This window comes from Lygodium microphyllum, chromosome 23 (assembly GCF_053477565.2).
Source record: "Lygodium microphyllum isolate KBCC chromosome 23, Lygodium_microphyllum_v1.1.10, whole genome shotgun sequence".
Lineage (NCBI taxonomy): Eukaryota > Viridiplantae > Streptophyta > Polypodiopsida > Schizaeales > Lygodiaceae > Lygodium > Lygodium microphyllum.
Window position 1 is genome coordinate 30,756,333 of NC_141157.1, and position 72,089 is coordinate 30,828,421.

At 41.3% G+C, this 72,089-nt stretch overlaps 1 protein-coding gene and 1 long non-coding RNA gene across 2 annotated transcripts; one reads left to right on the top strand and one right to left on the bottom strand.

The window, feature by feature from the left end:
• The first annotated feature begins 40,590 nt into the window (after nt 1–40,590).
• LOC148016017 (UDP-glucuronate 4-epimerase 1-like) lies at nt 40,591–47,200 on the top strand. The gene is made up of 12 exons (XM_087664733.1): nt 40,591–40,956; nt 41,096–41,177; nt 41,819–41,991; nt 42,409–42,502; nt 45,005–45,091; nt 45,241–45,306; nt 45,450–45,509; nt 45,725–45,789; nt 45,899–45,977; nt 46,163–46,404; nt 46,763–46,837; nt 46,987–47,200. The coding sequence occupies exons 1-12, from the start codon at nt 40,790–40,792 to the stop codon at nt 47,102–47,104; spliced, it is 1,308 nt and encodes a 435-aa protein (XP_087520859.1). The 5' UTR covers nt 40,591–40,789; the 3' UTR covers nt 47,105–47,200.
• Nucleotides 47,117–47,554, bottom strand: LOC148016018 (uncharacterized). The gene is made up of 2 exons (XR_015688174.1): nt 47,398–47,554; nt 47,117–47,366 (listed from the first exon to the last, which is right to left on the bottom strand). It is a non-coding gene; the product is annotated as an uncharacterized LOC148016018 (long non-coding RNA).
• Nucleotides 47,555–72,089: the final 24,535 nt, after the last annotated feature.

Genomic DNA, 72,089 nt, shown 5'->3' on the forward strand with positions numbered 1-72,089 from the left:
CCTCTTCAATAGGATTATTCGGGCTTGTTCTTTGTTGTAGCTGCATCCTCTTCAACCCTAGCAGCTCCACATTGATCGCTTCAATGTGGAGCTGCTGGGATCCCACAACACCGTTTTAGGGCTTATCAATGGCAAGAGATCCCAGATCACGTGATAGACCTATCTCCCTAAACATCACACTGGACCCCCCACCAGGTACCAACTAGGTCCTCAAGTGTTGGGAAAATATTTTGAGCTTACTTGGAATTTGACCCAACTCTTAGTTGCACCACTACGTGCACTATATCCATAGCACCAATCAACAAGTGCAGCACACACCTTAGGGAGAGCACCGATAGATCTACAAGCATGGTAAATATGGTGGGAGACCCATCAACATCAATGGCCTAGCATCATCAACACTAGCCATGTGCCACATGCCTTGTGTGTCATCCTAGCTACAAGCTCACCCTTCTAACATCACTCCCCGAATTCTCACAAGCACACTACACCTATGGATCGTTGGGCCTCAAAGGGCCTAGTGCCAATGCTATGATGGAAATGCCTTGAGGGCTTTAGCGAAGTTCAATTGACAAAGGTGAAGAAGATGCTAGAAGAGGAGACTAAAGAGTCAGATAGAGAGAGTGAAGAGTCAAAAGATTTGGGTGCAGAACAAAGACAGGCCATGAGAGCCCAACTCAAGAGTTTGATGGAAGTGGTAGAGAAGGGAATGAAGCAAAGTGCTATGATGAAGAGTGCAAAGGCCAAGAGTGCCTCCCCATATTGATTCCACTAAGAAGAACTCGTGCACTTGGGGCAAGTCTAACAAAACCAGATTGTGTGCTTCTAAGTATACAGGTGGCCGAGTGCCAAGTGGAAAACGAAGTGATCTAGTGAGAGTGCCAAAGAATGATGCTATGCATGATACAACGATGTTGCCAAACCCAAGTGCAAATCGAGTTCCTGTTGAGGCTAAGGGTGCCAAAATGAAGCAGAATGTAGATGTCATATTGAAGTCAAAAGAGGAACATGTGCTTAAGGTGGCCTATGGGTCGAAATGTGTGTTTCATGGAGTAGTGATAGAAGGCGTGGACAAGGCAAGAGAGGCCATGTTATAAGATCTGAGATACACACTTGACCTTCTTATATACTTAAAAGATATATGGTGAATATTATGCTGGCACAGAGAGAGAACGGATGAGAGAAAAGAAAGATGTAGAGAGAAAGAGAGAGGGATAAAGAGATTGACAACACACTAGGGACTGAAGATAGGCCAGTCCCCTCTCCCCCCCCCCCCCCCCCCGTGGAGTTATATTATTGACAAGGCGCAAGCTCCTCCGTTACACATAAACCAATTATTAACTTGTAGATCTTGGGAACAAGATCATGGTTCCTTGCACGGTACACAAACGGCTAACACTTGCATAACTTGGAAGTTGACACCTTGTGATCCTTCTTGAGTCTCTCTTACACAATATGTGTAGGGATCTCCTCTTGGAGCTTGATTTTAGAACAGCTTCCGTAGCACTTGCACAATTCGAGGGTTGGCGAGCTTGAACTTACATAGATCCTTGCATGATATACAATCGGCGAGCACTTGCACAACTCGAAAGTTGGATCCTTTGATCTTCTTGATTTTTCTTCTTCTCTCTTACACAATATGTGTAGGGCTCTCTTCTTGGTGCTTGATTTCAGCAGAGCTTCCACATCACTTTGTGAGACTCAAACCGCCTTCTCTCCTCCTCTTGCATCCATGCAAAGTGATGCTTCCTTCACCTCCTCCACACCCAAGGAGAGCCTCCCTTTTATAGGCTCCAAGAGCTTCTCTTCTTGGAGAGAGACTTGAGTGCCAAGATTGGAAAGGTTGATCTTCATACAAGATGTGGTTGTTCCAAGACCTACTCTGCAACACCAATTTTGGAATATCTCTATGTGTGTTGCTTGGATAGAAAAACATCCAACACAAAAATTGTAGACCTCACTGTTTTTGATAACCTTTGCGGACTGTTTTTAGGGATCGGCTTTGTATCGTGAGATATTTTAAAAATGGATTCACCATATCTATTTTAAGAAAAGCAACTTTTTAAACTCTATTCTTAACTTATGGTCCATGCAACCACCTTGAGCCATAGATAAGGAGAGTTCATTAGATTGCCTTGGGCCTCAATCTTAAGATTGACTTCCACACAAAATCTTGTGTCATCTTAGACCTTAGAAAGAGAAAATCACTTCTCTCCTCACTTCTAGAGGATCACATCTCTCGTCTTTCTTAGTAAGAGAATTACCTCACTTATTTTCTTAGTGAAAGAATTGCTTCTCTCCTTAATTCATTAAGAGAGAAAAAGACCTTACACCTTGACTTGTAAGGGAGAGGATGACCCCAAATGAATGCAATGCTCATTACACACAAGTAGACGTTCCCAGGCGTCCCTGGATGCACACATAAATACATATACACAATGCTAATGCACTTACTCTGCTTAGAACTCAATCCATCTTCATTTATGTATAACTCCTTGGTTCTTGTGTACACTCTTACACTTGGAAGACAAAGACACTTCCTTCTCCCTTCATAACTTGTATTGCATGTACTAGATATCCCCATCACAATGCTCTGATCACCCCATTAAGTGATGCATTAGGAATACTCGTCTCTAAATGGTCTCATGGCCATGCTAGATCATCATCAACACTTAAAGAAAAGTGACTCATTAATTTATTGACATAAATTTACTAAATAGATAATGTGTAATAAGTAATCAATTTAGTAACAGGCCAAGTCCCAATTGCTTGTTGTAAGTGTGCCATTGCAGGGTTGTATGTCCCATGTGCTAGAGAGGATAGAAGCAAATAGTGCATGAGAGGAAGTAAGGGAAAGCTTATCTACTCCAATGAGCCTAAATGAATTGGGACCATGTGTTTTGCCTTGTGCAAATGAGGCCGATGGGCCAAATGTTGAAGTGGAGAGGAATGAAGCGATGATGCGAGTTGAAATGGAAGTGGAGAAGAGCTCGTTCAGACCAACGAGCCTAAATGAACTAGGACCACTTATTGATTCTTGTGTTAATGAGGCTAATGGGCCAAATGCTAAGTCAAAAAGGAATGAAGATTTGTTGTGTGTTAATGCGGGTGTGTTTAAGAGCTTATCTAGGCCAGCGAGCTTAAATGAACTAGGACCATGCTTACCTTGTGTTGATTCTATGCTTGATGACCCTTGTATTGAGAATGAGTAAGATGTGTGTGTGGAGGACTCCTTGTGCCAGGAAGATCAATGGATGGGAAATCTTATTGATGAGACTCTAGTGTCCTGATGAGTATAAACGAATGTGCTCTATGTATTGAAGAAATGAGTGGTGATGTGTGTGGGGAAGACTTGTTTAGCCGCCACCGTAAGTATAAAGAAACGGTGGTGAGTATTGTGATGGAAGACTGGTTTAGCTACACGAGTATAAAGGAACGGTGGTGTGTGGTGTGGTTGAAGAATCATGTAGCTGCGAGTATAAACGAATGACTAAGTATATTGATGAAGAGCTTGTTGGAGAGAATATGGGAGCCTGTGAAGGATGCTCGAAGAGAATAAAATTTTAGAAACTTGTGAATCGCTTGTCTGTCATTAGGGCAAAGGATGAGACAAAGAATTCAATTCCAATGCCACCAAGATCTGAGTCAGCAAGTATGCAGTAAGGTATTATCTTTTGTGAAGAAGTGAGATCCTATTTCTACAAGCTTGATGAGGAGTCAACTACTTGTGCTTCAATGGCTGATTTTGAGGGTGAAAGGCCCTCACACAGTGAGCATACATGCGGAGTAGCAGCCAATTCAAAGGGTGACAGGCCCTCACAGGGTGACATGATTGGGAGTGCTAGGGTGCTTTGAGTGTGGTCCACTGACCATGGTGAATGGATCTTCATGAATGGAACCCAAGTGGCTAAGTTATGGGACAAGAGCGGGCCCCATGCTCAAGATGAAGGTGAATTTCAAGGAGGTGCAGGAATCAAGAAAGCCCACATGTGCAATCAAGCCCATTTCGGTCCCTAGGCTAAAGGGATGCAGCCTACTTGGGGAAGTCAAAGTAGTCAAATGGCTTTGAGATCAAACCAAGTTGCAAGCAAGGAGGCTTCACACTCCAAAGTATTCCAAGAAGATCTGGCTCATCATGGAGCAAGCGATGAAGGAGAGGACGAGGCGTGAAGGATTAGCTCTCATCGGGATGGTCGAGATGGATTCCAGCATGCAGAGGCCTATTCATAGAGCAAAGTGAGGCATGGTGACCCCCCACCTAGAGTTACTCAAGAGTATGGGTGCCTTCTTATTCAATCAGGCTGTAGAGGCGAGCTCAAGCTCAACCACTAAGATCCACGGACCGCTTATTGCTTCAAGCATTTCAAGCGAGCACTAATGGCTACCTCTCACATAGTCGACACGCCATACCTCTCTACGATTGTAGTGAGCTTACCTTGATGCCCGATCGAGTTGCTTCCTGTCTCAAGCACTCCGATAGCTCCATGATTCTTAATGCAAGCTCAAGCATCTTCAAGTCCCCCACCTCCAAGCTCCATCCTCCATAGCTACACGTGAGACAAGAGAAGAGAGGAGAAGAGAAGAGAAGAAGAAAAGAGGAGATGGTGAAGAGCTTCACCTCCTTGATCCCTCACCCTCACACACTCACTCGCTCACACTCTCACACTCCCTCCCTCAAGCACACATAAGCAAGAAAAGAGAAGAGAAAGAGAGAAGAGGAAGAGTCCACTTTGCCACACACCAAAGAATGAGCTCTCATTCATCTTTTGAACTTTATATACAAAGCCCTAAATCCCATTTGGGTGGTCATCCCCTTTTTACACACCCAGCCATAGCCTAGGCCCTTTTTTCCATTGTCCTCCTATCTTCTTACCGCCCATCTACCTTTACAATTTACATGGGTGAGAGCTCGCCACTCTTAAAATAAATCATGGTGTGCCTTGCACTCTTTTACAAAAGTATTGACTTGCGCTTTTTCTTGTGTGCCTTTCTCCTTGATTTAGGACTTTTCTGCACTTCTTGTGTTTCCATATTTTTCTTGGCGTGCCTTCATCTTCTATTTTAATTTTGCCTTGGCCTTGTCTTTTGCTTTAGATTTTCCTGATTTTCCACCTTGTTCGTCTGAGGGTTAACATTACCCCCCTCCTCGCTGAGTGCCAGTCCCATGGCACTTGTTGGGTGGTGAGTTGAATAGTGCTGCTCTAGGGAAGTCAAGTGGCCTTTTGAGTTTGTATACAAGCCATGTTGGAGGGCGTGTGGGAGGGATTTATGGAAGGGAAAGCCTATTGAGTTGGAATGAGCCCTAGTGTTGGAGGGATTTATGGAACTTGAAATTGAAGATAAAGTTGGATAGTTTCTTTGGTTGCTCCTCCGTGGCTACCTCCTCCAGCGCTATTCTAAATGAGCTTCTTCATTCACCTTTTGACTAGGGTTGTTGTGCCTGCTTTGTTGTGCCGGCATGGTGACATATCACATAAGACAGGGAGTACATTGCATGGATGATGGAGTCTCTAGAGTTGGTGGTTGGGATGTTTGTTTATACTTGAAAAGAAAAGACAAGAGGGTGCACTACCTGGGGTGTGTCTGCCTAACCATGGAGTGTGTGGTGCCGATGCTCATGGAACTGGGAGATGGGTCTACCTTGCGCAAGCCCTTAGTGGTGTCCCACACTTGAGGACCCAGTTGGTGCATAAGGGAGGTGCGATACGTGGAGCTTAGGGTGACAGATCTAACCATAGGTGAGTGTTACCTCCCTAGGTGTGTCCTGCCCTTGCTGTGCCCTAAGCACGTGTCGTGAGGGACGGGACTAGGTACGAAAATCCTAGGCGCAGTGATTTTGGCGTGCAAGGTGCTTCTTTGAGGGGTTCGGTGTTGCGACCCCTTTTTCTTATTTTGTTTTCTTTTTTCTTTTTTTCTTTTTTTAAAAGTACGAGTGTATAGATGATTATAGCTAGCATTTGGATGCAAGGGGTGCTCTCAGGCTCCACCCTGATCTTCCTTGGACAAGTCGCGAGGTGATCTTAGGGATTGGTCAAAAAAGTGCGGCTCTGCATGTATCCCTTGATGTTATCCTTTGCATTGAGAGGTGTGGTTGACAAGAAAGGATGATTGCACCTCGTAAAGTGGCTATCATTCATGTCTTCAAGGATTCTTATACAAAACGAGGGAAGCAGGGTTGCCCTCATCATAAGCCTAGCCATAGTGCAGCTATCTACTCCTAGGTTAATGTAAAAAAAGAGTGGAGGGAGGTGGGCTTCCTTAGACGTTGGCTTTTGTTTAAGCAAAAACCTAATGACCCTAAGGTAATTACAAGTGGTTACGAAGGCCGAGTCTGGGGGGCAAGAAGAGAAATCCTCGAGGAAGAGGTTAATGGAAGGGTGCAAGTCCCCTGCTCTAAAGGTCATGCATTCCTCAGGAGTTGTTGCATTGACATTGTATATCTTCAAAAAGTTGTACCTACCATGCACCCCCTATCGTAATCCACTCTTTGTCTACAAGGGTAGGGCATGTAGGTGGGATCATTCCATTCTTCTTGTAGCGTGCTGCACAAAAGGCCATCCATGCATCAAAATTGGTGTCCCAAATCCTCCTCTGCCACTTTGGCTGCGCCTCGTAGCCTTGAATGATTTTGGGGACTTGATAGACCTTGTCTTGCTAGTAGTCCATGGTGTCCCGCCTCCATTGTATGATTATAATGCTCCGCTCCTTGACCCATCAGTTTGCTAGAGTATGGCTCAAATGAATGATTATTTCCACTACCTCCAGAGATAAGACTCAGTCCAAGGCATGTGGGTAGAGGAAGGAGAACTCGAAGGGTCAGGATTGGAGCTCTTGTTGTTGCCAAATAGTCAACTCCTACGGCCAATTAACGGGGTGGTGATCCTCACGTGGTAGCATGAGCTCGTTAGGAAGTTGTTGTGGTCGTCTTCTTCTTCTTCTTCTTGTAACAATAACACGCTTGGGAACCTAGGCACCCTCTAGCTCTTCTGGGGGTATATTAGGTAAGGGCGGACTGGCCTCTTTGATTTGTGGTTCTTCCTTGAATGCTTGCTAGAAGTCAGGCCCTTGGTGTCATGTTCCATAGTGAATTGGATTGGGGTGTATGGGGCTGCTCTTATTCCTCGAATCCAAGTTCCCTGAGCTCATCGGTGGAGAGGCCAGCTTGTCACTAGTATTTGTGTTGCTGCTCCTTGGTTATGCCAGTGCTGGTTGGGAGTGTACACTCTTGTAGGTCATACCTTAAAGCTCTAGTCGCCAGTTCTAGCTTCCTCTTCATTCTCTCCGTCGAGTCCTCTCCTTCAACTTGTGTGACATGAAGCACAGTGCTCAAATTTAAGGCTTGTCTCTGCATGTTGGAGCATGCTTCAGTAGCCTCAGCTCTGGATTTTGCGAGCACCCTCTCACATTTTGATACTACTAATGCTCTGTCAATCCCCATACTCTTTCAAGGTTGCACTTCTCCCACTGATGTGCCTTTTCTTCTAGGTTTTCCTAAACCCCTCTCCATCTCCTGAGATAGCATCATTACCACCTATTACTGCTCGCTCCATATTTCCATCATTTGGGTCTTTTCTTTATCCCAGTAGTTCAACTACTCTTCTGTTATTCTCCTACCTTGCTCTGCTGCCATGGAGCACTGCTGGTAGGCTTCTGCAATCCTTTTTTATAGATCGTCAATAGTTTGTGCACAACTTTCTAGCTCTACCTAGTGTAGCTTTCTTTCGGTCATGGCCATGGCCATTAGTGCCTCCACCTCTCCTAGGTGTTCTCTAGGTTGTCTTGTAGGCTTCTTGTGGCTTTATTGATGGTCTCTTCCTTCATATGTGAAACGGCTCATATTTCTCTCTCTAGCATTCCTTGATCTTCCATTGCCGACCACAACTAGAATACCAAGACATCCTCCTGTTCTTGGCATTGTTCTCTTGATGTCTGGTCTCCTTCTTGCGGGCTCTCCCGTAGTTTTGCATGCATAGTTTCCACCCATGCCATTCATTGCTGGAGCTCAGCATATTGCTAGATGAACCACTTGTGGTCCTGCTGCTCCGCCACACCAAGTCTTGGGCTTCATCCTCAAGTCTTTGCCGTAAGAGATCTTTGTTTTCTTGAGCCTTCTTTTCTTTGGCACTGAGTTGCTCTTTCAGGCTCCAAAGTTCTTTCTGATGCTCAGAGGCTTGCCGTGTCATCTCTAGCTTTGTAGGGTCATGGTGGAAACTTGTCATTTGACCTCTAACTCCACAACAATGGCCTTCCTGAGACCTCTCTAGTTGGGCTAGGAATTTCGCCACATAGGCATCATAGTCCGCAGTCGGGGGCATCATTGGCGGTGCTGTGGTGGTGGATGCTTCCAACCTTTATCGTTTTGGGTCTTGCCTGGACTCCGCATCTGCTGCAACAGCAGCCAATATTTTGGCTCCTGCTCTTGGTGCCATTTCTTGTACTTTTGTGACCAGGAATTGCATCATGGGCATGAGTTGTGTGGTGTCCAGGACAGACTTTGGCTCCTACATGGTGGATGTGGTGGTGGTGGTTTGAGGGGTGAGAATCGAAGGGAGGGGATGCAACGGGGCTTTGCCCTTCCCCATAATGACTGGAGCTACTTCAACATTGCTGCTTGGTTTGCCTTCATGCTGTGGGCTCAAGGTGGCTATTCCTTTGGAACCATGGGTCTCCTCAACATACATGTGCATGGCCTCCGCCACGTCTTCATCTTCCTTTCTCCTTAGCTCTTCCGCCTCTTTCTCAGCTCTTCTCTTTCTCTCATCTTTGGCCCTCTTGGACTCTTTTTGGGCCTTCCTCAACTTGGCCCATTCTTCCCTTATCATTGTTTTTGTTGTCTTCTTTATATAGCTTTGATGGGGTTCCCTTCATTCGTGCCTTCAGCTCTTCTTAGGCCGGACTGCATCTCTTGGTCTTCCTTATCACTTATAGTCCTTTCACTTGACTACACCTATTCGTGGTGAGGCAGTCGGTAAGGGGTTTCCCTTACTTTCTCTCCACCTTCCTCTATGTCGTCTTTTAAGGCCTCCTAGATGATGGCCATTAAGGATCCCCCCAAACCTGATGGTGGATGCCTTGGAGAAGGACTTCTTTCGAGTTGATCTTGCTATGGAGGTTGGGGATTCTCCTTATACCACCGTTCTACCAGTGGTCAAAGCTTTCGCTGAGCTTTCAATAGTTTTCACATGAAGGCATTCCGATCAATTTTATTATTGGCATCCTGCTACGATGCTCTCCAACAATGGCACCTCGATTTTGGAAATGAGAGTATGGACCATCTTTGCTTGCATCTTGATCTCAAGATTTGGGATGTCTGCTAAACTTATCCCATCCACTATCCATATGGCAGACTTGTTCATCCCTAGCATGCTATACATGTCCCTCTTTGGGCATCGCTCGGTCCTGCTAGTTAAGCCTAGAGCCTTCTCCACCACCTCAAGGCTCAATTCCACCTCTACTTGGTGGGCTTCTTCCCCTTTCCTGATTGTCACCATGCCACAGTTCCTTTTGGCATTGAAGCTCCTCACAAATTCTGTGCACTTTTTATAGTTGACCGACTATCGGACCTTCTCTATGTACTTCTCTAGGCTACACTAGTCCACAAGTTGTTTTATGGGTGGCTCTTCCATGATGACGTCCTCTAGGTTTATGGTGTGCTTGAATATGAACTGGCTGTAGCACCTCATTTCTACCATCAAGCCATACTTAGCTTTCTCTTCCTCAATGAACGGAAGCTTGCTGCCTTTATCTTGCCTTGCCATTTTAGGTTCCTGTCATATATCATGGTTCACCATTAGTATTCCTAAGACATTTTCTTGGTGGAAGATAAACAGGAATTGATCATGCTTTTATGACAAGAAGAATATGCTTTAAGCAAAAAAGAGAATTTCCCTTTGAGCAGGCTTATTCATTTCCAGGATCTTATGACACTTTTCCTTGATTTCACCTTTCTTCACCCTTTACCCCCTCCCCGCTTGGGACTGAGAAGAATCCTTCCTAGGATTACACATGGGAGAGGCAAGACATTTGAGCACCATAGGGTGCTATTTACTTGGGCATCAGCCAATTATAGAAATAAAGGATCGAGATTACGAGGGCTAATGCATACTTGGGTAATGTAAGTTAGGACATCGGTTAGAAAGTCACCCGAGTTGATGTGGCTAGCCACATGTATCTCTTCTTCTGTAAGGATACAATCAATGTAAGGATGGGCCAAGACCTGATTGTCTAGGTATTTGGATCGAGTGGTGGCCAAGACCCTAAAAGAGGTTGATGCTACATAAGTCGAGTCATACTTGGTTGTTTTGATGGCACGTCACTACTCAGCATTAGTCATTATTTGGCAACCCCATTTTTGTAGGAACGAGGAGTTAGAGTCAGCGAGGTGAGTAAGTTCCTCAATCTCAACAGTTGACGCATGCCTTTAGGGCTTGCGATAGGATGTTATTAATTGTCCGATGAATGCGTGCTCTTTTGAGATTTCACCATTATCGATCAAATCCTTTGAGACTTTGGAGGATGTTACGGTTATAAACTCGTATTCTTTCCAAGTGCAGGATAAGGAATGAACCTCGGCGGCGGCAAGGGGTTCATTAAGCAAGCCGAGGTCAAGTCTTTCATAATTCCTAGCGAATGTGGTAAAGGTGTTATCCAAGAGTTTGATACAATTTACCAAGTCATCTCCCGTATTCTCAGCAAGGTCCTTGGCGACCAATAGAAATGAACATCAATCGTAAGAAGGCCTAAGACCTGCTGGTGGTTGGGGTGGGAGTGAGCTAGACACAAATGGTTTGAGGGGTGGCTAACGTGATAGTGGTGTGTCTAAGGGTAGCTCCTTAGCATGATCGATGTGACCAGTAGTGCTTTGGGGTACTGAGGGTGGCTCTAGTGGCACGGATGATGTATTGCCCTCTTCATGTGGAGCCACTAGGGTGCCAAGCTCTCTATACTTAGATGATTCTGGGGTATCACGTAGCTATGTGGGTCGATAGGTTGGTTGGGGTTTTATTTACCACACCCATCACAGGTTTTGTAGACTTGGCCGCTCGGGTTCTCTGGGTGTTTACTACCTTAGCCGGAGTGTGGCTTCTTGGAGTTGGGGTGGCAAGTGATGGTCATGGTTAGACTATGCTTCTAGAACATGTCTTCTTGGGCACCCATATCCAAGTGTTGCCTTCGTAGTATCCTTGAGCTCACAACAGATTTTCAGGGATCCATTGCGGCTTGATTCTACGTCTATGTCAATAGCGTTGGATCAGTTGTTTAGGCTTTGAATGATGGTTGTGAGCATTGCAGGGCTTTGTTAGCTAGCTATGAGTAGGTCATTTTTGGTGCTTTGGCACCCATTTAAGCGTGGGTGTTGGGACATTGGGGATGGCCTTAGTTGGTGGTGGTTTTCTAGTCTGGGTGGGTTGTGATGGCTCATGACCCCCCTCCCTAGGCTTGGTCCTAGGTAGTTCTATCGATGGCATGGCAAGCTTGGGTGGAGCCTCATTGCCCTTGCGGAAAGCTGTCATAATTCAAACGTTGCCAATGGCAAGGTGAATACGCTGCAGATCATAATCTACATTGCATTATGCTTGTTTCTTAAAAGTGCATCCTAATAATGATTCTTGACATGCATCTGTTGTATTTGGCAATATGTAGAAGATGATGAATAGGCTCTCAGACTTGATAGAGACTGCGATCTTGCACTTCCCTAGGAGTGCATATGACCTGCCCTCGAAGGGGCTAATTTTAGAGTTGGCGGGTTTAACTATGATTGACCAATGAGGGTCCAATGAGCATGAGTCACGATATTGCAGTTAGCTCCCTCGTCAATCAAGACATCAAAAGTGTGCCTGCGCGAAGCGATGGCCGTGATGCATAGGTATGCTGGTGCTACCACCTCTTCATCCTCGTCCTCTAGTTCAGTGATGGTGGCTACACAGACATTGATAGGGGCTTCTAGCATAAGCGGCTCATGCAGTGGGTGCGTGGGAGGGTAGTACTTCTTTATGCGACTACCATTAAAGAAGCCTATGCCCTCACCTTCAAGGGTTTCAAGTTCTGCGTTGCCCATCCTACTAATGGTGCACACTCGGAAATGTCCCAACCCTTGGAATTTTATTTTCTATCTATGGTCCTTTATCGAGTAGAGAAAAACAAGGTCTCCCTACTCAAAGTTGCGTTGTTTGACATGCTTGTCGAACCACATCTTTCGTCATGCTTTCTCACAAATTAAAGCGTGGGTAGCTAGGAACCGAGTCTTAGTGAGTCGTTCCAATTTCACGAGGCGGTTGGTCCAAGCTTCCCTCCCTTCCCATCTCTCCTACACTGCTATCCTCAAGCTAGGGACAAGGAATTCTAATGGCAAAATTGCCTTAGTCCTGTAAGTCATCGTAAAGGGCATCTATCCCACTATCGTTTTATAGACCATCTGATAAGCCCATAATGTTGCCATAAGTTTGTTGTCCCAGTCACTTCGCGAGGTAGAAACCACCTTCATAAGGATGGTGACTAAGATCTTGTTTGTGGATTCTGTTTGGCCATTATCTTGAGGGTAGAAGGGTGAGGATTTCCTATGGATGACTAAGAAAGTTGAGAGTAGTTGGGCAATCACCTCATTGATGAAGTGCGTGCCTTGGCCGCTTACTAATTTAGTAGGGCAACCAAAGCGTAGATGACTTGCTCCCACAAGAGTTTCGTTGTGGTCCTAGCATCATTCTTCCTGGTGGCTCATGCCTCGGCCCATTTTGTAAGATATTCATGTGCTACTATGATGTATCTAGCTTGTGAATATTGCGCTATGAGACTGATGGGTCCGATGAAGTCGAATCCCCATTTCTCAAAGTGTTGCTATGCAATGATAGGGGTCAACTCTATCTTATCCTTTCGGACAAGGACTTTAGTCCTTTGGCACTAGTTGCAATGTTTATCAAACTTAGTAGCATCACAGAATAGGGTGGGCCACCACAACTGAGATTGCAGCACCTTGCGGGCTGTCACATCCCTGCTGAAGTGCCCTCCAGCAATCCCTTCATGTGCGTCGATCAACTCGTCATGCATTTCGTGCTCGCACACACATCGCCGTAGCAACCCGTCTTGCCCTAGCCTATAAAGTTGACCGTCTATCAATTGGTAAGGTTGGATTCTCAAAATAAGTCAATGAAGCCTGGCCTTCTCGATAGGCCTATCGGGCAGACCGTGCTCTAGCATTTGGACTATATCGTCCACCCAATACAGCGTTAGATTGGCTTTGAACAAATATTTCTCGCTAGACAAGCTAAAGAGGTGAGCATCTGGCAAATTGTCAGCTATGCCTTGCTCAACAACTTCTCTTATAGGTATTCGGGACATGTGATCAGCCATGTAGTGCTACTTGCCCTTGCATATGACCACAAAGAAATCAAATTCTAGAAGAAGAAGCAACCATCCAGCGATGCGTCCTATAGCGCATGGCTTATTTACAAGATAGATCAATGCTTGATGGTCTACAAAGAAGGTGAAAGGCATGGCTAGGAGGTAGTGTCAAAACTTCTTTGCAACAAACACCATGGCCAGCCCTTTCCTTTCTATGGTGGAGTAGTTCATCTCCGTGTCGGTGAGTTGTCTACTTGCAACAAACACCATGGCCATCCCTTCCCTTTCTATGGTGGAGTAGTTCATCTCCGTGTCGGTGAGTTGTCTACTTGCAAAACTCATGGGGTATTCCAAATTATGCTCCCTCGGCTATAGTACAAGATAGCTCCAATAACACACGTAGATGTATCTATATGCCCATGAAAGGTGATGTCCCAATTTGGGGTTCATAAGATTGGTGCATTTGTAAGAGCCCTTTTCAACTCCTCATATGCTCATTGGCACTCATCAGTCCACTTGAATATGATCAGTAGCTTATACAATGGCCTTGCAATCAATAAGTAATTCAACACAAAGCGCCAATATTATCCTATGTGATCCAAGAAACACTGAACTCCCTTATAGTCTTTTGGTGGCAGCAAGTTGACAATGACCTTGACCTTTGAAGAGTAGGTGGCTATGTCGTTCTTGGACACCACATGCCCTAGGATGTATCCATGCTTGACCTAGAACTGGCATTTCAAGGGGTTCAATGACAGGTTGTAAAGTATGCAACATTCGAAGACTACTCAGCTTCTCCAAGTGTTCTACCCAACTAGAATGCATGCATAGGTCATCTACAAACATATTTAGCGCTCGTCTAAGCATATCTTTGAAGATGGTGCACATTAGCCACCCTGAAAGGTTGCAGGTGCATTCATCAACCCAAAGGGCATTACAATGCAAGTGAAAACACCCCACTCAGTAGCAAATGCAATCTTGTGCCTATCATCGGGGTGTACTTGCACCTAGTTCTATCCTAAGAAGCTTTCCAAGAAGCTGTAGGCCTCTTTGCCTACTACCCTTTTGAGCATGTGCTCTGTGTATGGTAATGGATGATTATCCCTTTTTGTCATGGCATTAACCTTCTTATAGTTCACGCACACTCATATCTTCCCATTATTCTTCATGACTATCACAATTGGTAATACCCAGTCCATGTGCTCTATCTTGAAGATGAATCTTGCCCTCATTAGTTTATCAATTTCCTCCCTCACAGCTTGGGCATGTTTTGGATTCATAGGGTACGATCGTTGTGTTACTGGCACCACATCAAGGGCTGTTGGTATGCTATGCATCACCACTCTAGGATCCATGCCTTTGAGTTCATCTAAGGACCAAGAGAACACATCCACGTACACTTACAAGAGCGTAATGAGACTAGCATCTTCCTCCTTGGTAAGGGGGTCGGCTATAAACACCGATCAAGGCTTCTTGCCATTCCCAGCCAAGTTGACTTGCTTGACCTTGGCGGGTCCCTCGATCGCCTCACTTGTCTGTCCTTGTCTTTTTGCTCCCAACAAGACCACCACTCTGTCATCCTTCTTAAACTTCATAAAGCTTCTCGGTAGATCTTGTGGTTTCTTCTGTTGTTCTGCCTCCTCCTTCTTCGCCTATCCTCTCCTTTTTTCCTTCAATCTTCGGTGCCTTAGGTGAATTGGCAGGTCCCCCTTGCATTTGGTCCTAGGGGGTCGGGGTATCTCCGGGTCGCTCTCTATACTCGCCTCCAATTCAGAATTAAACTTGCAATCCTTGCCAGAGGAAGAAGCTTCCCCTAATAGTCACACCTCAGTGGGTGCATCTGTCCTAAGCAAGGATGTTGTTGGTAATTGGGCTATCCCTGCTTGTTTGTAATCGATCACCCCCACATGCTCCAGCTAGGAGCGATCACATTCCATCTGCATGACTCCTCTCTCGATCCTATGAGTACTCCCTTTTTGGGGCTTGGAGTTGACCTTGAGCTATTCTATCACCCTTCCTTTAGTGTCGTATTCTACAGTGTCTACTTCTTCTCCTTGGTTTCCTCACTACTGAAGTGGCAGTCCTCATACTCATCATCGAATCGGCTCCCTGTGGCTACTCGTCATCCCCTAGGCTCTCATCTCTGGCCTATCCTTTATTGGTGACTAAGGCCCAATTGTACATTAAGTTTAGGTCATGCACCCTAGTCCACTTCCACTCAGAGTCGTCCAGGAGGTCACTAAGGGGCTTGAGATTAGCAGTGGGGTTACTAGTCAATTTTCCCACCAAATACTCGAGGATCTCATACAGTTCTAGCATGTTCCTAGGAACATGGGAAGAGATAGGTCTAGGTCGGCTACTTGAGCTCATGGCCATCATACAGAGTGGCACTGCAACCTCCCTCCTTGAGACACTTGCGATTTTTGCAGCATGTTTGCACGTTTCCTCCTCGTCTGAGAATGGGAGATTGATGGTCCCTAGGATGTGCATCCAATCTCACTCATCCTCAGGATAAGGGATGTATTTGGTTAGAGGTCCGTGAGACTTCCTTATTGGTGCATCACCCATGAGCATGGCAGAGATGGCATCTAGGTTGACAGGGGTCGTCTCCCAAGTGTCCATCTCGACCTTCCTTATTGGTGCATCACCCATAAGCATGGTAGAGATGGCATCTAGGTTGACAGGGGTCATCTCCCAAGTGTCCAACTCGACCTTTACCACTTCCATTCGGTTCCCTAGGAACATTAGACTGGTGCCATAGTCTTCAATGACTCGAGCATTCCTCATCTAGGGTCGTCCTAAAAGAATGTCGTAGTCCACTCCTTTCATGCCAATGAAATTCACATAGAACTGGACACCCGCGATCTTCACTAGCCAATTTTTTAAGACTCCAAATGGCCTTACTTTCATTCCGTTAGCTAGAGTGATGTTGAATCTAGCGGTTTCGACAAGCGGGTTTCCCCAAGCCTGGAGCACAGTATGGCTCAACACAGTCACTCCCGCCCCGGTATCTACGATTCCCTTCCATGTGACGTCTCCTAGGGCTAGGATAGAAAAGACTGTATGTGTCTCAATGCCTTCCCAAAAGGCATTAACGTGTAGTGACTTCAGCACTGAGCACAGTGTCGAGCTGGGTATCTGCGTGGCTACATCATGATCCTGCAAGTCAGCGGCAGCATGCTCCATCAGTTCTTTTACCCAATGTTTCAACTTCTACCATAGCATTGGGCACTGTCTGACCAGGTCTCCTAAACTCAGGGTCACTGGAGTGGTCACTAATGTTACAAGGAGGTTGTTGGTTGCTTGCTCTCTCCTACGTTTGTGCTCCTTGGCCACTAGTCTTGACTAACCGGTTGGCCTGTGGCATCTAAACTTGGCCTACGTGGTGCCGCCTATGGCATGGGTGCGACTCTTGACCTTGGTTGTGTAGGTGAGACTAGCATACTTACACTAGAGAGATCCTCAATCTCATCTTCCAAGATAGGCTTAGCATCCTTTAGGTGCTCCTGGGCTTCTTTTACCCACTCCTTGACTTTGGCTATTGCCTTGAGTTGGTGTCTACGATGGGGATACTCCCCTACCTTGGCACTCCCTTTCTCTACCATCTTTGGAGCAGTAGTTTCTGCCTTTGCATCCATGACCTTCTTGCCGGTCACTAGTGTTATTGCACCCTCAATCGTAAGAGGGACCTTTGCATCCGTCTTTTTCCTCCTTCTTCGTTGGCTCTTTTTCCTATTAAGGTTGCATCTACATTGATGGGCCCTGGCAGTGATATGCTTGCCTGTTTTGTCTGTGCTTTGGTCATGATATGCAATGGGATGGGTGTGTCCTTGCTGCCGAATGTCTCAACCCCGAACAGTCTCAAGGGCACTGAGGGCATGTTTGTCGGGCTAGGGGATGGCTTCTGTCTAGGGCAATCGGCAAAGAGGTGAGTGATGCTACACTCGATGCATCTGAGGTCAAACTTCTCCTTATTTGCTTGTTCTCTCTCTGGACAGCATGATGAGATGTGGCCCGAGTGACCACAAGTCCAACACGAGATTGGATCTTGGGTCAGCCCTGGAAATCCTCTCCCCCTACCTCTACCTAACGCCATCATTGGTATTGGTCCATAGTCCATCAGGACTAGGTTTCCCTCTTCCTCGTATGAGACATAAGGGTTTACGTAGGCTTCATCTTCGTTAGGCTCCTCCACGTAATGGATTGGGGCACGTAGGGTCCTGGTGGCCACCGAGGTATGTCCGCAGGGTATGCCCCTCGGGTTGATCTCCATCCTAGGGATGACGAGCTTTGCATCATTGGGTGCTGGAAGTATTAGTTGGGCTCCTCTTCCAAGGAGATTTGGCAGCCTATTCCCCAGGTACGGTGGGTTGTATTGTTAGACATAGGGGAATCTCCTAGGCAAGCTATAGTGCATGGCATCATGGCCGAATCTACCACAATTCGTGCAAGGTCTAGACCTAGGATCCTAGTACTCGGCCGGGAGGTGGTTGCTGCCACAATGCACACATTGGACGTGCGGTTGTGTTGGTTTTCTCACCAATTACTGCAGTCGTACTAACTCCATCCTCACCTTGGCTAGCTCCTGGTCTTGATCTACACTCTTCCTCCTATCCTGCGTGCTAGGAGTTGATTCCTCGCTGGAGATGGTGGTCCTCTCCGAGGTCCTCTGACAGGAGTTGTCGTGATTCGAATTTCGAGAGCTCCTCTCTAAGTTGGTCATCCACCCTAATTGCTTCATCGAAGACCCTTGCTAACACGTCTCGTTGCAAGCTGGAGTTTCTTGCCAAAGCCTTGTACAACTCCTCATTGCGAATTCCGTTCATGAACATGATGGAGACTGCTCTTTCATTTGGTCACTCATTCGTGGGGATTCTCTTGAAGAGGCCGTGCACATGTGTGATGTAGTCTCTTATGTCCTCCTTGTCCTTTTGACTGACATTCATCAGTCAGACTATGAGGTTATCAAAGTATCCCTCTTTCAAGAATCTCTTAATGAAGAGATCTTTTAGTCGAACAAAGTTTGCATGCTCTTCCATGTCTAGGCTAGTGTACCATGTCCTACCCTTATCGCCTAAGCAAAGTTCGAAAGCTTGGGAGCATTGTGCAAGGTCCGTGAGACCATTGGCCTCGCAAACTTGCTCAAAGTGCTCAACAAAACTATATGGGTTGCTACTAGGCTGGTACTTGTCCAACTGCTTAGCTATCGCATGGATTTTTGATTGGCTCTTTGCCCCTTGAGTAATTCCTAGGCCTGAGAGTAGTGAGGTTGCTAATGCTGCCACACTCTGTTCAGCAGCCATGTTGTCCATGAAACGCTCGGTCACAAGCTCACTCATCTTGAGGTCTACCTCTAGCGCTCTCTCTCTCTCCGTGTTTGGTCCCACCTTGCTTTTGTCGACCAAGGCCAGCATGCGTCGAGCTTCGTGCACATCTATATCTTGCTATAGCTTCCTAGTTCTCTACTCTCGGTTGTGGCAGCTATGCCTACAGTGCTTTCCTAACCACTTTCCTCTCTTCCTCCACGCTTGCCACTATGTCCTCTACTGGACTACCCTGGATTACTATCTTGGTTAGCATGTCGCACTCATTGACCATGTCTTGGACTGCGACCGGGAATTCACCCAAGTCCAACTGGTTGTCTCCTTGGTCTGTGTTTACTCCTGACATCATTCCTACTTCCCGCTCCACAAGGTTGTCGATCAATCCTAGCAACTCTAGTAGAGGTTTTCCCTCAATCTTGCTGTCCTTTTGGTCCCACTGCCATTTTCGAAGGTCCTATTGACAGGGCTCCAGGGCATCCGACTATGTTATGGGGTCTCCTCCTATTGGTGTGTTCCTTTGCGTTATTGAGTTTGACTGCATTCCTTGTTATTGAAAACAGTCCTCAACTTATATACACTCATCAGTGCTGGGTGTTCCGTTGTGCATGGTGCAAAATCAGGCTTTCTGTCCTTTTCCAGTGCACTTTTGTGGAAGAAATCACTATGTGGGGTGCATTTGTGAAATGATTATGCAATTTAGCTATCCCCCCTTCGTGTCTACGACCTAATATGGCTTTGGGCATTGTGTCTAGTTGCTCCTGAGGGTAGTATGGGGTCTATGCTACTCCCTCTACGCTTATCAAGGCTGGGTCACAGTCTAGAGGCCAATCCTTGGGCTACAAGTCTAGTCGGCTATGTGACCAGGCTCCTAGAGTCTACCTCTAAGTGGTATAGTCACTGTTTCCTCTAGTTCCTGGCTTTGGCGAGCTAGGGTGGGTTTCCTAGGGTGTTCGGGAATGTATCCCAATAGGTCCTACCCTGGGGGGTGGTCTGATTCCTAGTTCTTTTGTCTTCTACCCAACTGGTTCGATTCCCAGAATTGGACTGGGTGGTCCGACTCTCAAAGTCGGATGGTTCATCTGGGCTAGTCCACCGACCCTAAAAAGTGGTCCAATTTTTCATGTGGTTCGATTACAATTTTTGGTTTGATTGGACCACGTGGTTTGGTTGATGGGCGGTCCAACTGAAAGATCATCTGATTGGACGAGTGGGTGTTTGCGGTTGGACTATTGGTTTGATCGGACTAAAAGGATTTGGTCTGATTGCCAAAGTGTGTCTAACTGGATGGCAGTCTAGTGGTCCGACTCCTGGAGTCGAATGGTCCGATTGTGCTAGTCGCAGACGGTCTGACTCTGGGAATGAAACCAAGACACGTTGGCGACTGCGAACCCGATGGTGTGACGTGAGAATTCTTGGCCAATTTCTCCTAACGCTCATCATGGCCCCCTGTCATACCTTCCAAATCACATCATTGGCATATAAGGAAGATCGTTACATACCTGGATTGATTGAAAACACCAGAATCAACGTGCATGAGCTCCTCTGTGATCATCAAGTCTCTCTCTCTCTCTCTATGTCTCTCTCTCTCTCTCTCTCTCTCTCTCTCTCTCTCTCTCACTCACTCTCTCTCTCTCTCTCTCTCTCTCTCTCTCTCTCTCTCTCTCTCTCTCTCTCTCTCTCTCTCTCTCTCTCTCTCTCTCTCTCTCTCTCTCTCTCTCATGTGAAGTGAGGTCTTCCTTGCCACTCCTGGCCTCTTATTTCCCTTCCCAAGTCTGCATTCACCTTAAGCTAGTTGAACCCACTTGTTTTGAGGAAGCTATTGGTCATATGCATTGGGAGAAGACCATAGGTAAAGAAATGGCTGGATTGGATGTAAATTAGAATTGAAATTTGGTGCCATTGCTTGATAAAAGAAACCTGTAGATTGCAAGTTGGTTTACAAAGTAAAACATAATGCAAATGAAAGTGTGAGTAGGTATAAAACAAGACTGATTGCCAAAGGTTATGTACAGACTTATAGGATTGATTATGAGGAGACATTTGCTTCAGTGGCAAAGATGGAAACTCTTAGAGCCATCATTATAATGGTTATAGCAAAAGGTTGGATCTTGCATCAAATGGATGTAAATATACATTCTTGCATGGTGAGTTACAAGAAGAAGTGTGTATGGAGAAGCCACAGGATTATGAGAACATGGTTCACCACTATTATATGTATGGACTATGCAAAGCCCTATATGGGATGAAACATGCATCGAGAGCATGGCATAAGATAGAAAATATATTATCCATATTGATTTTCATGTTGGAAATATAGATCACTTGCTTTATGGAATCAAAATGATAGGGGCATTGGTGCAATTACCTTGTATATGGATGATTTGATTGTTGGGGGTGATAATCTATAGGAGGTGGAGCATGTGAAAAGTCTTCTCAAGTAGAAAATTGACATGAAAGGCTTGTGAGAGCTAAAGTTATTTCTTAGCATTGAGGTGATTAAGACATTTAATGGGATATGGCTCTCACAAAGGAAGTACATCTTGGTTATACTGACAAAGTATGTTATGGCTGGATCTTAGTGCCATTAGATCAAAATGTGAAGCTAACTACTAATGTAAGTGAAATATTGGAGAATCACACAATGTGCAAAAGATGGTGGGAAGTTTGATCTCCATTACTATCACCAGACTAGGTTGTAACTACACAATTGGCTTGGAGATTTAGTTTATTCGCGTGCCTTGCAAGCCTCATTTGGGTGAGACATACCTTGTGATTCCTTAAGGCCACATTGAATTACAATATCTTTTATGAGGCTAATTCAACATTGTAGCTATTTCGTTATATTGATGCAAATTGGCCCAAGCAATGCATTTAACAACAAATCCACTAGTGGCTATGAATTTTTCTTTGCAAGTGGAGCTGTGACTTAGAGTAATAAGAAATAGTCAGCTATTGCATTATTGATTATAGAGGTAAAGTACAAGGGTACTACTATGATATCATTTAAAAAAGCTTGGATGCAAAAGCTATTGGATGATTTGGGAATACAATTAGCTAGTTTTTTATTATGACAACATGAGTAGCATACAATTGGCAAGGAGCCAATTATGTTCTACATGCATGAAACACATTGAGATTCATTATCATTTTATCAAAGAACAGGTCTTCATAGGTGACATTGGTCTCATATATGTGAGCAAAGAGGAGCAAGTTGTAGATATTTTCACCAAGGCCCTAGAATAAAAAAATCTTTGATGCTTTCGAAGCTTGGGGGAGTGTTGATATGTCAAGCTCAACATGAATTGACATTGCATACCTAGGTGACCATTTTGACATTCATATCACTGATGCAATTGGTATTTATATCCCCATCTACTGCTAGTGATACTTCATAGCTAAACATCAGTTAATCTAGCTTCTTGAGTTACTTGATACCTAGCTGGTTATCTTTATAGTTAGCATGTTCAAATATGGACCACTCGTATATTATGCATGTTGTATTTTCTCTTTATTCTTAATAGACCATCATAGTGGAGAATAATAATAATAATAAATATTAGGGTTTTTATCTTCCAATCTTGTATGCATTTTCTTGTATTGTTTGTCTTGCAAGAGCTTAAGTTCCCTCTCTTTCCTCGTATCTTTTCAAGGCTTAATACCACTAAAAAGCCTCATTCACATTTCTTAGAGATATTGTCATTAAGTGCTTCACAAAAATTGGCAGTCATAATAACCTCTTCATCTAGCTCATGAATATCAAACAACTAATAAGAAGAGGAGAGTATGAGGGACTATCTCAAAAGTGAGGAGCTTATTCAAGAGAATCCCCACTATGAAAAGACCCACCATCAAGGCCATAACAAAAGCATTTATCAAGGGGACACATGATTAAAGAATTTACAAAACTATGCCTAAGAATTTTAGGTCTTCATTTCTCTAGCATTAATGATGTATTAGATGAGGCTATCCAAGTTGATGAGCTTGATAGAGAAAGAAGTAGAGACAAGAAAGCCATAGGTACCTGAAAAGATCATCAACTAAGTTGAGTCAAAGTTGAGATGAGTAAGGATACAAAACCTCATGACTAATATAAAGAAGCAGTGGTAAGAGCTTCTAAATATAGTCAAAACACTAAAGCAGTCATGATCTTATCATTGAAACATTAAATGCATTCATTGTAGTGGAGACCATCTCCCTTCCCAGGGGGGTCCACTAGGGTTTACCGTATGGTACCACGTGAGTGTAAGGGAGGGGGGTTATTTAAGGGAAGGAAGGTACACTTTATAAGGTAAGGTCCCATAAATAGGGGGTAGATAAGGGGTATTTTCATATATTTATTGCACGCAGGTGACGTCTCCTTATTACTACTAGTGAATCCCCCGTGCTCCCTTCTGAATTAATACCAAGACATACTTGCACTAGCTATGGACATATTGGGCATGAGACCACTTATTGTAGAGCTTTTCAAAGGCTTACAAGCCGTAACCCAAATCTTGAATATCAATAATCCAATCACAATCTCATTTATCCAAGGTAACCTCAATTAGCACCACAACTAGCTCTATCGAATTCAATGAAATTCCTTGGAGCAAAAACAAGTGGGACAAAGAGAAAAACTCAATCCCTTGAGGATACCTAAATCTCCAATCCAATCATTAGACATTCTCTCAATGATCCTCCCATGCACTACATTAAAGAACCAATGGATATAAGAAGTACACCAACCCCTATGTTTGCTATAACAAACAGGGCCATTCCATCCTAATGCACTATCAGCCAGTACCAATCATGATGTTGGGGCAAGTACAAGAGCATACAATGCTTCAACCATAAGAGGCTATAGCTCACTAAACTTACAAACATTTAGGACCTGTAGCCTCATGATATCCTCAAAAGCAAGAATAACCCAAAGTGAATGAAGTGGATCAATGGTGCCTTGAGTGCAAAATTTCTCTAGATGGAAGGTGAGCAGTAGTAAGGAAATCACGCCATCAGTTTCTTCGAGTCTCTTTGACATTAAAATGATTAGGATAAGGATCCTATCCCAATTCTAGTCAACACGATCACTCGAGTGCAAAGCAAGAAAGGAGGGATTGGCATTAAAGGACTAGTGGTAGTATGGGTCAACCAACCATAGGCAAGAAAAATAATAAAAAGAGGAGAAATCATGATGATTTTCAGCTAAAAAGTGAAGGATTGACCACTTTGCAAAGAACTGCAAATGCTTCTAGTGTAGAGATCACCATGATGGCATTACAAACTGAGAAAAATACCACAACAAAAGTGGGAGAATACCCCAATCTTGGCCATTAACGGTAAACGTTAAAGAGTGGGCTAAAGCAACATAGGTGGAACTACCTGCCAAGTAATGGGTTGAAGTCATGACTTTACCAAGCCTCTCTCATGTGTTGTGAGTGTATACCCTTACCAAACCCTAAAACCTTGGGAATTCAACCAAGAGTCCACCACTCTACTTGTTGAGATGTCAAGCTCCACATGAGCCACTATACACCTTGATAATATGGTAGGACTATACTCACTAGTGTGTTAGGTGACCAACATGAAGGAGATGTCAATGATTCTACAATTATACTTTCATTTTAGTTTTTTTATCATGTTATGGACTAGATCTTTTCTATGTGGAAGAAAAAGAAAAAAGAAGAAAAAGATTTCAGCCCTAATTCTTTGTGTGCTCAAGTCTCCATTGTATATATGCTCTTGGTTGCTTCAACTCTCTCCCGTTATCTATTTACATGGTATCAAAGCAATCCCAGGGCTATGCAAAGTTGAATCAAAGGCTGAGGTGAAGGTGACAGAGAAAGGAAGTAAGTGAACAGGCAATGGGTAAGAATCTCTTTACCTTGTTTGATTTACCTCAAAATATTGCAACATGAGGCTCATGAGACTAGCAGGGCTACAATATTTGATTGTAATGAACTTGATGAGCATGAAGAGGAATATATATACTATAGACTATCTATTTATGGCTTTCCCATAGTGGAATTTGCCATTTGAGGTACACTTTTTCCTCTTTTATAGTCCTAGAATTTGGTCGCATTTTTTGGATAGACTAAAGAATCGCCTGTATTTGTCATTTATAGATGTAGAGATTATAGATTCTGAATTTTCAAGGTTTTATATGCCATTTATAGGTGTAAATGTTATCCATTATAAATTTGCAAGGTTTCAAGTGTTTCCTAGGTTAAAGTCATAGAGAGCATCTACATACAGATTGCAAATTGCAGCTATTGTTATGTAGTCAATAAAAAAGATTGCATGTTGTGATTATGGTCCACCTAGCTTGGTTGTAGATAGTAGGTTTTGCAAGGCTATTTATCTTGTCGAAATGTGTGATAGTTTTAACCATATTGTCAATGAGAAGCTTGATAAGAACAATTATCCTACATGAAAGTTCAAGATGAGGAATTTCTTAAAGGGCAAAGGTGTTTGGGATTACATTGAAGGAGACTTGGCAGTGGGATCCAAAGTCTCTCAATGAAATGCTTGCAAAACAAATAAAGGCTAAGAAGTATTGAAAGTAGACACAAACTAAAGAAATTTATTGTCTATCTATGAGTGTCACAGATAATATGATGGGATATTTCCAAGAAGTTAAAATCCCTGCTATTGCTTAGAAGCATCTAGCAATGCTATTTGAGATAAACTCAAAGTCTAGAAAGTTGTAGCTCAAGTTAGAGATCAATCAAGTTAAAAGAATGAATCTCCCCATCAATAAATATACATTAAAAATCAAGAGTATTGTGAAAGCTCTTGGATCTATCAATGTAGCATATGGACTCGGAGATGAGTATAAGAGATTCAAATCGTCTATGAATACCAGGGATGATATCTCTAACTTTTCAAATGTGATTTCTATGTTGATAGCTGGGGAGAAGAACCTTGGCTTGGACTCCTCTTCTTCTCAAAGTAAGAGCAAGTCTGAACAAGTGTTTTAGTCTACTACCAGAGGTAGAGCTTGTGGATAAGACCAAGATGGTGATGATGATCAAAGTTATAGTGCATAGCAAGATAGGGGAGGATAGTCCTATGGAAGGGGGAGCTGAAGAAGTAAGTTGTAGATTTTAATTAGCCATAGACTTTTGGTGATAGTAGGGAATGTAAACATTATGGTAAGAAAGGCCACATATCTAATGTAGCATATGGACTTGAAGATGAGTACTAGAGATACAAAACATATTTGAATACTATAGATGATATCCTTAACTTTTCAAATATGATTTCTATGTTGATAGTCAAGAAGAAGAACATTGGCTTGGATTCCCCTTCTTCTCAAAGGGAAAGTCTAAACAAGTATCTTACTGTACTAACAATTGTAAAAGGACAGTATAAGTCCCATGGATCAATTAACTACTATAAGGCAAGGCTAGTTGCCCAGGGGTATGTGCAAACTCATGGCATTGATTATGAGCAAATTTTACTCCATTGGCTGAAATGGATATTGTGAGCATTGTCATGGCAGTAGTTGCATCAAAGGGATGGATCATACAATTGATGGATGTTAAATGTGCTTTCTTGTAAAGTATAGATAAGATACTCGTAAGATACAATAAGAAGAGAGACCAAAACATTTTCTTGCTAGTTTCTTCTTCTTCTTCTTTTACACACAATACAATGTACACAAAGTATAGATAAGATACAACATAAAGAAAAGTGACCTTCTAAGTCAAACAGTGCATAATTGATTATACTAATTGACTAGCACTATAACTATACCAACTGTAGGTAAGTGTAACAAACTAAATATAATAAGTGATAAGTCAGTGGCTATATGAGGATCATAATGACCACTAACGTGCTAAGTGTAGAGATATGGAACTATCTAACCATGTGGTCCGTCAACCACATCCACATCTGTTGAGATCTCAGGGAAATTACTATATGTATATCCTCTACATCACGTGCGTTCAAGGCCTATTTATAAATATCCTTATTTGTGAATTTTTCATGAATAAAACATAACCCTTTTTTATATTCAATCTATAAATAACCCCTTTATATTACACTCTTCTGTATGTAAAAAATGTATAAAAATGGTATTTTAGAAATACCTTATTTGAACCCACGTGATGCACACATATATTCATAAGTAACTTACCCAAGGTTGAGCTTGCCATCTCAATAGTGCTTGATTCAGCCCATATAATACCTTACAAAGCCTACATACATAATTAGGAGAACTGTCATCCACATAACCAAGTGGCTGCTCAGTATATCATAAATATTTTAATGATAAGTATAGGTTGGTTGCAAAGGAAAGTAGAGTTGGCCGCATGTTTACTTTAGATATTGTAATTTCTAGTATGAATGTTGCTATGTATGCTAGAAAAGGAGTGGTTGGAGATATTGACATATGAATTAGACATATAAATGTGCAAAGAAAGGATTAGTTATAGAGTTGCCTCCTTTTAGAGTTGTAGAATTTCATAAAGTGTGTGAACCATGTCAGTTTGGTAAGCAGGCAAGACAACCTTTTTCACAATGATAGAGATGTAAGCAAAAATATGCTGGATATTGTGCATATAGATGTTTGGGTGCCTACACAAAACATATCTCTTGGTGGGAGCAAATATTTTGTTATATTTATTGATGATTGTTCAAGAAAACTATGGGTATATTTCATGAAGAAAAGGAGTGATGTATTTGAGTACTTCAAAACTTTCAAGGCTGAAATAGAAACAAGCTTGAAAGTTAAGTGCTTGAGGTCAAATGGAGAGGGATAATACCTCTCTAAGAAAAATTAGGCATATTACAGAAGTTGCATGGGCATTGATGGCTGAAAATAATATGCCAAAATATGTTTTATTTTGAAACTATTCATACTCTCATCTATATTATGAACAAAACTCCCATAGCTATAGTTTATTGGATGACCCCTGAAGAATGCTTTACAAGTAAGAAGCCTCATGTATCACACTTGAAATTGTTTGGTTGTATGTATATGTTCATCTGCCAAATAAGCTGCAAAGGAAGCTTAATCCAAAGGTTGAAAAATGCATTTTCATTGGATACTCTTTAGAGCAGAAAGGGTATCATTTTTATAATTCTGTTACAAGTGAGTTTAGAGTGAGCAGGGATGTTATTTTTTATGAGGTGAGTAGTTGATATGCATCTAGTGGTGATGCATTGGGTGATGATCATGGTTGTGGTAGTTATGTGCAGAAAGACAAGCAAGAATCACGAAGCCTTAGTGGACCAAAAACATCATTTGGTATTACGTCTATAGTTAGCCCTTAGTATGGGAAACTAAGGAGCAGTTCCACATCTTCAAGTGCATCTACTAGTGTTGCAAGTAAAGACAAAGAGAAGAAGAATGTGTCAGATGGTAATTATGCATCTACTAGTCATTCGAGGTTTGATGGAGTTTCTTGTGGTTCAAAGAGTTTGGATGATGAGCTTGGTATTCCTTTAGTCAAACGCTAGGTGTACATAGAGCACATGGCAATGTGAAGGCTCCACTAAGCGATCGAGTGACATGAAGGTCTAGTAAGATTAAATACCCCATTAAAACATTTGATTTTGAAGGTTATACAACTTATCATTATGCTTATATGATAAAGGTGATTGAGGATGTTGAGCCCACTTGTTTTGGGGATGTTATTGGTCATGCTCATTTGGGATGTAGCAATAGATGAGGAGATGGTTGCATTAGATGCCAATAAGACTTGGCACCTCATACCATTGCCTAAGGCCAAGAAAGCTATTGGTTATAAGTGGGTCTAAAAAATTAAGCATAATGCAAATGGTTCTATTAGCAAGTATAAGGATAGACTGGTTGCAACACGCTATGCTCAAACACATGGCATAGATTATGAAGAGACATTCAGTCTAGTTGCTAGGATGACAATTGTTAGATATTTGATTACTTTGGCAATAGCCAAAGGTTAGAGTTTGTAGCAAATAGATATAAAGAATGTCTTCTTGCATGGTGAATTGCAAGAAGAGGTGTATATGGAGCAATCAATAGGTTATGAGGATTTAGAGCATCATGCATATGTGTGTAGGTTAAAGAAGGCACTTTGTGGGTTGAAGTAAGAACCCAGAGCATAGTTTGACAAGATTTGAGAGTACCTTGTCAGCATTGGCTTTTATGTTTTTTATGTCGACCACTCACTTTATGTTTTTGATGCCGATCACTCACTTTATGTGAGAGACGGAGATCCAAGTTCGGTTATCATAGTCATCTATGTGGATGACTTGATCATTATAAGTGACAATGGTAGTGGGATTGTTGAAGTTAAGGGCATTTTGAAGAAGAAGTTTGAGATAAAGGATTAGGGTGAGCTAAGATACTTTCTTAGTATTGAGATGATAGAACGTGATGATGGTATATGGCTATCTCAAAGGCAGTATAGCTTGGACATGTTGTCCAAGTATAGTATGACAATGTAAGCTTCTTTCAGTTCCATTGGAACAAAATGTGAAGTTGAGTGTTGAGGTTGAGGATGATATAGAAGACCCTATTATATTCAGGAGGATAATAGGGAGTTTGATTTATATGACTATCATAAGGCTAGACTTGAGTTATGTTGTTGGCCTTATCAGTCAATTTATGTAAATATCTAGAAAGCATCATTTCAAGTGTTTTCATACATAGATGTAGATGGGTTGATAGCATGTTTGATAGAAGATCTACCAACAAATTCATGTTTTCCCTTGGTACTACAACAATTATATGGATCAATAAAAAGTAACCTATAATTGCTTTATCAAGTATAGAGATTGAGTATAGAGGTGTTGCTATGGCAGCATTGAGGTGGTATAGTTGCAAAAGTTACTAGGAGATTTGGATGTGCAGGGAGATGGTTCAATTGTCATTCATTGTGGCAACATGAGTAGCATATAGTTAGCTAGGAACCTAGTATTCCATGCTAGGACAAAACATATTGAGATGCACTACCACTCTGTGGTGAGAAAGAAGGTACTTGCAAGAGAGGTTGACTTGGTATTTATCAGGTGATAGGATAAAGTAGCTGACATTTTCACAAAGGCGTTGAGTGTAGAGAAGCTTCAAAAATCTCAAAGTTTACTTGGAGTTGTAGAGATATATTTGAGCTGGGGAGTGTTGAGATGGCAAGCTCAACACATGCGGACATTAATGATGAAATGCGTGGTTAGATGGGTCTACATGTCTACACTTATCACGTCAATCGAAATTATAATCCTCACATGGCCACTAACTTATCACTTATTATATTTAGTTTATTGTACCTATCTACACCTACCATAGTTATAGCACCAATCGATTAGTATAGTTAGTTATGCATTGTTTGATTTAGTAGGCCACTTTTCTTTATGTTGCATCTTATCTATCCTCTGTGTATATTCTATTGTGTATGAAAGAAGAAGAAGAAACCAACAAGAAAATGTGTTGGCCTCCATCTCTCATCTCTTGTATATGTGGTGTGTGTTTGGTGCAGTAGCTCAAGCAAGTCTCTCAACCATGTGATTTGTGACAAGCACCTAGGGCATGGCATGATAGGTTTGTGGAATATCTTGTTAGCATTATATTATGTAGAGCACATACTGATTACTCACTTTATGTATGTGACAGTGATGTGGGTATTCTGTTCATCATCACTATATATGTAGACGACTTGATTATCATGGGTGATAATGAGATAGAGATTGATCATGTGAAGAGTCTTCTCAAGGCTGAGTTTGAAATAAATAATTAGGGAGAGCTATGCTATGTTCTTGGTTTAGAGATAATCAGGATCTAGAGAGTATATAATTGTCACAAAGATGATATACTTTGGATATTTTGAAAAAATATAGTATGGCTACTTGTAAGCCAATCTCAATATCTTTGGATGCCAATGATAAGCTTAGTGCACATAAGGGTAATGTGATTGAGGATGACACTATGTATAGAAAGACTGTGGATAATCTTATTTATTTAGTGGTCATTAGGGCAGATTTAAACTACATTATTGGTTTGGAGAGTAAATTTATGCAACTTCCATGAAGCCACATTTGGATGTAGTATAGTGCACATTGCACTATGTCGTATCTACACTTAACTATGTCTTATTCTATACTACAGGGGTACCACTGGACTTGTATGGTTACACAGATATAGACTAGGCACTATGAGGTCAAAGTTGGACATGTTGATGCTACATCATGTTGTACTATTGGGTTAAAGTGTACACATTGTGACTACTATTGGGTTCAAGTTCTAGATATCAATGTCATATTCATATGACCTTGAATTATAGAAAGGATGCATTTATACACATTCTTCTAGAGAGTGGTAAACTTTAAAGAGACTAAGTATATACATGAAAGAACATCAATAGGCATGATTATAATCCACATAGAGATAGTAAAACCACCTTAGAAACATAGGGTACTTGTAAAGATGCACTTTTCACATTATGGGTGTTGAAACAAATTTGGATAAAAGTTTATTTATAGAAAACCAAGTTTATCACACTTGAAAGTGTTTGGATGCATTACATATGTTCATGCACTCTTGATGAAACAAGGGACACTATGGTTCCCAAAGTAAAAAAATGTGTTTCTATTGGTCCCTTAGCTAAAAGGGTACTATTTTAATAATCCTAGCCCATGGTACAATGAGATTGAGCATAGATATAGTGTTTGATAAGATGAAATACTTGGTATGCACTAATGAAAGATGATAGGGAACATGACATGAAGGATAAAAAGATCACATAGAACAAGGTAGAAATTTCACATAATGTTTTGAGTTGAGTTGTAAGTCCTCTACTAATAGATCCATTAAAAGTCCACACGAGATTTCCATAAAGGATAAAATATCAACTACCTTGTATATTGAGAAAAAAGGAAAAGAAAATGTAGGTCAACCATATTTTAGTATTAATATCACTTCAAAAGTCACTAGGAATTCTAGAGTTCCTTTTGAGGATTACAAAAAGCACAAAACAATGTCAAATACCACGATGACCATAAAGTGCTAGTTCAATGATTGTATGTTTACACAACTAATCATTACAAATATGTGGACAAGATGATTAACCATGTGAAACCATGAAGAATTCCATGGAAACATAGGCGGTGCATTTATACATATACTTATATAGAGGGTACAACTACCAATACAAAGGGGGTGTCCAAAGTTTTAAAAGGTACATTTAAAGATCCTCTCAAGACATCATATTATACCCTAGGAAATTTAAGGACTAATAGTGGAAAAGATCATTATTGTCATCTTTGCATTTGATGATATCCACTTTCACTACTAGAGCTCTCCCTACCTCTTCCTTATGGCCAAAAATTAAAGCTTCTATCATTGTAAAGGACTATAGCAAGACAACCTCCTAGACCATGCCCTTTGCATGATGAGTATTATTTGTCTCTACCCAAATATAAGTAGGAAAATTCTATGTCTCTTACAACAATTTGTAGCCATGTGGGCTCACTGTGGCGAGCACCCTCCACTCTGCGTCTCTCCTACAGTGATGAGACTTGCTCATGAATTTCAAGAACTCTCTCTCTCTCTCTCTCTCTCTCTCTCTCTCTCTCTCTCTCTCTCTCTCTGTGTGGGTAATTGCATAATACAAGAGTCACATGATCAATAAGTATCGCACAAAGTGATTGAAGAGATGATAGCATGTGACTAAGCCAAATCATCCTTGAAATAAGATCTACATACTCAATGGTGTTGAATTTCCACTAAAGGAGGCCTTACCAAATGAGTGATATGGCTATGTGCCAAATAGGAATTAAAATGACTACATTACAGATAGTTGAATTATGTTAGCATCCCCACAAGCATAAAAAGTTGAAAACCACCATTACATGTGGCTACATGGATCTAGTGACTCCTCTAAAGTGATTCGAGTGAAGAGAATCACTTGTGAAACCACTCGAGTCATCTAATTGGGAAAGAAAAGTCCACGCAAGTCATGTGAGTGTGAGTAAGCTATCCAAGTGACCTCTCTCAAGTCATCAAGCTGCAAATGAGAAATCCAAGCAATAAAGAAGAGTCCACATGAGTGATTTGAGTGTGAGCAAGCTATCTGAGTGACCTCTCATCCGAGTGTGAGAGAATAATCCCACTCAAGTGATCCAAGTGTGAGCGAGCTATTTGAGTGACCTCTCTTAAGTCATCCAAGTGTGAGCAAACAATTTGAGCAATGAAGAAGAGTCCACTCAAGTGAGAATTGAGCAATCCAAGTGACTTCCCTTGAGTCATTCGAGTGCAAGCGAGCAATTTGAGTGATGAAGAAGAGTCCACTCAAGTGATCCAAGTGCAAGGGTAAAGTCCTAAAACAAGCGTGCTATTCAAGGAGTGCCACTTGGGAAAGCATGAAGGCAAGTGAGAAAGCTAAGGTGCTAATTCAGGCAAGAGTGTTGATTGTAGGAGGCCATCTAAGTAAGGGCAATAAAGGTTTTGACTTTTGTTTGAGCCCTAAATCTAAGTCATTTTGTGCTATGTCTTGAGCCATTAAAGGATTGCTTCAATATTCAAGAAGCAATTATCATTTTGTCATGAGCTATTCATTAGGGCCAAAAACGCTTCAAAAAATGCACTTTTATTAATTTGTGGATTAAGGAAGGGCCAAAGAGATTTTTCCACATGGACAAAAATATGGTATTCTTGTCTCCTCCACTTTTGAAATAGTAGAGTCCATTTTGTGGTTTTCCCTCCTATTTAGCCGAATTCTTCAAATCTTGACAAGTTTTGGGGAATGATACATGCTGATAAGTATTATAAAGGAACTCTTGGTATAACCTTTATAGTGATTCTATAAATAACAAATCATCTTTCATGGAACAAAATGGGTTACAAAATTGGAGTACAATTTTACACAAAATGCTTGGCATGAACTTTACAATTCTTTATGAGTCTATGAACAAAAAATCATCTTACATGGGTAAGACCAAAATGAGATTTCATTACATCGTAGGTTAGAATATTGTACGACAAATATACAAGGGGAATTTACTAATGTACAAATAGAAAAATAGGCTATTCTTTAGCTTCTCTTTGATTTTCAACTTCTCCACCCTCAAGCTGTTCTTTGGCTTCTCCTTGGTCTACAGCTTCTCCACCCTTAGGCTGAGCTTCTCTCTTATCTTCAACGTCTCCACCCTCAAGACTTTTCTCCCTCTTTCAAATATTTGTTCATCACTTTCATTCGACATCACTAGTTTCCTCTTATTAGGTGTTTTCTTTGGTTGCTCGAAGAACTTGATTTTCTCATGCACTCTTTTCTCTTGGGGCTTTAGAGGAGATGGATTAAATTTCAATGGAGAAAGCTCAAGCATCCCCTTCTTTTTGGACCCCTTCCTTTTCGATCCCGAGGACTTCTTCTTTTTTGTGGTTCTCTTTTTCTTGCCTTTGCCCTTCATTGTTGCCTGTTCCTTGGAAGTTTTAGGTGGGAGAGGGGAGTCAGGGTCCACTGGAGTAATTTGCCCTATCCAAAACTAGTTCGATACACCTCTCCCATATATACCACATGTATGACTTATAGTCTCTGCACTGCAACAAAGTATATAAGCTATTTGAATTACAAGAGACTTTAAAAATAAAAAAGACAAGGCATAAGAGACTAACATTCACCCCCTCTACATTCAATAACTTTGAATATATTGTCCTAGAAGCATTTGAAATCACTCTCCACCTACAACTATATATGTCATTTTGCAATGGGACCTCTTGAAGGAGAAACTTGAAAGGCATTTGAGGATCAGCAATGTTTTCAAAGTTGGTGTCCAAGTGGGTAGTAACAAGTTTAGCAACACTGTAAATATTAACTTATTAGCAAATAGTATAAACTTTAACCAATAAAAGTCAAAATAAAGAGTGTCCATTGACAATACATATTTGATTGGCTATGAATTCCCAAAAGAGAATTCATAAAGATGACCTCTCTTGTGGGAATGTCAATATAGATTAGGCTCTAGTGCTCTCTAGGAACCAAAACACTAGTGAGCAAAAATCCTAAAGACAAATCATCAAGAGATAGAACATTGAAGGGATGTACCTTTCAACATATGGAAAAAATATATAATGGTTTGTGACACTATCAAAGTGCTCAAAAAATTTTGTAATATTTGAACTGGATTTTGAAAACAAACCCACAGAAAGAAGTGGACCAACAACCAATATACTCTTAGCCTCGAGCTACTAGGGGGTTTGACCGAACTCCTAATTGCAGTCACACACATACCATACATTGCACGGTGAAGCAATCACACCCTAGGGAGTGCATGCAATTGTCACAAGTACATCAATGACTTAAGGTGAACCTTGAGGGGAATTGTAGAAATCATATAGCTCAAAGCCACCCTCAAGGGCCACGACTTTTGGGTCACCTCCATCACCTGCCTGATCATCAACTTTGACATGATCATCTTTACCTCACATGACTAGTCTCTAGGTGTTTGGTCCCTCACTCGTGATGAGTTATACATCTTCATCAAGAAGCACCTCATCTTCCATGGCCACCAATAGGTCATTCCCAACACTATGCATCAGATGAGGATGCTAGATGCCAAAGGGACCAACACTCATCTAAGGGGGAGAATAAAATGTCAACCATAACAAAAATGGATAGGGAAACAACAAAATGAAAAGAGTAGTGAAGAAGAAGCATATGGATGAATCCCAATTGCAATAAACATTTTAGAATGTTCTCAAATAATTGGTTAGTTATATTGTAATCCATTATAAGGGCTCTAGGCATACGCCCATGTAAGTTGTAAAAGAGTCTTATAGAATTTGAGGAAGGACATGGTGGTCCTAAAAGTAGGTATCTTAAGGCCAGAAGGCCATTCAAAGAGCCAACCCATCGTCCAATGTAAAAGAGAATCTCCAAAAAGTGTCCATGTATACAAGCTTGAAAAAATAATGAAAGACTCATTCTTATGTTCGCTTTTTTTCTCTCTACCACTCTCTACTGCCCTCTACCATCCTCTAACTCTATCTACCTGTACCTCTCACTAGAAGGTGGCCCACTTATGCTTTTCCAAAATTTGCTTGCAAAAAAAATCCCCTTATGTTCTCAATGAGGCTAACTTATTACCATCACCCATCTAGGCTTAGAGATGAGCCATTGCCATGCAAAAGGATGGCTTTAAAAGCACATAGCCCCCTTGAAGAAAATTAGCCTCTATAGCTTTTACTTGCCAACTTGAAAGTAGATTGTCCAACTTTCCGACTTGGTAGGAAATCCCAAAAGAAAAAGCAATCTTGACCTCAATTTTATCTAAGATTTTGTAAAGGTTGAAGTTCTTCTTTGTTACAATTGGGTCTTAATTGCTAAGGCACCATGCTTTTTAATGCTAATGAGTAACAATTCAACTCACTCTTTAGTGAAGTTTTAATAGTCAAAACTTTATGTAATAACCTAGCAATCCTTCACCAAACTCATTCTAAATCTCACACGTGCCACTTGAGAATTGCATAATCCACTTTTAACTTATGCAACAAAAGTTTTAGAGGCTCATGTGTGTCGTAAATGTCTCCTCTTTGTCAAAATCGATATCATGCTCAAGCAAATAGATCTCAAGAGATGTGAGGAATTGCTTCTAGGCAAACTAACCTTTAAAGCCATTGCAACCTTGAAATATGGATTAGCCTCAACCATCAAACAAATGTAAACAAATAAGAGTTTGAAGAAGTTTTGTCCAAGGATTGAGAGGGTGCACACTATGTTTTTCCCAATCATCCTTCAATAAGACTACAAGTTCCAATTAGATTTAATGTGTAAAGACTAAGCTTAGATGACAATTTTATTGAAGGTGATTGTTTTAAAAATGGATTAAGTTAGGCTCTTGTGAACATTGATTGTGATATCCAAGAGTAACATAGATGTCTGGGTTTCTATTTCTTTGATAGCCATCCAAAAGCATGTGCATAAGAAACATAACATGTGCAACAAGGATTCAGTAAATGCCATAATGTACAACAATTTACGTGAGGTGAGGTCAAGCCTTGAAACTTAAGAGTGCATCGCATGTGTCTTTTACTTAAGGCACATTTCTATTCTCAAACAGACTTAAACTTATTGTCTCTCTAGTTGATGTTCAAAGTTTATATGTGGCTCTTATGTAAATTGCGAGACTAAGTAACATTAAGCCCGCCTAGCATCTACTATATGGAAGTGTCAGTTGGAGTTTATTTTGTATAGATGGTTTATTTGTATCCTCTACTAATTATACACATTAAGACCCAATGTGGTTATCAATGGATTTAGATATAAAAATGTGAGGTATTGTGAAGTTCAAGTGTCCATTACCCTCAAATTGAACCATGTTAGAAAGATGAAGTCAACAAAGAGAACAATACCATAAGTACCAAATAGTCATTTGTATTGGATTCTTTTTAGTAACAAAATAAGAATCATGAGAGACATTTATGTGTAGTCATTAGGGTCACATTTTATTTATTAGGAGGTTTTGATGCTGCGAGGGGCACTATGTGGAGAAATTGGAATTTGGAGTGATAGTGGGGTGTGTCCTATGGTTGATTCTATTCTCGATTGTGTACTTCTTACTATGGAGGGATGTCCGAAAGTCAAAAGGTTGAGATGGAGAGAAAAGATCTTAGATCTTAGGAGGTTTGCAACTTGGATGTACATGGTTGTGCAAAGGGGGTACTATAATGTAAGAAGTCGTGATGAATGTAAGGTTCCGTTTGCTGTTGTGGAAAAGTATGGTAGCAATGTGACTCGAGAGCATGGATGCTAGTTGGCAAAGGAAGAGAGAGAGAGAGAGAGAGAGAGAGAGAGAGAGAGAGAGAGAGAGTACATATGGTACAAACCTTGAAAGGAGGGACAAAGTAAGAGGTGGAGCCCGTGCAAAGAAAGAGGGCTTGATGAAAACAACTATAGCGCATATGTTGTCTTGACTCTTGTGTATATATCCAAAATTTTGAACAAATACATAGACACATATGTGTACACCATAAGTCAATAAATCACAAGTTATTGCATGTTTATGTGTGTCTATCTATCTCCATGGAGAGAGAGAGAGAGAGAGAGAGAGAGAGAGAGAGAGAGAGGGAGAGAGAGGGAGAGAGAGAAGAAGAAGAGACATTTCAAGTTTCATGTGAGAGAGAGAGAGAGAGAGAGAGAGAGAGAGAGAGAGAGAGAGAGGGGGAGAGAGAGAAGAAGAAGAAGAAGAAGAGACATTTCAAGTTTCATGTGTGCTATATGTATATCAAAATTTACCATGTGAGTAGCCTTCCTAAGAGAGGTCTCAATAGAACCTTCCTTTCTCTTACAGCTTTTCTTCCACTTGATTGTACATATTTTCTTCCACTTGTTCAAGGAAGCTCTCAAAGAAACAATAAATCCATGCATCACCAATGTTTTCCAACTTATAGATAAGCACATTCAATCGCTCATATTAAACTATGTCGATATTGAATGTTTTGGGATTCACACATGGTTAATTTCAACATGCCGCTTCAAATTATCAAGGTAAAGAAAAAACTTGCCTAAGATTAGCACATTCCATGTATCAACTACCACATGAGCTTTTGATGGATTTGTAAAGAAAAACTTGCCCAAGATTAGCACAGTCCATGTATCAACTACCACATGAGCTTTTGATGGATTTGTAACTTCACATGGCCTCCACACAAGGTTTTATTTGGATGTTCTCTTTTATCAACATAAAGTCTTTTGTAGAAGAGTAACATGTTTCTTTTGTTCATAAAAAGTAATGTGTGGGGTACAATCACCATTCCACATGAAACCCAAGTAAAGGTAATGGTGGATTGAAACCCTTAGTGGTAAGGGCTATGACCTCATAAAAGTTAGTGCAAATCACTTTCAAAATCTAACCAAAAGCTTGACACATAAGCTTGCCACTTTGCATGGACAATAGAGACGTATTTCCTAACATGACTACAACAAGTGAGCATTTATGTGGAAATAACATGACTACAACAAGTGAGCATTTATGTCGGTGTGACATCTAAAGCAGTTGCTACTAGCTTTATAACCTAGTATAGCCTAGAGCAAGGCTGAAAAGCAATGAGCATTGATATCATAAGCTTTTAGATGAGGATGATGGTAGTACAACAATTATTATTCATTCCCCCACCGCCTCTAGAAAAATTTAGTATTTCACTCAAGGGCTTAGTTAGTAAGAGGATGATGTAAAATAAATCCGCTAAAGTAAATAGCTCGATATAATGTGAGATTATGAATAGATGCAAGCTTTTTCCATGCTTGAGAAAGTTTTTCTCAAAAATCATGATGACTAGTCGTGGAGATATGCTACCTCACAACAAAATGAAAATGACTTATAATGAAATGAAAACAACATCCTCTTCAAATCAATGGCTTCATTTGAGGATGGATGAATGCTTGTCACATACTTGAGGAATTCTCTCAACAATCATGATGACTGACTTGGATATTTGACTCTTTCTAATGGAAGAAAGATGAATGTTGGTCACAAGAATCATGTTTGAATAAGATAATGACACTTTTGCAAAACTCGCTACAGTATTCACTAAAAAAATTTCTTTTTTTACACATGTAGTTGTCTCTTTCAACCAATAGGGATTAGCTACATGCAAATCTAGAGATGTCAAAATGAAAGGCAATTGCTCCTGGTGTGTGCATGGATCCTTTATTTTTACATTAAAGAGGACCTTGGAGGCCCAAGTGCCCAAGGCTCTTAGAGAAGAGCCAATCCTCACAAACATAGCAAGTTCTTGGGGTTTGGCTTGCGGGCTCCCTTGTATATATTAGGCAACGCTCACGAAAAACTTTTTTCTCAATCGTTAAAAATGGCAACAAGTTTCCAAATCAACCAAATTTCATGTTCAAAATATGTATGAAATAGTGGTTTTATGATTGCAATACTTCAGAAATTGGCTGTTAATTTTAAGATCATAACCAAATTCCAATAGCCTTTTTAGAATTCCAGCTGAAAAAAGTACATGAAGATGTTGTTTTTTGTTAGTATTGCCACTAGGCAGGGAGTGCTCGTTAAAAACCTAGATATAGCGTAACCCCACCTTCAAATTTTGGAAAATCACCTTCACATTTTGAGTTTGAAGGTGCCAAAATTTATAAAGATGTGAGGGATTTTAATATTAAATTGCAAATCTACTTTGACTATCTACAAAAATACCTCTTAGATTCTTGAGATAAAGGAATTTCCATCTTTAAAACTTTGATTTTTCAACATTGTGAGTGGGGTGGCACTATGGTAATGTGCTTTTTTTAAAACATTGGATGAGTTCTTGGAACTATGTGACATGGGACAAGGGGCTTTAGTATTGAAGACAGGAAGTTAATGTACATTTTGTGGTCTTTCTTTTAAGGAGAGTGAGTCATCAATTATTTTTGTCATCACAAAGGCAAGTGGAACTTGGAAGAAGAAGAAGAAGGGCAAGTATGTTAAAATGAGTTGGTGAGGCTGGTGGCTTCTTCTTGTTGGCTATTAGAGTTTTAGAACCCAGATATAATGTAGTTTGCTTTGATCTTGGTTTGGAGATTTCCATTGTGATGCAATCATACATGTATTTAAAAGTTTCACAAGATATGCACATAAACATGCATATGTATGCAAAGGCACCATTGATTGAAGGCTGTGTGAGACAAGCTGTGTACAAAGGAATCATGAGAGGAATCTGCAAAACCCATGCAGGGGAAGGGTGGAATAAAAAGGACCCCCAAAAATGGAGAAAATGTTAAAGTATTGAACAAAGGTTTCTCTTGAGAGAAATGTGGTGATAAAAGGGGAGGGGAATGCTAAGGAGAAGTGCTATTGTTGTTGTTCAAAAAGAAGAAAGAATGGCATTTTTATATAAATAGAAAAGGTGAGAAAGAGGAAGGATGGGCATTTTAAATAAATTATGTGTGAATTACCCAAAAGGGGATACTCCAATGGAGATATGGTTTTGTTTTTTGAGATGATGGGCCAGAGGGGTTTAAATGAAGGATGGCAGGGCATGCTTCTGAGTCTCTCTCTCTCTCTCTCTAGACTCTCTCTCTGTGTCTGTGTCTGTGATCATGAAGAGAGAAATACAGTCTGTGGAAGTATGAATCAGCGCTCTATAAGAACCTCTGTCTCATCTCTCTTTTCCTGTGGCCCTTCCACCGCAGAGGAGCTTGCCACCTTCTATAGCCACTGGTCCTCCATTGCCCATGTATATGGCTGCCCCTAAAGGCCTCCCCCCTCACCTTGTCAAGCTCCTGGAGGCTGACTCCTACCACAAGACACGCCCCCATAGCTACTATTTCTTCTCCCGAGCTGCTTTTAGACAATTGAGCTGGCTTAAGACTCTCTGTTTCTTCTTTTTCCTGCTGATCCTGTGAGTCTCTCTCTCTCTCTCTCTCTCTCTCTCTCTCTCTCTCTCTCCTTAATTCACTTAATCCTTCCTTTTTGCATCTGCTCTCATTATTTTAACCTCTCATCTGAACCACGTTCTGGATTTATGGTTTCGTATGCAGAGGTTGGGGCTTCTTTTTTCAAAACCCCACTCATTCAGGTGCTGCTTGGGAGAAGGCCGTTCTGCAATCTGCTCAGAGGCAGGCAAGAGTCTCTGTTTTCGTTTGTCTCAACCCATTTAAGAGCATTTCTTCTCACAAACATTTCCTCACAGGGAGCATTCCCCTAGTAGGGAAGAAACTCTAAAGCCTATCCTTACAGACAGCATTCCCCTAATACGAAACAATCTCTAAAACCCCCACCCCCTTACAGCAAGTTCTACCCTATTCCACTTGGCCAGATTTGAAGGATCACCTGCAGAAGCATTCTTGAAGAACCCTTTCAAGGTATCAAGCAATAACACTGCTGACAAGTGACGCATCACCTTGAGGCACAGTTAGATGCACAATTGCCAGGACAGACAATTGTGCTGCACTGATTTGACACCAGTGTTGCAGACATCAATCTAAGCTGTGCATGATACTAATCTTACAGCAGAAATGTCATCTTTCTGATCCAGTGCGTATTCCATTCTGCTGCACCAATTTGACCACGAGTGTCTGGACATCAATCTAAGCGATGCATGATACTAATCTCGCCGCAATGGCATTTTTCCGATCTAGTGCCTAATCTAACACAGCAATCCCATTGTTCTGATCTGTTCTAATATACCAGGATGACGATTGTATCGAATAGTTTTTTGTCCTAAGAACTGTATCTAATACACATAGTGCTAAAATTTTCAGGAAAGTGGGCAGCTCACTGTATTAGTAACTGGGGCAGCAGGATTTGTTGGGTCTCATGTGGCATTGGCATTGAAGAGCAGAGGAGATGGAGTTGTGGGTTTGGACAACTTCAATGACTACTACCCTGTTGCTTTGAAAAGGGCAAGAGCCTCTAATCTGCAGAAAGCTGGCATGTGAGTGTACTATATATGTTTCTGTCATTAAGATCTCACAATCCATGATAGCAAATTGCCACTATGGCTGTGAAAGTGATCCCCTGTGACTAATCCGCACATGTGAGGAATGCTAGGCTACTTCGCAGCAGCTTGACACTGTGTAGGATACATGTCACCATTTGGAGATTGTTGAGTAGCCACTAGATCCATGGCTGGCGCCACTGACATTGATTTCGCTTGATGAAGCACTCGTTCGGTAGGTAGCTTAAGCATTTGAATTTTGTAAATGAGCAGGCACTTGAGTGGTGGTTCAGTGTAGTATTAGTTGAAGGTGAGTAATGACAAGCTGTACTGGGGCAATGCAGCATTAATTAATGGTGAGGTAGTCGGATCAAAATGCATGCATCTAACAAGTGACTGTTTGTGTGTGAGCAGATTCATTGCAGAGGGAGACTTAAATGACCAGCATCTGCTGGCAAAGCTCTTTGAGCTGGTTCCTTTTACACACGTTCTGCATCTAGCAGCTCAGGTGCGCTCGCTCTCTCTCTCTCTCTCTCTCTCTCTCTGTGGTTTCACTGAGTTGGATAGATGAGATGAGAATGGGTGGTTGATCATCTCGTGTTGTAGGCGGTGCAGCCTATCAGCATCACACAGTAGGTTGGCAAGCAACAAAAGTAGGTATACTTTCTTTGTACGTTTGTCCCATAGGCCGCTTGACAAGCTTTTACAACAAGTTCTATACAAATTCCCACTGTAATTTCCTGATGTGGAAAACTTCAGCGCCGTGAGTCGTTGGGGCTGCCAGCCCACTGCCCCTAGCTTATGTATGCAGTGCCTCCCCATTCCCACATTGTGAAATATGACAATATCATGAGCTTCTGCTTGGGAGGCATGCCTTGCCATAGCTAGGTATGGCGTCCCTCTTGACTCTCGAGCTAGGTGTGGGGTGCCTCTCGATGAATACTATACGGAAAAAACAAGTGACACGAGCCCATTTTCTCACACAAGGAAATGTCTAAGGCTTCTTGTGATTGTGCAAGAGTTCTTACTTCAAAGAGAATAGGCCATCCCTCAATCATAAGATTCCATTAAAAAGTATATCCAATGCAATAAGGGTAGTACCACACTAAGAGTCTTGACCAAACCTTCAAAATAAAGGTAGCCAAACTTTCAATAAGTAAGGAGGCAAAACGAGGTTCATTTTTAGTTGCAAAACTCCTACGAGGTCTCACGTGGCACCATCCTTGGAAGGAACACCTTATACATTATCCATTCCATTTAATCCTTTAACAAGAAACTTGCATTATGGATTCAGGGTATTTCACCACACAAAGTCCAACATAACTTATGGTTATTTCACTTGGAACAAGAACTTGTGCTTTAAAGTAGCTTCACTTCAATACTGCAGAAATCCATGAAGGCTTCATTGGCATGAGGTGACAAGAAGCTCTCAGGTTGATGTCCTTCTTGAAGGGCCTCTAGTCTCTCAAAGGTAGGTAAGTCCTACTATGAGGGCCTCTAATTTTATCGAGTTAGGTTAAGGTCACTATTATTAGGGATTTTCATTAGGTTTGATGGACGTCTTCAAGGGCTATATTGTAATCACTATATTGTAATCCTCTCATGGTGTTTAGATTCATATAGATGAGTTTAGGTCCATCATTTTCGCAAACTGACCTCAATAAGGTAAAACACAATCACACTCAAACTACAATAACAATTTTGGAGGACAAGGTCACAATCCAGCATGCTACTTTTTAAATAATCGCATTTATTACGTCGAAGAATGTACACTTGAGACACTTTCCACTCACACTCCAAGTGATATGTAGAGTGAGGACTAGATTGTAGTGCATTAACTACCATAAATGATAGAACTTTACCATTGTGTTGGTGATGGTTAATTTAGGAACTTCACATATCCTTTTCCTTTCAGGGATTCCTCTCCTCTTTATTCAAAGAGAGGCATCTCAAGAGTGTGAAACTTATGTGATACCTCACGTAAGTTATTGGTCTAACATGGGATGCATTAGTAATGTGCATGTGGTTATCATGTATTTGATGTCATGGTCCTTATTGGCTCATTGTTTTAGGCCAAGGCTTCTCTCACCATATTGAGTTCTTCAAACGTAAATGCCATCTTTTTGTTTCTTATTTCATTGCAATAAAATTCAATGTTGAATCAATACCACAAACAAGCAAATTTTGGGTAGCTTGAAAAGCATGGAATCCCAAAAGGGCAAACAAATACTTGTTCCTAAATGCTATTATTGTGTATTTCAAATGCACAACACTAGTAAAATAGCAAAATGGGTTAAATCCAAGATAACTTTTTGGAAGAGGTTTATTAATCATCTTGATATTCAGGTCACTATAGTTATGTATGTCAATGGAACTTTTTAAAAAAATGCAAACTCTTTGAATTAAGACAGAGCCTTGCGAGCTTTGCAATGATGTATGCCTACTAAGCCAAAGCTAGCAATGTTGACTAGGCTAGCTATTATTTTTGGTCGAGCTTTCATCTCAATCTCTTTACCTTAAGACGATGCCTCGTGAGCTTGGCAATGATGCCTACTATGCGAAGCATGGATAGTGAGCTAGGCTGGCAACATTGGCTAGGCCAGTTAGTGTTTCTGGTTGGGTTTTATCTCACTCTCTTTACCTCAAAGGATCAGGCACGATCGAGTTGCAAAGCCACAGATTTTGAACCGATGACCTTACAATCATTTCTCACACACCCATCCTAGTGGCTAAGCTAGCACTCAATGGGTGAGCTCTCAATCATAAAGGGTCTTGAAAGGGTAGGGCACATCATGGGCCATGGCCAAAGATATGCAAGTTGGGGCCTAGAGGAATAAGCTCTTCCTCATATAACAAATAATCTTGGTTGGGAGCCGCGACTAAAGTCCAAATGGTATCTTCTACTTTATTAGAAAGAGAGGTGACGTGTGCGGGGTGGGTGATGACTCATTACTATTGATTTGTTCATATTTATGTTGGTTTATTTTTTTAATCTATATGGTTTTGCCAGGCTGGCGTTCGCTATGCGGTGAAGAAGCCTCTCGCCTACGTGCACAGCAACGTCGGTGGATTCGTCACTTTGCTGGAGCAGTGCAAGGTTTTTTTTTTTTCTCCGAATTAACCGAAATTCTTTAAAAAAGGCCAAATTGCTTTTTAATAATAAAAAACGCCAAAAGGTAGCAGTCGTTAATTACTTACTGGGGATTAGGCCTTTTGTTTATATATTTTCTTTGTCGAATTTTCCAGAATAGCGATCCGCAACCGGCCATCGTGTATGCATCATCCTCCAGTGTCTATGGCCTCAACGCCAAGGTCCCTCCCCTCTCCTCCTTCCCCCCCCCCCCCCCAAATAATAATACTATGCGATTTTTTAACCAAAATTAAATTTCACAATATGAATTTTTATTTTTAATAATATGACTTATTGTTATTATTTTTTAAATGACTGCTTCCAGGTTCCCTTCTCAGAGGATGATAGAACAGATCATCCAGCCAGCTTGTATGCTGCTACCAAGGTTCTCTCTCTCTCTCTCTCTCTCTCTCTCTCTCGTAAAATCTATGCCATATTAATATATGTTACTATAATGAGACCACATATGTAGCTTCAATTATATTAATAATGAGTTGGTCAACCATGAACACCATCCATAAGGATTTATCAAAACTTGCTAGGTAGCTTTGCACCTACCCTCTACCTTGCCCTCTCATGCTTGCTTGCTTGTGATGGCAGAAAGCAGACGAAGTCTTGGCTCACACATACAATCACATCTATGGCCTATCAATCACTGCATTGAGGTAACAAGTTATGAACTTGCATTTGTTTGCATATATTAGGTAGCACACAATTTCCATAGGTTACCTACTCAAAAGCACATTTAGCAACTTTTGAAGCTTAATGTTCCAGATTCTTTACTGTATATGGCCCTTGGGGAAGACCGGACATGGCATACTTCTCCTTCACAAGGAACATTATTGAGGGAAAGGTACTAAAACACATTGTCACTTCTTGTTTTTGGTATGGTTTTAGCTTTGAAGTGTAAATTTTTATCAACACCACTCCTAATATCATAATAGCAAAAAAAATGTATGTGTATGGAATTTGTCTTTGCAGGACTAAGCAGACATTGTTGTAAGTTGGTGGTAATATAGTTTTCATGTGCTTATGCAGCCCATTACTATCTTCCACGGTCCTCATGGGGAGGAGTTGGCTCGTGACTTTACCTTCATTGACGACATAGTCAATGGTTGCGTGGCTTCATTGGACACGGCCCTTCCAAGCACAGGAAGTGGAGGCAAAAAGAGGAAAAAGGCCCAATTTCGTATTTTCAATCTAGGGAATACACAACCTGTCAAAGTGGGTGACTTTGTTAGTATCTTGGAAAAACACCTTAAGAGAAAGGCCATTCGCAAGTGAGTAAATTTTTACAAGGTTATATGCATGCGTGTGTGCGTGCGTACGTGCGTGTGTGTGTGTGCAGTACTTGCATCCATATGTATGTGTGTGTATACAAGCATGTGCATATACATGTTTCTATGCACACACTTGCTCTACTTAAATAAATTACAAATCATACTCCAAGCCATCATATCCTAAGATATTGTCATCATCGTCACAAAATGGTTGAAAGTTGCTCCGTTGTGATGAGATTCTAGATGATCACTTATATGAGTCACATTCACAAGTGACACATTGTATGCTCACTACATGCATATAGCCATAATCTGTCATTTCTTCATGATTCAGTAGCTTGCTCTGGCCTTATTGCAGGATTATTCCCATGCCTAGCACTGGAGATGTCATGTTTACCCATGCTAATGTGACTAAGGCCAAAGTTGCTTTGGGGTAACCATGATCTTCACTTACTCTTGCTAGTTGAGATTTTTTGTCATAATTTGATCTTGCAAAATAATTCATGCACGTAAGGGCCTAAAATCTAGCACCATGTTCAAATAGATGCATACATTGTGATTTATTCTTCTTTTAATTTCTAGGTACAATCCTACAACCGATTTGGAAAGTGGCTTGCAAATATTTGTAAAATGGTACAAGTCCTACTATAAAGAAGGTGGTGGTCATGGAGACATGCTGAAAGGGTACAGACCTTACTAGATGTGACATGAAATCTCTCTCTCTCTCTCTCTCTCTCTCTCTCTCTCTCTCTCTCTCTCTCTCTCTCTCTCTCTCTCTCTCTCTCTCATCCCAAAATTCCTAATCTCTCATTCACCAACTTGTGATCTTATGAGGTAGTGTACTCTTCATAAGCAATAAAAGCCTTTAGTTAATGAGTTCCACCTCACATCTCCATAACTTTATATATACACAACCAAAATTCATCTTGCCTATTCATTTTGTAGCCGGATCATAATGAAAACTATCATCCATTTCCCTTTGTATAATGTAACCTATCATCCATTTCCCTTTGTATAATGAAAACTGTCATTGATCTCCCTTTGTATAGAGATGCTTGCTAGAGAAGCCTCTCTCATGTACATTCTACCTTTGAGACAAAGGGCCATAATTGGCTGATGTACAAATGACATCCCCCAAGGAAATTCACAAGAGGCTTTCATTCTTTCAAGAGGCATTGGAACTTACCATGAGTCTATTAGAGTTCATTCATTGTATCAACGTTTGTATGGGCCATGGGTTCCTTTACCTCTAGAAATCTTGTTGAGAAGTTTTTTTTTGTTGCGTATTGGCATCATTAAGTTATTGCCCCCACATCTAGTACTAAAAAGGCATCAAGAAAAGTGCTATTTTAAAGCCATTAAGTACAAAAATTCAATTATATTATCAAAATTTAAGTGGAATAATTTTGTAGGCTTTTGTACACATTGACTTTCATAATGCTAAGTTTATCAAGCTTTTGAATCTTACATGTAGTGCTTTAATAAGAGAGAATACCATATCAATTCAAGACAACGAATAATTCGGCGTGTCTTTTTCTTAGTTTCACCAAAGGAGTTGAACCACCTTTGACCTTATTCACCCTAGTCATTAGCTTGTTCTAGACTTCATTTATATCATTTAAGTGTTAGTTAGAATCCATTCGACATTTTCATTATCCTCAACTTGTGAAGATTAGAATGCGATAATGTTGAACCTACATGCTATCTCACATGTTTTTGGTTGATGGCACCCCACCCCTGTGCATTCAATGACACAAACAAATGAGTTGATATCTTATACAAGATTGTGAAGGTATAAAGTTTTATCTTATACAATCGGGTCCCTTCACCCTAGAAGGGCAATGGCAATTTCACAACTTGTGCTCCTCATCACACACACACACACGCACGCACGCACGCACGCACGCATGCACACACACACACACACACACTCACTCACTCACTCACTCACTCACTCACTCACTCACTCACTCACTCACTCACTCACTCACTCACTATGTCTTTGTTTGAGGCAAATGGATGCCCACCTCTGCATGGTGTCTATTTGGCCACAAAATCCACAAAGTTGAATGACAATAGATATAATGCCAAATGTTTGTATGGTCTCTTTAACTTTCTTTGATCCTTCATCAAATGTTGTGATTTAGCAAGACATCAATCAAAATGTAAAATTAACACCATTTTATGGTTTAATCATGCTATGTGGTTTATCATGCACAATGTTGATACTATTTTCACGACAAAAACTGTGCAGGGTTCTATGATGCTTCTTTCCCAATTGGATAGGGAAAGAACCCTGTGAGGCAATCAAAGCCTATTTGGTTTTCTCCTACTACAAGGAAATGATTCTTATTGCAGCCAAGAACCTCATAATCTCTAAAAATGATGCTAATTTTATTGGTAGCAAGAAGGGGAAAGGAGTCAAGCTCCTTGAAAGGTGCCTTAGACCCACTTTAAGTTAAATATATCAAAATCAACATTCACTCTATTTGTGGCCCCAATACCTCCTCTAGAGGAAGTAGATGCACGCACAGGCACTACAAGTTAAAGTGTGGCAACAAATCTACTACCACCTTTTCAATCAAGTCCAAAAGCGCATCTTCAACACAAAAGGCAAGGCAATCAATGCCCATCAAAGAAGGTAGACTGCATGCCCTGTCTTGAAATCCAACTACAAGCTTTTTAACTGCAACAACTCGAATGTACACTATTGGACTTGGAATTACGACAGTTACCTCGGGCCTACCCTTCAATGGATCCTCGCTAAGGGATTTAGATTGTACTCATTGAAATTACCATACTTATAAAAGCCCAGTATTGTTATGTATTGACATTGCCTCCCCATGTTGGGATTGGGTAAATTGCATACATTTTTCCTTCCTTGGATGTGTTAGCTGTTTCTTAGGCTCCCTCTTTGGAATCAAACCCTAATTATGTGTCACCAATCACTATCATGGTAAGCATCTATCCTACCATTGAAAGTTGATAGGGTAGAAATTTAAATGAAGCATTGTAGGCACTAAGGCTGTGCAATTCGAGAAGCTATCATGATTCACCATGTTACTAGGCAAAGGTCCTTAATTTAATAAATTCATCCCTTCTAGAAGTCAAGAGTTGGTACATGTATTAGCTCTACAATTATTATAGTATCCAAGTAGCAAGATGCCATCAAAGAAACTATAACTCATTTAATGGGCCATTCATATTTTCATAGTACAAGAGAGCTTATAATCACAAATGCATGGCATAATCTTTGAGATAATCATATGACTATTGGTAGGATCAACCAAATAGCTATCTCTCATTACACTAGTAGCATCGCTGGTACACATTTTGACTCCGCATCAAGTGTGGTTGTAGGGAAGAAAGGCGCAGCCTCATCACCAAGGCGTTCTTGGTGTAAAGAGAAAGAGGGGAGGAGTAAAAGGCTCTAGAATGTATGAAGAGAAAAAGAAAATGAAAAATTGGGATGGGATGAGGGCATGCTTTCATTTCCAACCATGGACCAAGTTGCACACAAGCACCTGCTTGGGCCATCACCACCATCACACACAAGGCATGCTTCACATTGTCTTGTCTACCACACTTCAAGCTTATGCCGAGTCAAAAGATGATAGAGACACTCATCTTGTCCACCATTTCACACCAACATAAGCCCATTGTGAAGTTCACTTAACCACACCGAGAATAAGCCTTGCCAATGAAGGTCCATCTCAATCACATCATTCCATCAATTTTTCAATCCATCCATATTGATACAAGCTGCATAATAATCATGCCAATGTTCACCGTTAGAATTGAGAACCATGTGTGAGAGAGAGTCCTATCATGGTGTGTGTGTGTGTGTGTGTGTGTGTGTGTGTGTGTGTGTGTGTGTGTGTGTGTGTGTGTGTGTGTGTGTGTGTGTGTGTGTGTGTGTGTGTGTGTGTGTGTGTGTGTGTGTGTGTGTGTGTGTGTGTGTGTGTGTGTGTGTGTGTGTGTGTGTGTGTGTGTGTGTGTGTGTGTGTGTGTGTGTGTGTGTGTGTGTGTGTGTGTGTGTGTGTGTGTGTGTGTGTGTGTGTGTGTGTGTGTGTGTGTGTGTGTGTGTGTGTGTGTGTGTGTGTGTGTGTGTGTGTGTGTGTGACATCATAGTGAGTGGTTGTTTTAGGTTTAGAAGAAGAAAGGCTGAAATTTTGAAAGGGGGGAAAGAGCACATTGTGTGATGGTGGGGATGTGTGTGTGTTGGGAGGGTATCATTTGAAAGGGGGGGAGAGTGTGTTGTGTGATAATGGGTGTGTGTGTGTGTTGGAGGGCGGGGGGTCTTTTTCAAATTTTTGGGAGAGAGGAACAGATTGGGAGTGCCATTCCGTGGGGGAAGAGTGCATCACATTATAGTGTGAAGGAGAAGGCATAGTTTCATGGTGAGGAAGGGGGAGAGGACATCATGTCATGGTTGGGAGTGTGCCATGGTTTGAGGGACACCCTACCATGGCAAGGGGGATGCCCTATGTTGTGGTGGGTGAGGAATGTCACATATCAAAGTTGGGGTGGTGGAGTCACGAATGTCACATCACGATTGGATGGGCGAGGTTGCCATGTCATGTTTGGGGCAGTAGGTTGAGGGATACCATGATGTCATGATTGGATTGCTATGCCAAGGAAGGATGTGGCATTCCATCATTGTTAGGGAGAGGTGACATCTTGTCATGGTGAGGGGGAGGGTACTTGTAAAAACCCCACTTCACTCTCATGTCATGGTGCGGGGGAGGAGACACCCTATCATGGTGAGGGGAGGGGACATGAAAAAACCCCACTCCACTCTCCCCCTCCTCCACAAACCCCAAAGAAGAGCTCAAAAACCTATCCACCCCACCTCTCTCTATAAACCATCTTCTCCTTCCCTCCACCCCCCTCCCCTCCACACTATGACTTGGAAAAACCCCTCTCCAACCCCCCCCCCGGAAAAAAGAAGAAAGAGCCCAGAAAACCCCTCCACATCATGACCTAGAGAAACCCTACTCCACCCCCCCCCCCCCCCCTTCTTGAAAAAAAACCCCACTCCATCCCAACCCACCCCAACTGCCTTTAAAAATCCCACTCCACTCTTTCTCCCCCTACCCCCCCCCCTCCAATAAAAAAAGAAAACCCATTCCACCTACAACACCCGCCCTCCCCTCCCTCATGGCTAAAAAACCCCACTCCATGCCACCTAGAAAAACCCCACACCATCCTACCTCACACCAAGAACTCAATAATACCACACCTTACCACACCCCCCCTTCCCCCAATAAAACCAAAAACCCCACTCAACCCTACCCTAAGAACCTGGAAAAACCCTACTTCACTGTTCCCCCTTTCCTCCCAAAAAAATGATGTATGGCATCTCCCCACCCCAACCACAGCATGATACCCTCCCAACCCCACAAACTACAACATGGTATTCCTCAACCCACTCTCCCACAACATGGCAAAGCCCCTGCCCCCCCCCCCCCCCCCCCCAAAAAAAAAAAAACAAACAAACAAAAACAATGGCATGATATCCCTCACCCCAATCCCAAAACTTCACGGGGAAGGTGGTGGTTGGGGGGGGAGGGGACCATGTGTCACTACATGTATGACCCATGTATCGTGTGCAGTCAAGGCTTGTTTATAAATGCATTTATATGTAAATTTCCCCTAAATAAAGAAAACACTTTTCTATTCAATTTGTAATAAATACATTTTTATATCAAACTCTTTTGTATGTTAAAAATACATAAAATTTATGTTTGAAAAATCCCTTATGTTGAACACACACACACACACACGCACACACACACACACACGCATAAGCACACGCACCCACACCCTCACACGCACGCACGCACGCACACACGCACACGCACGCGCGCTCGCGCGCACGCACGCACACACGCACACACGCACACACGCACACACGCACACACACACACACACACACACACACACACACACACACACACACATCCCTTGAGCCCAATCTAGCCCACTTAACCTATTATAATGCCCTACTAGATAAGGTCTCTACTAATAAATATTACAATGAATTTTTCATCATTATTGGAAAGCCATTGCCTTCTCATGCCCTTTGCTAACACAATGTTTGGGTGGAAATTTTGCCCCCACTTCAATCATTCATATATAAGCCCCATGAAGAACATTACAATTTTGCACCCTACTTGAAATTTCCATAATTATTCAAGCACCTTTTACTATTGAAATTTTAAACATGTGAGTACAGCTAATCTTGACATAATTTCAAATGAATAACTAAATGAATTGATTGTCAAAGGGTTGAATCATATTCCCTTGTAGCCATTTTGCTATTGATGCCAAACATTCATTAATTCTTGGTCTTAAGGATTGACTTCTAATCCTTGAAATTGATGAGAAATATTTGATTCAAAAATTTGAATGCTTGATCAAAATTAAACTCCATAACATTTCTCTTGTCAATGATCATTCAGTTGGTAATGACAATTATGTGATGGATCTTAGGAAGCTACTTTAATGATCTTCATATTGTGGGTATCGATAAGGCTACTAACAATCCATCTCTTGCAAAAAGTTACTTGTATTATATTGGCAAAAGATCAATTCAATGGCACAAACTTTGAAGTCTGTGTATTAGATATGGATTGATTGAAATCTAGTATCGTACATATTAGAAAAGTATCTCAAATTTATCATAGGAGCAATCTACCCTTCCTTAGGGTACGTTCAAAGCCCACAAGCAAGAATTTTGCTAGCTTACCTATGCAACAAACTCTATTTATTCAAAATATACTTCCAACTTTGAAGCAATTCTTAAAGCAAAAAGTCGTTTGGATGGATATAGCAACTCAACTTAATGACTTAGTGAGCTTGTTTTCTTGATAGTAGTAGTTGGGTACTATATTAGTCTTTTTAACTTGTGGAATTTGCACAAGAAGCCTTTAATAGCCTCCCACATGAAATCTTTAATTGATGCTCTAATGACATTACAATGTTTTATAAGAATATACCGCATGTTGGTGAAAATACCTTAGACTTTATTATGGAGAATATTATAGCACTTGCTTTCTCTCATAAGAAATCATCCTTTCTTTGTTTTGACCTAATGACACACAAGCCCATAGTTCAAACCACATTAAAGACAACCATCATGCTTGTTCAATGGATGAATGCATGATAACTAGAAAATATGTGCAAATAAATGCATAAAAATTGATTACCATAGAAAAATATTTTTTATAAAGATTATTTGCCATTGTAGTTCTTGTTAATAATTATCTATAAAGTAATGTAAAGGCATGTGCCCAAAGCTCATAAAAATATTGATAGAAAAAGGCAATGTTAAAATAGCTTTTGTCTCATTTTGCAAATTGGAGGGTCTTTAAGACCTTTTTTCAATAATGTATACAAACTTCAATATCATGACACAAGAAAAGGAAAAGGTGGTTTTGTGCCATGGGATTTGAGGATGTGGGTTATTGAGTTGGTTACAACCTCTCTCTTTCTTTATCTTCTCTTCTCATGGTTCATTTCCCTCTCTCACACTTTGGCACAACTCTTGCTTCTTATTCTTGTTGCTTTCTCTCTTGTGCTCCATTGCAAGTTCTAAAGGAGAGCATGAAAGAGGAAGAGAGTGAGGATGGTAAATATTGCTAGATCTATTATGTGCCATTTTCTTGTGTGTTTTGAGAGTTGGTTTCTTGGTGAGATGCAAGTGCTTTCTTGTAGGCTTTGCGTGGGCAGCAAGGTATTTTAGCATCTTCCTAGCCAATTTGAGGTTTATTTTGTGATGTGCAAGGGTACTCTTCATTGGTGCACTAGCCCAGAAAGAGGTGGATATGGAGCTTGCAAACAAGGAAGAAGGGTTTTGAAGTATTATTTCAGCCATGACAAGGTTTTGAGGGCTTTCCTTTCAACAAAATCCCATGCTTAATCATCTTCTTGAATGAGCATCAATTACTATTTGATAAATGTAAGTCAAAGAAGAATTGATGAGAAAACAAAGAATACATGAATATAGTTCAAAAGATTTGTGGTGCTTTCAAAGAATCTCTAGTACCTATTCTCCATGAACTTTTCACCACCCCACTTTACCACACAAGTACTTGCCTCCCTCATCATCTCTTTAGTCATGTAGTTGTGCCTCATTCATACCCCCTACCCTGTATTATTGTAGTCTAGGAAAGATTTTTCTACCTATACCCTGCTATAGTTGGCACCTTTTTTTCTTTGTTTGCATGTCAATATCCCTGCCCCTTTTTCCACATCTTGCTTGTTCTATCCTCCAAATCAAGGCCACCTACATGGAATTGTGGCATACCTTGGTGCTACTATTGTTGATGACCCCACCCCAAGACTCCTCTATTCACATAGTAGCATGCCTAGCTGCTAGCATGGTTCATCCCACTCAAGCATTCGCATCCCATATCAATTTTTAGCTACCTCATGCCACCCTATCACCGGTTCCTCAACATCAGTCGAACATGGAGCACGCCTTTCCCTCCAAAGAGTTGCAATATGTCTTTCTCTCTTTACCTTATCCATCCACGTGGAAGATCAACTATTGGAGCCCCAAGAGGAACACCAAGGAAAAGGGAATTATCTTGCAAGAAAATCTATCTTGTAACATCAAAAAGCTTTTATTTCATTCTTTTGATAATCAAAACAAAGAAAACAACAAATCTTCACGCAACATCATAGTAGATTTCTCCCACGGATTTGATAGAATCAGCCATAAACTTCAACATCTTCATATAATCCATCAATATAACAAAGAACACAAAAGAATACACCATCTTTGAATGGAAATTAATCACATATTATCCTTCTTCAATGTCTTCATAGCTCTCTCTCTCAATCTCTCACATACAGTTACACTGTTTTGATAGAATTGACTATCTCTGGCTCTCTCTCTCTCTCTCTCCATCAATAGTACATCATCTCCTCACTACAATACTCTCATAATAACTCTCAATAATCCTTCTTAGGTCGTGGATGCACCTCCCAAGAGGTATGTCTGATATGAAGAGTCACCAGAGCCACTACAGTGTCTTTTCACAGCTCACTATTGTCACTGTCACTTAATCTTCTCTTCAGTCTTCAGCACAGCTGCTTCTTCCACTTGTTTTAGCTCTTTTGAACTTAGATTCATCCTTTCCAAAGGTTAGAAAATTTTCCCAAAGTCACACATACATTCTACAGAACATTTACAGAAGGTCTACAGAATAGTTTCAGTACAGCACCAGAGCAGCTACAGTACAGTTACAGTACAGAGATAAAGCAGAGACTGAGGCTCTACAGAGGGTCTACAGAAGGTCATCAGAACCTCATAACTCATACTCAAACCATTCCAAACTACCAAAAACTATTCAATATCCTTTCAAAATATCTCAATCTTCATCAATCATCAATCCATGCTTCATACAGAAGAAAATCAGAACAAAACAGAAGCTATACAGAAGGTATACAGAACCAATCAGAATCTCAATAGAGCTTCATATCTCCACTGAGAATCAACGTGAACTTCCAAAATATAATCAATATCATCAAAAACGCTCTCAAATACTTCCATTAACAACCATACATCACTCTAAATCCATCAAAAATCAATCATTCAAACCTTAAAAACAACAAAAATCAGTCAAAAATTCAGTCTTTTTCCACTCTCAGCATATCCCCACACTTAGAAAGAAAGCGTCCTCGCAACCTAAGGAAATAAGAATATAAGTTCATTAAAGAGCTCTATTTGGATCTTCCGTCCGATCTTCAATAATCTCTTCAAACCACGACCCCAACTTATCACCTATATCTGATAGAAAAATACTACTAAAGGAAAACTCCCGTTATTCATTAAATCATCTTATTAATCATTTAAAAATCATAACAAATTTGTAAAGGATATGAGAGGTTCTCTTCAGCTTTCCACCAAAGATTTTCCATCCACCACCATCAATCGTGTGAAAAGAGCTCTCGAACAAGTTATTCTCAATCACCACGAACTCATCACATACAATTATTACAACACACACATAAACACTAACACAACCATCTGAATGACACCTCCAAAAAGAGATATATATCATTAAGAATCATCCAAGATACATTGCAAAGGCATCAATGAAGATGATCCCTTTTGAAGGCTTGGTGGTTTCGAAAACGATCCATGGAGAAGGATTCATCTACAAATGTCTTTGGAGGATTTTGAAAGAACTGCAAGCAGCACATCCTTTCTAGCAAAACAAGGTATTTGCTAGGGAGACATAGGGCATGAAAATACAGGACATCCAACTGGTGAGAGTCAATGTTCACATTGACATTCATACACAGTTTTGGAATGGCCTTTTGATCATTATGGGAATGCCTATGCATGTATGCTAGATACGAAGCAAAATGAGCTGTCAATCTCACCGAAGGATCTAGAGATTGTGAATATTGGTGAGAAAAATGAAGGTAGTTCTGGTATGCTTGACTATCAGTTGTCCAATCTCCTGGAATTATTGGCTAGTTTATCTGGGGTCCTGTAAGAGAATCAGTCGAGCTCCATCCTCTTCTTTTGGAAATCTGCTGATCAAACCCTTCATATTCACTAACCAACTAAAGGGGGTTGAGAGATAGAAGTGGCAGGAGATGGAAATGGAATAAGTAAAAGAGGATGAAGAGATGGGTAGGCAAAATAATAAAAGGAGAAATTAGTTAAAGAATGAGTGGCTGAAAATTTTAGGGAATCGGTTAGGAAGGGTGTCAATTGATAAATAGGAAAGGTAGAAAGGATATGGATAGATGGTGAAGGGCATGGTGGAGAAGGGGAAAATACTCTATCTTCGATAAAAGAACAATAGGTAAATATGGTAATTGGAGGAAAAGATTGAGGTTGGAAAAGAAGGGGTAAGATTATTGTTGAATTGGTTTGATAAAGGGAAAGATAGGTATCATAATGGTGAGCCATTTGTTGGTAGTACAATAGGCTAGGAACAAAGGGACCTAAGATAGATTTTCTCTGATAGGCATAAAAAAATGTTGAATCAAATGGATGGTTTTTGGAAAGGTGAGCTAAGAGATCCACCCTCAGTTGGTTAGTGCTCTGTACATAGGTAGAAGCTATGTTCTGACGTTGATTCAGGACCACAGAATCAATCATTGAGTGCCAAGAATTGTCAGGGCAAGTAGCCACTTTTGAGGAGTAACTCTGGAACATGTCATCTATCCATAACTCCAAATAGTTGACATACAAAACAGCTTGTAAAACCACATCCCCACATACCAGGCCATATCTACTTCATCTAGAATCAACAGATCTCCCCGTAGATACATATATGACAGCAACATAATATCCGTCGTCACATAATCTTCAAACACCATACGGACCACTTCTGTTAGTAACTTAGGAGACCAAGCCCCACTCCAACCATCCTCTAGAAGAGGAAGATCCATAGTTGAAAGCTTCATGTAAAAGGCCAACTTCTGCAATTGATAGTGGACAAAGAAAGAATGGTCCGAAGGAACATGTTCCTGGAAATGCTCAAATGTAGACCATAACAAATCCATCCTGGACTGCAATCTTTCCACTTTATCTTGGAATAAAGGACACAAGGTAGCCTGTCTCTGGAGAGCTGCCAAGTCCTGTGTTGAGAGAGAAGGGATCAGTGGAACATTGGGGCTTGGAGGAACAGACAATGACTGTGCTAGTTGGTCTTGCAACTGCTTGATTTAGGAAGCTTGTGATTCCACTCTGTCATGAGCAGTTTGTAAGGCTGAGAGTTTTACATCGAAAAGAGTTTGAAACTCTTGAGCTTCTTTAGACATCCTCTCCTTCTCCTCTGAGATTGTAGTGACCTCTAATTGAGCTTCTGTTAACTGAATCTTCAAAGAAGATATCTCTTCTCTTTGGGTCTCAATCAGTTGGGTTTGTTGCTCCATCTGCTTAAACAGATCTGCAAGTGTGTCTTTAGCAGAGGCTAACTTTGATGTTGCCTTATGCAACTAGTCTTTGGACTGCATCAATTCTTCATAAAAGGAAGCATACAGTTGTTGAACACAGGCTGTCACTGAAAGTTCAATCGAACTCTGGATGTCTTTACAGAGGAATGGAATGGCATCTCCCGACACTAGACTATTCAATGAAGGGATTGATATGTCCAAGGAACCCTCTCTATGTGCTCTGAACAGGTTGTTACATGTGAGGTAAGCAGGGAGGTCACTGCCAGATGTAGCAAGAATTGTAACTGAAGGAAGAACTGAAGGAGCTTTATCTGCCACACGCTTCAAGCACTTTCACTGAATGATCAGGGGAGGAGGAGAATCCAGATCCTCTATATCAATAGGTTCTGACTCTTCTGAAGGTGGAGGGGGAGATGGTGGATCAGATGGAGGAGATGGAAGCACACTCTTCTTTAGGCCTGAGTATGTCAAGAAAGCATACAGGTAGGATCCATAGGTAATATTTGTGACCTTTCCCCTGGTTACTTTGACGAAATGTTGATCCATCTTTGTGAGTAGGTAAGTGCTCCAATCAATAGACACTCCTTTTAACACCATCCTGGAAGCTGTAAAGAGCTCTTTGGACAAGTAATGGGATGGTGTTTTGGGAGGCATAAACCTGTCTTGGAGAAACTGGCAGACCAACTTCCACACAGGATCAGTGATCATGGAAAAAGAGACTCCAGAAGTATTGATCACTTTCTTGACATCCAAAATTTTCTTGGTCTGCTTCTATAACAGCTTGAAAATCTCATCGTTGGAGAATAGTTGTCTAGCTGTAACAAAGGGCTCTCCTTTGTAGGGAAGAGACAAAGCCTTCCCTAACTCTCAGGGTGTCAATGTCATGGAAGCACCATGGACCAGTCCCGACTTCTTGCTGTATGAGGCAAGGAACTCATCACACATGGATGGATCTTCGGGAATCAAGGGGAATGAAGCAGCCACGAAAATCGCGAGTCCTGCTTTCGCTATAAGCTCAAAAGCCAGTAGGGAAGAGTAATCCCTACTGACCAGCGGGACATACTGGATAGGAGGAGGAGCGTGAGGCGCCATACAGATGGAAAACACACACACCACAACACAGACAATCACAAAGAATGCCTGCAAAACAACCAAAGGGCTATAAAAGAGAAATCAATCCAAAAAATGACACACATACATGAACATAACTAACCCATTGACTACCCCAAACAATACACATCCTAGAAAAAATTCGGCATGACCTCTACACATATGCGACCGAAAACTTCATGCGATGCAACAAATAGGTACCCAAATCCCCGTATCAAGCAAGAAAGAAAGAACTACACACCGTTCCCATAATCATAACACAGAGACAAATCGGAATACCATAAAAATGTACCTCAAGACCAGACCATAACCTTGACCATCAGTGTCAACTAAAAGACTTTTACACGCCCATCCCACGAAGCGTGTTTATGAAAAAGGAGGAAAAAGTGCAGTGAGAGGGAATTATTTTAATAAAGGGTTCATTTTAAGAAATTATTAACAATGGGTGACATTTTATTAGGTTATAAACCTTAATAAGAAAATGGCGGTTCCTTCTTAAAATTTTAATTACAAATTATTAGGGTGAAACTGTGCTTTATCAAAACCCAGACTACGATTTCCAGACTGGGTCTCTAAATGTAAATTCCTTAATTAAAAATTAATAGTGATGTGGAGTGTTTTTTTGCCAGCGCGTGCTTTTTTGTGACGGTTGGTTCATTTTTATTACAAATTAAGGTGCCTCTTAAGCGCATGTAGCAAGTGAACGAATGTTTGATTTTTAATTATTAATTTGTGTGTTTAGCGCGAATGCGCGTGGAAAAGGTGGGTGAATAAATAGTTTATTTTAGCAATTAATTGTGATTAAGGGGGTAATGAAAATAAATAAATCTCATAAAATAAATTCCTGGTAGGGATGTGTATGCAATGGACTGAAGGCGCACGGAGTAGTCCCCCAAAAGCAATGAATCCAATCAAACAAAATCAAAGACCACTGACTGAACAAAAAAGAAAACACCTTAGTATTTGTGTTGATTTTGTTTTTTTTATGTTTCTTTATTTTATATTTTGTTTGTTTGGTATTTTAGGTGTGTGGGTTTTGTTTAGATTGTTTGGTTTGGTTAATTTGTGTTATTATTTTTGTTTTTTTTTTTAAATTGTGTGTGTATATGTGTTTTTTTTGTGGTTGTTTTTTTTTGTTTTGTTTTTTTTAATGAAAAATAAATAAATAATAATAATGAAGGAAACTAGAGGGGCAAGAACACACCCCCGACCCGTGCGCATGTGCGGACAGGGGTAAAAAAATTTGCAATGACGACGTCAAACTGGCAGGGACGGGGACGCGCTAGCCACGGATGACATGGGGGCATCCCGAGGCGCATAAAACCAAAAACAAGTGCGTTTACGCGCTAGGCGAGAAACGCGGTTAACGGGAAAAAGAAAGAAAAATTAATAAAATCCAAACCGTTTGTCAGATCAAAAATCCGTAAGAAGAAAAAATGTGCCAAGAGGCAAGGGAAAATGATGAAAACAAGCAACACAGGTTCCGAGGCAAAAGCAAGGTATTCACATGGGAAAAACATAAAAAACAAACCCGAAAACACATACGGATATTAATATCAGAAAATCCGCACATCGGAACGAAATGTGGAAAGAAGGAAAAGTGTGCAGAACAATGTGTGAGACAACCCTATCATGACAAAACACAATTGTGAGTGAGATAGGACTCATTCACATGGGAAAAACCCCAAAAATGGGCCTGAAGAGGAACTCGAAAATTAATAGGTGAAGAACCGTGCGTCGGAATAGCAGGTGGTAAAAAGAAAAAATGTCCGAAAGAAGGGATTCACAAAGTTGGTGCATCAAAACTCAGAGTGGGGAAAATTAGGATGGGTTCACGTGGAAAAAACACGAAAAATGCATCCGAAAACTCTTGAAAAATTTAATAACTAAAAATTCGGTAGTCGAAAAAGGGGAGAAGAAGAAGGAAAAAGTGGGGAAAAGACTGGCAGGACATAACTGTCAAATTAAAATGGAATTCCGGTGAAAATAGGGCAGGTTCACATGGAAAAATATAAAAAATAGACACAAAAGGCCCGATGAACCGTGCATCGAAATGACGGATGAACCGTGCATTGAAATGACATGGAATACAAAGGAAAAATGTCAGGGAGAAGGGGAAGGATAGGGCTGGTGTATCAGATAAGGGTTTCAAAGCAACAAAGATGCATTCACATGGAAAACTGTCCAATTTACGAGAATTGTTTCAAAAATTAATAACTTAAGACCTGCCTGTCGGAACAAGGGTTGGTAAGAAGAAAAAATAGGTAGTTCGAAGGGACGAACAGGACTATAAGGTTGTATTGGGATTTTGGTGAACGTAGGGTACATTCACATGGAAAGAAGCGCAAAACCAAGAATAAGGGAAAATGGTCAAGAAAGAACCCCTAAGACAGGGTGAAATAGAACGGAAGAGTGGGGAAGGGACCCCATCAGGGTAAAATGAAATCATGGCATAGATGCATGATCAGAACAGAGTATATGCCTGGGGGTATGCAACATAGACGCGCAGGGATGCGTTCCCACACTTAAGACCTTAGCAAGAAGGGTAAACTGAACATCAAGGATTGAGTACCTCACATTAGACCAACCACGAATGTCCCCACACTTAAAACATAACCGGTACTGAGAAATAGAAGGTGTAGGGTTAGAAACACTTGGCCCATATTGTCGAGGAGGAATGCCAACTATCAAGATTGCGTCTGGTGTTGTCGTCGACTGCAAGAGGTAACAAGGTATCTTCATAGCACTCGGCCAACGTCCTTTATGGCAAGGACCACACGGCAGCACCCAAGGAGGTAGCTCGTTGAAGGAATCATAGGAAATTCGTCGATGGTGAGGGATATTGCACTCAACTCACGATCACTCAAATGGATTGAAAGAGCAATCACCGCCCCATTACTAATATCGCTCGAGGAAATAATGATGAAAACCCAAAGCTCACACCCGGTTTAGGACTCGACAAGGGAATGGTGCGAAGAGAGTATACCAGGGTGCACAATTGATGGTGCATCAGTGCGTCCAACCCCGTCTGGCATAGGTGCAAGGAGGAAGGCCAGGGAGCCTTGTAGTGCAGTGTATCGAGTAGAGTGATGTGTCCTGTGCTGATGGCAGAGACCCAACCCGTGGGTGCATAGGGAAATGGGAACGTACCTGACTCCAAAGGTCGTAACATCCCTCAATCCTCACCTCTCGGTAATTGATTGAAGAAACACCAGTCTCACGCTCTGTGGAATGATACAAGGAGCAGCCCTTTCCTAAAACCCATTGATGTAATCCTCACGGTCGCTTGTGCAGAGGTTGTATGCCTTGTGTGCAATTGATGGTGCAACTGTGCACCCCACCCTATGCCGACATACAGTACAAGAAGGAAGGCTAGGGAGCCTTATAGTGCAGTGCACAGGAACAGATCGTGCTTTGTGCATTGAGAGGCCCATCCCATGCGTGCAACACTCCATTCACACATCTCACCTCTCATTTGATTTGAAGGGAAAAACTGGTCACTCACCCCACCCTCTGTCTCACGCTCTGATAGATACAAAGGGCAGCCCATACTCACGTCCCCATCCTGCTAGGATGAAAGCTCGCATTACTCAAGGGGTTGGTGATGAAGATCATGTCGGCTATTGTTGTCATTAGGATCTTGAGGACGAGGCGTACCTAGGGAGGCAGTCTACAAGTCTCGTACTTCAATGATTGGTAAGAAAAGTTGTCTATTAAGAAGGGTAGACGGATTGATATTACAGAGACAGCGCACCAAGGGAGGTGGCTTCAAATTACTTTCTGAAGAGGTTCTGTTGGTGAGTCAGCTATCTTGAACTGCGGAGTGTTACCACCTTTTCCACAGTCAGCTTCCTGCCCAAAGGTGTTTCCACCTTTTCTTGGAACAAGGCCTGTTAAGACAGGGAATTTTTTCATTTTCTCCCACAACAGTTTGTTTGTTTTTTTCTTTTTTTTCTTTTCTTTTCTTTTCTTTTCTTTTCTTTTTCCTTTTCTCTTTTTTTTCTTTTGTTTTTTGTTTTTTTTTTAAATTAAGAAAGGGAATGGTAGAAATACCATATGTCACGACCAACCTCGCCATCGTTGTTGAATCAGACGAGAAGAGAACAAGGTCAGGTTGAGATGTTTTTGCGAGGGGGTAGTAGAACAAGACTGCCTCATGAGGAGAATCATAATGGCTATCAGAAGCACGACAAGAAGGACATTGCGATGCCCGAAAGGGAAGGGGTAGGTCGACTGTGATTGTCAAGATCCCCAGGGAGGGAAGTATTTTTTCAGGCGATAGCCATTGATGAGGAAAGGATCATCAGAGGCATCAACGGTCTACACCTGAACAGAGCCGTTAGGATTGACAACAAGTACCTTGTACGAGCCCATCCACTATTGTTGAAGCTTGCCAAGAAACTTGCCAAATCTCAAATCATATGCTCGAACAAGATCACCTTCTTTGAACTCCTTGTGCTTGATGAAACTGTCATGATAGGCCTTGCATCGCGTTTGATTGGTTTCCATGCATTGTAGAGCCCTCCGTTGTATCTCATCCAAGCATTCCAAGTGCAGGAGACGGCGTTGCAGTGACTCACTATCTCCCAAGCATTCTTTAATTGCCACTCGCAAAGAGGGTAATTCCAGTTCGACAAGGAAGACAACTTTTGTACTATACACTAGCTGGAAAGGGGTCTGTCCTGTAGCTACCTTATGGGAGGTTCTATATGCCCAGAGGGCCTTTGTAAGTCAATCGTCCTAGTCGCAATGATATGCAGCAATCGTTCTTGTTAGAATCGAGCAAATGATGCGATTGGTGACTTCAACTTGGCCGTTGGCTCTGGGATAATAGGGAGTGGGCTTACGATGGGCAGATCTTATACAGCTCCGTCAACTCCTCCATGATTTTGTTAAGGAAATAAGTACCTCTATCATTTACTAGCTCAAGGGGACTGCCAAAACGGGTGATGATATTCTCATACATGAACAGGGTGACGCTATTACCATCGTCCCGCTTCAAGGCTTTAGCTTCACACCACTTTGTGACATAATCCGTACATACTAGGATGTATCTGTTCTGCTTCCATTTGGTAGGTGGATCAATGGGACCCAAATCAATCCCCCACTTCTCAAACAGCTTTAGGGGAAGAATGGGTTGCAGTGGCATGGCACTTGTTTTGGTGGATTTTCCCATTCACTGACAAGCATCACATCTTTTATAGTAATCATATGCATCCTTGTGGAGGGTTGGCCACTAGTATCCTGCTAACAGAGCCTTCCTAGCTGTCGCTTCTCCTGCGAAGTGTCCACCACAGGTTTCATCATGGCATGCTTTCAATACTATGCCGATTTCATCCCTTGCAACACATCTTCGCAGCACTTCAACTTTGCCTTTCTTGTACAAGGCTCCGCCTAGCAAGGTGTAGGGGGCTGATTCTAATAGAAGCTTCTTATTCTCACGGCTTGAGATGCCAGGAGGATATTGTTGAGTTGCTAGGAAATTGGCTATATCTGCATACCAGGGAGTAACTATTTCAACTAGAAACAAAAAAGCATTAGGAAGGTCTAGATCATCATGTTCCTCTTCTTCTGTTTGAGGGATCCGTGATAGATGATCAGCTAAGACATGGGAACGGCCAGGCTTAGTGACCACTTCAAAGTCGAACTCTTGGAATAGGAGCAACCATCTCATCAGTCGTCCTTTAACATCTGCTTTGTTCATCAGGAAGGACAGGGCCTCATGATCCACATGGAACTTGAAATGCGTTGACAATAGATAGTGTCGAAACTTCTCCAGTGCAAACACCATTGCCAAGCACTCAAGCTCTCTCACTGTATAGTTCCATTCCCTATCAGTGACCTTTCGGCTTGCATAATATATCGGTTGATCTAATTTACAGGGGCCCTTTTGACATAGGACAGCACCTAGCCCTTCAACTGATGCATATGTGTGCACATGGAACTCCTTCGTCCAATCAAGAGGTTGTAAAATAGGTGCTTGGATAAGGCACTGTTTTAGGGTATTAAAGGCTTCTTCACAATCATCAGTCCAAAGGAAATCAACTTCTTTCCTTAGGATCTTGTGCAGAGGGGCTGTTTGGTTGCAAAATGTGCAATAAATCTCCTGTAGTAGCCCACATGGCCAAGAAATCCTCTTAATTTCTTGAGGTTTGTCGGTGCTATTAAGGCGGCAATCTTTTCAATCTTTGCTGGGTCTGTTGCAATCCCTTGTGCAATGACAATATGGCCCAGAAGAACTCCTGATGAGACGCCAAATACACATTTTTTGGGGTTGAGAGAAATCTGATACTCGCGACATCTATCAAAACATTGCTCTAGGTGTCCCCAGTGCTTACGGATCAAACTATAGACACAAAATTCATCAAGATACACCTCAATCAAATCATGCAAATGATTCTGAAAGGCAGCCATCATTACACCTTGGAAGGTGGTAGGAGCATTACAGAGTCCGAATGGCATCACTCTGTAGGCATAGGTCCCCCATTCTGTGGTGACGGTTGTTTTAGATTGGTCCTCTTCTGCGATTTGGATTTGGTTATATCTGCTGAATCCATCCAAGAGGGAATAAAGCTCATAGCCTGCCACTGTGTCCAACAGTTGGTCTGTAAAAGGGATAGGAAAATAATCCTTCTTTGTCTTTGAATTGAGCTTTCGAAAGTCAATACATATTCGAAGTTTCCCGTTCTTCTTGGGTACTACCACAATGGGTGAAACCCATTCACTGTTAGCCACGGGATAGATGAACTCTGCTTCAAGAAGTTTCAATAATTCGGCCTTCACCAAAGCAGAATAATTAGGATTCATCCGCCTTTGTCTTTGCCTTACAGTTTTGGCATTAGGCTCTACATCAATGTGATGTTGGCATACTGTGGGATAAATCCCCTTTAGGTCTTTGTTTGACCAAGCAAACACGTCTAAGTTCTCCTTTAGTAGGTCTTGCAGGACCACTAGTTCTTCTTCTGGAAGATTGAGGCCCACTTTCAGGTGACGTTCAGTACCATCATTATCCAAGAACGTTACTTGTCTTTCACCTTCCACTTCGTGGATAAATGTCCCACAGATTACTTCTTAATAGAGGTCTGACTCTTTCAAGAGAGTAATATCCTCGTCTGATGTTCCACTAGAACCAGTGTCCTCCTTCTGAACAGATGACTCATTTGTCTGTTTAGGTTGCTGGAAGGGTATCAGAGCTTTATTTGCTTCTGTATGAGTGGTAATTTTTTCTGGACTTAGGGATTCATCTTCAAAAGATGCATCCAAGAATGTCACATAGCATGGACCTTCTGGAGGCCGTGGCTCTGAGGGCTTTGGCTTCTGTTGACAGGGGGTATCATCATCATCTTTTCTTTGGACTGAACAGTCAAGGCGACAGGAGCCACTGGTGAACTTAATGTTTTTGCATTTAATCCATTGCTTGTACAAATTCTGCATACTTTGTGGTCTATTGATCAACCTAAACGGCACCATAGTCATTCCATCCAGCACCTGAAGATCTTCGGCCTCTGAGGTCCCTGTAGGGACATCAACAAGATCATCCACTAACAGAGGAAATTCTTCGTCTGCACTTTCATAACCTGCTTCAATTTCTTCCTCATCATTTTTATCCTCTTCCTTTGGAGGCTCTGCCTCTGTTTCTATAGAGGCTCTATAGGAGAAGAACAGATCTTCTGCCTCTGCATCTGCTTCTGTTTCTGTTACAGCTTCTGACTCTACTTCTGGCTCTGGATCTAGCTCCGGCTCTGGCTCTGTATCTGTTACTATCTCTGTATCCACTCTGTCTCTGTTCTATAGCCGCTCTGTATCTGCTCTGCTCTGGTATTGTCTCTGTACTGTAACTGTACTGTCTCTGTATTGTCTCTGCTCTATCTCTGCGATTGTTATGTACAGGGAGAACAGTACATCCATGATTCTATTTCACTGTCAGAGGTGATTTCAAAAGTTAATTCTAGTTGAGGTAGGAGGTATTCATCCATGGACAAGGATTTTACATCCCTTGGCAGTTAGCTTACAGTGCCCACTGTTAGGGATTGTTCCTCTGTTTTCTTAGGAAAGATCTACTTAGCAGCCTCTTCCTCTCCTGATGTACCTTCTGTTACCTTGTTAGAAGAGTTAGTTATGACTTCGATGGATGTGGATCCATTGTCTTTTTGCAATCCATACAACTTTAACACCACTTTGTTGGATCCTTTGCCTAGGGTTAGGGTTCCTTTGAACCAATCCGTCTTGGCTCTTGCTTCAAAAAGCCAAGGTCTTCCCAACAGCAGAGGGTATGAGGTCCCATAAGAATTTGGTTTAACCACCAAGTATGTCAGCCAATAATCTCTTCCTACAAGGGTTGTTTTTACGTATGGTGCCCAACGGTTTGACTTTGCTTTAGTCTGTCAATCTGATAAGCCATTATGTAGGTTGAATTCCTTGCAACCCTAAGTCCTTCATTGTCACATCCGTTATTATGCTTACTGATGAGCCTCCATCGATCAATGCATTTGAAATGAAGCATCCTTCTATCCATACACTAATCTCTGGGGTTCTAGGATCTAGGAAGGCATTAGCCACATCTACTTCCTTTACAGACTCTGGGGCCTTATTGGTCTTGTTCATTGTTGAAGGAGCGATCCTTAATCCACGCCTTCTTGTCAAGATGCTTTTGAATCTCTTTCGACAGCTAGGAGACAACATCGGCAACTGTCGAAAAGTTAAGTTTGGTTTAAAAGTGTCTAGATCTTTTACCAAGGCATAATCTTTGATAGGATCCACAGGCTTCTCCAACCGGCTGGGGAAGGGGGCTATACCCATTTTCATCTTTCCTTTTTCTTCTATTAATTGCAGCATCGGCACTTCTTCTCTCTTTAGAAGTGCTTCTGTATCTTCTATCTCCTGAGCCTCTAGTCTTGTCTCCGGGACTGTCTCTGTAACTCTTTGTGGCACTGTAGTGCTCTGTACTGCATTGTTCTGTTCTGTACTGCTCTGTCCCTCTGTAGTAGGTTGAACTTCACAATCTTGGCAGGAGAGTTATTTTCATCCTGCACCACTGTTTCCTTCTTCTTGGTATGCGTAACAGCAGCAACTTCCAACTCTACCAAATTGGAGGCAGGCTCTTGTACCTTCTGTTGGCTATCAGTGGCATTGGCCTTTACAGGGGCTAGATTGGGACAGTCCTTTGCAGTGTGGCCTTCTCCTTTGCATCGGCTGCATAAGGACTTGTAATCCACAGATCGTCTAGGGTTTGGACAATTTGGGGAGATATGTCCCTTTTCTCCAGACCTATAACATTCCACCTCTGATCTCTGACCACCGCCAGACTGTCGTCCTCTGTAACTTTGAGAGGGAAACCTCCTTGGACCAAAATTAGGACCAAATTCCCTAGGCTTGGGTCCAATATCTTGTGTTGTCATCTTGGATTCTAGCAAGTTGAATCTTGCATTTTCATCCTTCTGTCTTCGTTCATGCATCTCTTTCAGAGAGCAAATATCCTCTATATAGTTCTTTCGCAAACAGTAGGAACAGAAGGCTTCAAGAATGATTGGTTTTTGGGTACATTTAGTGGCTAAATGTCCCACTTGATGACACTTTCCGTACCATGTATTAGAGCGCATCACATCTCTTCCAGCTTCTGCAGGAGTGGATATATTGGTGGTATTCACCATCAGCGTCTGTAGCTGCTCTGTAATCACATCCAAAAGCTCTTTCTTGATACTTGCAATTGAGTTGGATAAGTAGTCCTTTAGATTTTCACTTCCTAAAGTGCTTGTGGTAGGATTTTGGGAAGCGTCTGTAACTACTGCATAAACTGGTTGGGTTGATCCAGAAGGTCCTCTGTTCTGGCTCTGATTCAAAGCTCCTATTGAGACTTGGGTTGTTGATTCCAGTTGGTAGGATTCCACTGTTGTTGAGTCACCATTGGAGGAACTGTTTGAGGCTACTATTATTGTGGTTGAACCATCATTTGAGGCACTATCGTCTAAGGTGGCCACATTGGATTAGGTGCATTATACTGTAGCATTGTTTGCATCTGGGGATAGGGGTAGGGAACTGTCCCTGGGATTGCATTTGGTTGGTATACCATTCCAGGCATGGGAGGAGGTAAGACTCCTCTTCCTGGAGTCATTGACAGCCTTGCTTCAACTTCATCATACAATCTTGCACCTTCCACTGCAGCTTGCAAATTGACTGGTCTTCTCAATTCCACAAACTTATGAACTTCTGGTTGTAGGCCTCTAAGAAACACTCCTTTTTGGATTCCTTCGTCCAAATGATGGTTAGTTCATCTCTTCAAGATGGATTCCATTCGTGAGACATAAGCTTCTACTCTTTCTCCAGAGGACTGACTTAAGTTCATGAACTCCTCTCGCATTCGGTCTTCAAAACCTTCACGCTTGAATTTAGTGAGGAAGGCCAACTTCAGGTCGTCCCATGTGCCAAAAGTCCCTGCCGCTTGTCTCTCATACCACTGAAACGCCGCGCCCTTAAAAGTGGTGGGGAATATTGCTAACCAATGCTCAGGGGTTCTGGCATTGTTAGCTACACATGCTACCATAAATTCTGCTACATGAAGATCAGGGTCTTCATTGTACTCTCCCTTAAAAATTGGAAATGGGACTACATTTGCTGGCCTGTCATCAATATTTCCAAGACGAATCTGGCTAGAAAGGGGACCTTGAGTCGCCATTGAGACTTCTGTAAAGAGTGCTTTTAGGGCGTCAAAGGAGGCTTCTGCTGCAAGCTCATTCTCAGCTTTGATTTTTGTCTTCTCTCTTCTCACGTACCTCTAGACTCGTTCTAATTCTTGCCTCTTTATTGTGTCATTCATCAGGGGGTTGGCTCCAACTAGTTGGTCTAGAGTCAACAGGATAGTATCAGAGGGGGCTTCAGTCTCTGATAGAATTTCTGGCCAACATCTCTTCTACTTTCTTCTTTTCAACATCTCTGAATTCGGCTTTCAAACCACTACAAAGGGGAAGATATTATGTTCTGAAAGTATCAAAACTCATTCTTCTTAGGATTGTTGTTGCATCATTATAATAATGCCAGGTTCTGAGGGTTTCAACAGTGTATGTTGTGAAAAACACTCTATCTACCAATTTTCAGTGGGTTGCTAATTGGACAAATAGAAGATTGTCAGTGCACCAAGCATCCCATGTATCTTGCTGTTGAGCATCCGTAAACAAATTCCAACTCTTTTCCTTCTTGTCTTTGTGAACCTCCACAGACCAAGACTCCTGAAGCTTCTTCACAATTTCCCACTTGATGATTTTTGAAAACTTCTCAATGAATGCCAAATCTTCCATGGATGGTCATTCTTTCTTTTTCTGCTCTTCAGTTTGTTTCCAAACAATTTGCTACCAAGATGCAAATTTCTGCTGCTTCAACAGGAAGAGGAAACAATCCACCACATAGAGCATGCATCATGATGGTGATATGTTTCCGCCATTGTGGAATGAACTTTTTGTGGAAATTAGCTTTGATTATGAGAAATTCCAACTCTTTAGTGGAAGAAGGAACTTAGCAAACATCCATTGAATTCTCCTCTTCTTGACAATGCCATTTCCTTCATTTTCAGCCTCTTTTGATGCTTGTTGATGGCAAGATTCCCCGGCTGTGCACCAAAAACATGGAGCCCCAAGAGGAACACGAAGGAAAAGGGAATTCTCTTGCAAGAAAATCTATCTTGTAACATCAACAAGCTTTTATTTCATTCTTTTGATCATCAAAACAAAGAAAACAGCAAATCTTCACCCAACATCATAGTAGATTTCTCCCACGGATTTGATAGAATCAACCATAATCTTCAACATCTTCATATAATCCATCAATATAACAAAGAACATAAAAGAATACACCATCTTTGAATGGAAATCAATCACACATTATCCTTCTTCAATGTCTTCATAGTTCTCTCTCTCAATCTCTCACATATAGTTACATTGTTTTGATAGAATTGACTATCTCTGGCTCTCTCTCTCTCTCTCTCTCCATCAATAGTACATCATCTCCTCACTAAAATACTCTCATAATAACTCTCAATAATCCTTCTTAGGACGTGGATGCATCTCCTAAGAGGTATGTCTGATATGAAGAGTCACCAAAGCCACTACAGTGTCTTTTCACAGCTCACTACTGTCATTGTCACTTAATCTTCTCTTTAGTCTTCAGCAGCTGCTTCTTCCACTTGTTTTAGCTCTTTTGAACTTAGATTCATCCTTTCCAAAGGTTGGAAAACTTTCCCAAAGTCACACATACATTCTACAAAACACTTACAGAAGGTCTACAGAACAGTTACAGTACAGCACCAAAGCAGCTACAGTACAGTTACAGTACAGAGACAAAGTAGAGACAGAGGCTCTACAGAGGGTCTACAGACGGTCATTAGAACCTCATAACTCATACTCAAACCATTCCAAACTACCAAAAAATATTCAATAGCCTTTCAAAAGATCTCAATATTCATCAATCATCAATCCATGCTTTATACAGAAGAAAATCAGAACAAAACACAAGCTATATAGAAGGTATACAAAACCAATCAGAACCTCAATAGAGCTTCATATCTCCACTGAGAATCATCATGAACTTCCAAAACATAATTAATATCATCCAAAACACTCTCAAATACTTCCATTAACAACCATACATCACTCTAAATC

Coding starts and splice junctions, on each gene's coding strand:
- LOC148016017 (XM_087664733.1), top strand. CDS start 40,790: ATGTATATGGCTGCCCCTAAAGGCCTCCCCCCTCACCTTGTCAAGCTC. Junction 40,957..41,095: donor TTCTTTTTCCTGCTGATCCT/GTGAGTCTCTCT, acceptor TTTCGTATGCAG/AGGTTGGGGCTTCTTTTTTC. Junction 42,503..45,004: donor TTCTGCATCTAGCAGCTCAG/GTGCGCTCGCTC, acceptor TGGTTTTGCCAG/GCTGGCGTTCGCTATGCGGT.